The 72089-nt window shown below is 31.3% G+C and overlaps 2 protein-coding genes across 2 annotated transcripts; both read left to right on the top strand.

Annotated features, from left to right (window-relative positions):
• Window positions 1-3934: 3934 nt before the first annotated feature.
• LOC134270178 (major facilitator superfamily domain-containing protein 1-like) lies at window positions 3935-23027 on the top strand. Its single transcript, XM_062752367.1, has 14 exons — window positions 3935-4016; window positions 7980-8188; window positions 8534-8601; window positions 11992-12100; window positions 12473-12575; window positions 14048-14146; window positions 14408-14519; window positions 17771-17827; window positions 18231-18387; window positions 19763-19860; window positions 20342-20454; window positions 20819-20866; window positions 21395-21464; window positions 21879-23027. The coding sequence occupies exons 1-14, from the start codon at window positions 3935-3937 to the stop codon at window positions 21895-21897; spliced, it is 1344 nt and encodes a 447-aa protein (XP_062608351.1). The 3' UTR covers window positions 21898-23027.
• Window positions 23028-35715: 12688 nt separating this feature from the next.
• On the top strand, window positions 35716-60649 carry LOC134270176 (buccalin-like). Its single transcript, XM_062752365.1, has 3 exons — window positions 35716-35772; window positions 59464-59604; window positions 59692-60649. Exons 2-3 carry the CDS (start codon window positions 59567-59569, stop codon window positions 60395-60397), a joined length of 744 nt encoding a protein of 247 aa, XP_062608349.1. The 5' UTR covers window positions 35716-35772; window positions 59464-59566; the 3' UTR covers window positions 60398-60649.
• Window positions 60650-72089: the final 11440 nt, after the last annotated feature.

The following is a 72089-nucleotide window of genomic DNA, read 5'->3' as shown; positions in this document are numbered from 1 at the left end:
TTGACCTGATGGAACGTTTTCCCCTATAATTTAAAAATGTTGTGGTATTGGTGTAATACTAAATTAATATATGTTTCAGTCAATTATTTTCTTAAAGTATTGAGTTTTATAAATTGGAATTTTTTTAAGGTTTATTAAGCAACTTTCCCTGTTCAACGTGTTATGACCTGATTAAGAATGACCTGATGGATTTATCCTAAGTAAATTATCTTGCATATAATTGTTTGATTTATTTTGAATTTGACTTGTACATGTAATATAGTTCTAGAAAACTAATACGTAATTAATGTTTATGAATTACTGCAACCTTTCAGCAATTTCTGAAAATATTGACTTTGACGTGACTTGATAATTTTAATTTCTTTGACCTGATATATTTCTCTTCTGAAAACTTATTCTTTTGAATGAATTGATATACTTCGTTAATCATTTTTGTCTTACACAAAAACTTGAATAATTTATACAATGAATGAACATGTAATGAATATATATAAAACAAACTTGTTTGCGCTAATTTTTGATTTTTTCCCCCTCAAGACTTACAGTCATTTGTGCTACAATTCAATTGAGAACCACCTGAGTTCTAATTTAGTTGTTGGAACTTGTGTTGAAACATTTTGTGTAATCTTTATTACAATAAAAGACATTTGTTCAAATCAATAATTTTACAATGACCTGATATTTTTTGGAGATATTTTTCTATAATCAAATATTTCTCCAATTACCGAATCCAATGACATAAATCTTGTATGGAAAGCAGGATCTCAAAGACACAAAACATATTTACATGCTTGTGAGATAAAAATTGAGTTTTCAGTAATTACACATACTTTCATGCATTTATCGGTGTGTTCCCCGAATGGCTACTTGAATAAAACAACAAGTAATTATTACACTCAATTAAGGGGCCCTCTAAGGGGTACAGGTAGACTTACCTGTGTTTACCTGGATAAGCAATATTTTATAAATCAGATATATTCATTCAATTTTATTTTAATTAAGAGGGTTTTTTTTATTTTCCAAAATATACTGAATAGAAATATAAATAAATATAAGTAGATAAACTCTTTTAGTTTAATTAACACAAGTGGGTTTTTTTCTTAAAATAATATAAATATATATGTATGAGGATAAATAAAGTGTTTCTATAAAGTTTTGTTTAATTTATTTTATTTAAAAATTATCATGCCCTATTGCAGCTACCACACGTGTTGTACATTAAAATCTATATATTGCTAGATATATGATTGTGCCCCTTTTTGTGCTACATTTTCAAAAATAAATTAACACAAATGTTTTTTTATGCTTCTTAAAATAATATAATTTTATGTATGATAAAAAAAGTGATTCTATAAAGTTTTGTTTAATTTATTTTATTTATTTATCATTTTAATTATCAAAACATTCTATTAAATCATCATAAAATACAGATGAAGTTTATGAACTTCTTCACCTTGCATAGCAATCCTTTAGTTGCAAAGAAATATATGGAAATGGACTAAATAAATTGTAAATATGTATTTATGAAAGTGAAAATGTGTTATCTCAACAATGTGAAAATCAATGCTGCTAATCAATAGAACTTTACAAATAATTTATAGTTTTTAATAATTATGTTGGATTTCTTATTAATTTAAAAAATATGTATACAAAATATTTATATAGTGCTCAAATTATTAAATACTGAAATAAATTTCCATTTTATTTTATATATATGGTAGATTATTCATACAGGTAAGTCAACTGTCCATCGTCTCTAATTGAGTGTGATAATTACTTGTTGTTTTATTCCAGTAGCCATTCAGGGAATAAACCCATTTATCTTTTTACAAAAAATAAAATTAAATATTAAGCTTCATATTTACTGTATATATAGAGCTTGCAAGTGTGTAATGTTTATCATTTATACTGGCATATAGGAAAATTTAATTTTAAAGACAATGTCAGATATGACCTTATTCATCTCAAATTCTACTGTTTAAAGAATGAATGTATAGATAATTAGCCAATGTATTTTTAATAATTTAAGAATTCAATAATGATAAAAAAAAGCACATTAATGAAAATAAATATTTTGCAATATTCCACATACATGTATAATATTTAATTTTTGTTGTGTTTTTCAATTCATTTAAAGACTTATAAATTAAATGTCGTTTTTTTAAACCCTTGCATATTTTTTAAAAAATTTTATTTGATTTATTTTTTTTAAAGTGACCCTTTCTTAGAGAATAATGAATTGAAAATTCATAGTGTCAAAGAGACACTGCCCCCTTGTTTGTACATGTGTATATCCCCTACCCAATTATAATCCCCTGGATATGGCTTCTGTATGTCACCTGTGTAATCCCAGTCAACATGGTAAACCAAGACTCGTGTGAATTGATAAACAAACACAAAACACATTTAACTTTGTTAACATACACACATGTGTAAAATATAGAAAATGTAAGATACATACATTTTATTAAAAAAATACTTTATAACTAATTTCTCATACTTAAAACTAAACCACTTTCATTTTTCAACATCGACATTTTTTTGAAAAAAAAAGACTAAAATAAAGTTCAGTAATGTAAGGAAAATTTTTTTTAAAAATCTAAAGCATGTAAATTACAAGAACGAATAATTAAGACTTCTCTTTAAAAAGTTTGTCTTAGACAGAAAAAAGAACAGTAGCATTCCTCCTTTTCTTAGATGTATTTAGATTATTTTAATCATATGTGTTAATCGCTTTTCATTTTAAGTCATATATTATTTTTGATATGTTCAACTTTTTAAAATAAAAGTTAAAAAAAAAATACTTTATAAAAAGATAGGACTTTCCTGTAAAATACACAATTTCATAGATATCCCAGATTTAAAACTGCATGTAGCAGATTTTTTTCTGACTTGGAATTTAAATATATCAGATACAGTTAAAAGCTACTTTTAACTATAAAAAGTAAGGCTTTTTTAATTGCAAAGGGAAAAATTTATAACATAAATATCATGTAAATTACTCTTAATATTTTTTTTTAAGTAATCAATACGCCATGTTATTTTTGTTTTTTCTATGTGAAGTATTTTATTTATTTATTCAATTTGGCAAAAACCACGTGTGGCACAAGTCATAAAATTTTAAGATGTAAAGAGAAACTCTAAATAAAGTTATAAAAATAATTTTGGCTGCTGATTTTATTTGTTATGATAATATAATTCCTTATTGTTTGCATCTAACACTATCCCATTGCACATAAAAAAATCTCAACATGAATTGTGTTAAAAAATTTTCTATGCAAGAAGGACTGAACTGTATATTCTATTCAATCATTAAGAAATGATTGAAAAAATAATTAACCAGGTATATATCTTCTGATCCGCAAATAAACTATCTTGTCAATATAGATCAGGTCATTCCATATCAGGTCATTACACTGTAGCAAAATTGAAATGAATATAAAAGTTTGTAAAAACAAAATATAAGCAATTTTTATGTTTTTACTAAAACGTTATACAAATAGTAACCAAAATTTAAGAAAAAAAAGTTTTTAAAAGGATATATTTTAAATAAAACAAGATAAACGTTCATCAGGTCATTACACTAAATATCAGGTCATTACACTGAATTGATTGGAATAATCTCTCATTCATGCAAATAAATGACTTATAGAATTTTATTTTTTTGGTTTTATAAAAGAAAATGACATGATATTTAAAATTAAATAATAAAAGTTTATTTTATTTGGTATTTTATCATTTACTTTTTGAAATTATGTTCATCAGGTCAATCAGGTCATTACACTCATCAGGTCTTTACACTGTGCCCATAACGCATGAGTGAGTGTCACAAGTACAGAAAAGTTGAGAGAGCAGCTAAGAATGGATTAGCGAATCACAAAAGTTTTTTAAGTTTATTTAAAAATGACGGAGTAGGACATTGGAGCGGTTGAAGATGATGAAGAAGAAGTTTTGGAGGATAAATGATAAAAGCACTCCATCGAACCTAATCCTTGTCATGTGCTTCCTCAGCTTTGGTAAGAGTTCATAGAAAGTGGAAGGGGGAAATATTAATGTACACCGAATGCATGTGTGCCCCCCATCTTCCTGCATCAAATGAAACCAAACCTGCATGGGTAAAATTGGTTTAGTAATTCAGAGTTAGAAAGTGAAAGTTTCTTCACGGGTGCGAATTTTTTCCTGTATGTATTCAACCTCACTGTATCATATTTAGAGTTCCATTGGGATATGGCATGAAGTCGATCACATGATCAAATTCTATAATGCCTGAAGGGCATAATATTAAAAAATAATAGATTTATTAAGAAGTAAAATAGAAAATATCAATGAATTATATGCTTTTACATGGTTAATAAAGACCTTGTGCTGAACTTGATATAAATAGTGCATGAAATTTACTTTTGTGCAATAAATAATCTGGCTTATTTCAGTATTTCCCATTTGGATGAAGTCATTTCATATCAAAGTCAGTACACAAATGTGCATTCAATTAACAAACAGTGCCATGCCATGCCATTTTTAATCCTGATTTTATTAAAAAAAATATTGCCATAGCTCATCAAAAAATTTAACAAAGAAGCTTAGTTTCATGGTTAAAGATGTGCATAATTGTCACATTAAAAGTAACAAGATATATCGTCCACCAAACTATGTTGCAGGTCATAGATAAAGTCTAGTCTACACACATGTTTATTCTGTTGTTAACTTTTTGTGAGTTTGAAAATTGAAAAGTTGATAGGAAATTAACACTTGATCTATAGAATAATGAAAATTAAAATAATTAATTTGATAAAAAGGCACTCCACTTAAATTTGTACATTGGAGCCACACAGAAATGTCAATCAAACACTCTAATAATAAATGTTTACAAATATTTACTGACATCATTTTCTCTATGAGAGACTGCATAACAGCTGTTTTCTCATCTCATTTTATTCACATAAACCATTATACCAGCTAGTATAGATTAGTGTTTCCATAAATTTTATATTTCCTATTAAAATATTCTCCTGAACTCAACATTACATGTATCATTTGTCCTTTTCCAGTTCATTTTCTTGTCAGTCTTGTCTCAACCCACACTTGTTTTACTTTTATGTTATATTTCTTCTATTGTAACAGAGTAGGAAATGAAATGCCACATTCTTTCCATGATAAAGAGGGAAGTACATGTAAGAGAGGGTGTTTACTATAACGTTAACATTTTAGTCACTAAATAATATACAAGGGCAATTTTTTTTCACAAATTAATGTTTGTTACTGTCACTAGAAATAGTGGTATAACAAAGATGTCTGGTAGATAACTGATCTCTTGTCTGCACCCCTCCCATTTATTGTAACAATAATGGACCGTTTTCCTATGACATATATTTTGCCTCGGAGTTATTCCCCTTAGCCACCATCTTGTACTTGTTGAGCAAAGTAGTGATTTTTTTCTCTTTGAGCAACCAATTTTAAACATGCATGCAAGAAATATATGGGGGAAAATATTTACAATCTTAAAATTATGAATTAATCCCAAACGGAAAAGATTTTTAACAAACTACTATTAAACCATCAACAAACTACCAACAAACTATATTTTAGTGGTTTGTAGTTTGATAGTATAGCATTTAATGAAGCACAAACAAAGCACTGTTTCTAAAAATAAGTAAAGTGGTTTGTTAGTCTTTCATTTCTGCTGATTGTGATTTCTTTATAGTTTGTTAGACTTGGTGTCTTGCAACAGTGTTTTATTAGTATAGCATTTGTATCTAACCACATGGGAAATTACTTTACAGACATGTTTAGGGTTGAATTATCTAGAATTGTTGAAGTTTCCAAGAACAGCTTAATCTTTACATCCGGTGTTAGCCTATTTGCCAATTTTCAAACCACAAGCAGGTCAGAAACAAAGGAACTGGTGAAGGGACATTCAAATTGTTAGTATCGTTTTGTAAGATTCCTGACTGGAAAAAGCAGCAATTTACATTATTAAAAGATGGATCTAAATACAGAAGAGGTATTTAATGCATGTCATGAAGTTCCTTTCTACCTAAAATAACTAAGGCTGGACTACAGTAATTCATATAACCTTCTGTGAATGTGGATGTGTATGCTTTTTACTAGCTTTGGGTTTTTATTCAATTTCAGATTGACCTATAATTCCTATACTAGTTTAGATCAGTTATGCATTGGATTATGGGAAGTGCAGATAAGAACATGGACATGACTTGGAATGGCAGTATATTCAAAAGGGAAAAACTTGCATTGGCTAAACTTTACTCTGAAACAGTTAAAATACTTCAAAATGTGACTGTATATTGTGGATTTGTAAAGGAAAATTCAAATCTAGTGTTTTGCTGATGGATTTGTTACTAAGAGTGGTTTGAAAGTAGTTTGTTAGAGTATAGTTTGTTAGCTCATTTGCATGTGATTTGTTATACTATTAAACTACTTTCAAACCATAGTAGTTTGTTAGTAATTTGTTATAGTAGTTTGTTTGCCCTTTTTTTCCGTATGGGAGGCTTTAACAAAGGTACATTCATAAGAAAAATAGTGTTATCTTTACCTCAGTTAAACCAGTATATATCAAATTGAACTTGGTTGAATATTATATCTGGGAATGTTGACCAACATACTGACCATGGGGGAAAACTCTTGCTTAAATCACCTCAATGGAAAACACTCAATACCAGGCTGACTGCTGTGTGGACTTAACATCACCTCTTGAGAATTTTAAGTGACTGAATGGTACTCTATTTGGATTTGGATGACTAATCCCTATACACAGTAACATGAAATACTCAGCTATAAAGTGTATGAACAGCTGACTTTAAGTCATGATTTTGATTTACTAAGGTTTATAGATATTTTTTGTGAACTTGTGTTGGGGCTAAGTAAAACTATTTATTTTCTACCATATATATCTTTGAACAAGACATGATAGATAGGTAGACATTTCAGTTCACCCCAACAAGTCAGGAAGTTAACACATGATATGCCACAAGTATTTCCCTCAACATCAGCATTCCAAGTTTAAGTTTTTTGAACAGATTTATGATGACATGTAAATCTATATTGTATAAAGACCAGAGAATGAGTTATTACATGTAGTACTTAGTTCAATTTATTAATTTTTGTGGCAACAATTGACTGAGGCTAATGATTACATATGGCACTGCACAGGAATATAATAAAATACTGCTTCAGTAATAAAAGATTTGTGGTATATAGTGTTTGTTTTGCCTGTCTGCTTGTCTGCAAATTAAGGCTAAAATCTTTGCCTTAAAGCTGAACACTATTCATAAAAGTCATGTGTCCGCCATTTTTGTTCAGAGAATCGCTATACCTGCAGACCCCTATATAAAGGGCAGGACTTATTCTCTTTTCAGTGTAATCAGTCGACACTGGTGTAGACGGACGTATGCTATACAGAAATCGGTAGCGACAGTAATAATGTAATACTTCATCTAATGCAGGAAAGTAAGATACTAAAGAAACTTACAATTATAGTTGTACAGGTCAGTGCAGTAAACAAACAAACACAGATACATGTAACTGCAATAAAATGTAAACAAAGGTAATGCAAGATAACCAGCATGAACACGGGTCGCCATTCCATGCCGATACCCATGACAATAAAGCAGTCAGGTGTGACAAATCTGAAGAGTATACCCTGGTGTTGATGTATCAGATGTAATGATATCGAAAATGGTGTATGCCTCTTTACGAGTCGTGTTCAGCTTTAACTTTAGAAAGGTTGAATCATGTTTATTCCATTTGACAAAACCTTTCTTTGAACACCTGGAGTGTATATATATTTATCCTCCTGACCTTGACCATGAAGTGACTTTGAATGGGGAAAAGGTCACCAGGGGGAATACTAGTCAAGTCAGGTAAAGGAAATTAATACATTGGTTGAGTGACTAGGCAATTGACAGATTATAAATTATGTTACTAGATGTAAAAAATTAAAGTTTTTTTGTATATTTTTGTAGGGAGCTACTTCTGCTATGACAACCCCGCTGCTCTCCAGGACACGATGATAAAGGCCCTGGACATCTCAGAGAGCACCTTCATGGGCTTCTACTCCTGGTACTCCTGGCCTAACGTCATTCTCTGCTTCTTTGGGGGGTTCCTTATTGACCGAGTGTTTGGGGTCAGGATGGGAGCCATCATTTTCTCCCTGTTTGTTACCGCGGGTCAGGTAACCATTTTCTTATTTTATGTATTAATTAATTTATCAACTGAATCTTTGAATAAGTAAAAAAAAAATTAGCCATTGATCTTAATTGTTTCCTAAAAATAGTTAGCAATAAGATCAGACAATTTTACAGTTAGCAAATATAATGGCATTATTGATGACAAATAAGCATGAATATGAAAGTTTATTCATTTGTTTAATTTGATTTTCTTGGTGAAAATGATGTAAAAAATATGATCAGGAATAGGGAATGGGAATGAAGCAAAATGTAGTTTCAAGAATAAGTGACTGAAAAAACTGACATGTCTTTACCTTATATGCTTTTACGATGCTGGTTCTTATTTACAGGTGCTGTTTGCTGCAGGTGCTCTGGTTAACCATGTATGGCTTATGAATGTGGGAAGATTTGTTTTTGGGTAAGTTGACATTACTAATAACAGGGAAGATTGGCTCTATGTGGTAGAGAACAGCTACTAAGGTAGCAAGAGGTTCCAGGTTCAAATCTAGTCTACAACTTTAATCAGGCCAGTCTAACTTACACCATGTATTAGGATTTGTCAAACCATGCTATGCAATGTAGAATTACATTTTAATTTCATGACAGAAAGACACCCTTAATATTTGTTCTCTATGGTAGTTAAAAATTCAGTAGCTAATGTTGAACATCTAATCTGAACACATTTAGGTAATTAAGCATTGGTTAAATTGTGAATTAAAGTGAAGGTCTCTCTGTGTATATTTGGAAACCCAGAATAAATATCTTATGCTGTAAAATGGTAAATCCAAAAAATAGTTAATAATCAAGAATTCTAGTAAATTTGTGTTAGTAGACTTAAAATTACTTAGAAATTTTCGATATTTTAGCAGAAAAACTCTGGTTAACTTGACTTGACCTTAACCTTGCGAAGTTCTTCCTGTTAAAACGAAAGTAGGATGCACATGCTACTGAACTTCAGTCTGAAGCATATCGAGAGCTTACATGGTCGGCAAAGTTTTATATTTTGGACATACGGTAGTTTATTTGTTTATTTGGTGTTTTGTAAGTAGGCATTACAGTATATATGCGCGAGATAGTTTTTCTGTGCAGCTTCATATGTAAATCAAGCTTTGCTTTGAAATAAAGGTTAACAAAAAATAATTTGAAGTCTTGTTAATAAAAAGCATTTGAACTATAACTTCTTATAATTTTTTTTATGTGTAAAAATGTACTGGTTTAAAAAATAATATATGTGAATAATGTTGCACTTTATTGTTAATAAGTGAGGAATATATAGAGAATATATATCCATCAACATATTTTTGGTCAGCAAAATTAATTCATGACAAATGATTTTATAATTGACAATCATGGAAGTTTGTTCTACACTCCATCATGGAAAACTTTCAAATATTTTTTTATAACAGATTATTGTAAAATTTTTACCAATCATTTTTTCTATATAGTGTCAAATTCTGATGCTGTGTTTGTGCATATACATGAAAATGGTAAAAAGTGATGAAAAAATTTTGAAGTGCTGACTTCTCAATGACTACTTGAATATTTTAATAGTTAAAATACTTTTTATTTCCTTGATGAGGAATACATAAAACCAAAATATGTATTTCTAAATTGTTTGCATGGGACCTAATTAGTAAGTGAAAATAATTTGTATTACATATATCAGAATTTTTTTAAAACCAAGTTTAAAAATATTTTGCAGAAAAAAAGCATATATGAAAATTTTTATTAAAAACCAAAAACAGTACTGTGAACCTATACATGCACACACAAAATTAAAAAATTCACCAAATCTACCAGTTTAAAATTAAGTGTCATTTTTGCATGGGTCTTTAGAATGAGTAATTTGTAAATCGTATGGACTTGCATGTACATCTGTTCAGTAAATTACAATAAAGACTGGAGTGGTTAGTACTAAAGCGAATATTGTGAATTTACAGATATAGGATACCCAATTTAAATTTAATTGATTTCTTTATAACGAATCATTTGTAATAAGTGGTAAAGAAAGTACACACTGTACAAGTTTTCACCTACTAATATGTAATATGTCCTCTAGTTTACAAATTTATAAGGCCCAAGGATTCCATGTTGCTTAACAGTAAATGAATACAGAAAAAAGGCTGATTTGCTGGAATTTTTTTTCAAATTGAAATTTTTTTTTTTTTCAAAAATGATTCCTGGTAAATGATTACATTTTGGATATGTTTATAATATGAATAGTTACTAAGAATACAAAGAAATCCCATAGTGTAAAATATAAATTTCATTACTTATACAGGGTTATTTTCGTGATTTCGTTTTGGTGCTTTTGCCCTGTTTTAAATTCACCCAGGTTCTGTTTAAAATTATGGTAATTTGGAATTGGTACTTTTAAGTTTTAACTTTTTTGTTGAAGTAAAAATTCAGGCACATTTAAAACTTGTGTAATAGGAAAGGAGAAAATGTATGGTAACTACGTACTTTTAAACTCAGGAGCTTCAAGTGGTATGAATACCCATAGCACAACCATTACATATCCCTCCTTAAAGTTATCTTTATCCTTGCAGACACAACCCAAATTCTTATTAGTGGTTTCACTTGCAAATCCAGAGGGGTACTTTGTAACAAGGAGACGTGGTATGGAATGGGTACTTTTGACTGAGAAGTGGTATATCCATGACCCATACCATTAGACCATAAACTTAAAAGTATTTCTTTTATATTATGGTACATATCTGAACCATCATTAACTAAAATCAATTGAAAAAAATCAAAACTGTTATTCACCAGAACCACATTGAACGGTCATTTTTGAAAACATTATAAATGACTGTTAAAGGTGCTCAAATTTTTAAAATTTAAAGTGGCTGGCAATTATTGTTGCCAGCCAGGAACTTTTAAATGCCACATATTTCTTACAGAGTGAGAAGTACTGTATGGTAAACTTTACAAATAACACGGAACTTTTCTTCAATAAAAGCAAATTTTAAATTAAAAAAAAAAGATTTGTTACTAGGTATATTTAGGGCTGTTAGATACCAGTCATTAGAAAATAAGACCATATCTTATGTAATGTTATTTTATTTTTTTTTTTAATTTATTTAACATATTGACTGCTTTAATTTGAAAATGAATACTAGTAACAGCAATTAGTTCATTGTTGTGCCAATTTGCTCCAAGATATATTATTCTTTGAGGTGTTGCCTATATTTCTTAAAATAATCACTGGTTTTATATTTACAGGCTAACTGAATCTTCAATTTATACTCTTTTTTAGTTAAAATCTGAAAAAAATCCATTAACTTGAATCAGAATTCACTTAAACCTACATGAATATATCCCTTACTCAGATAAGTATACAATGACTTTTCACAATATAATGGTATATATAACATTGACTTTATCATTGAGTTTTTAATTTTTTTTTTTTTGCATAATATTAAACTAAAATTGAATTTTTAAAGAGATTGATTTTTTTTTTTTCATCAAAGTGCAATATTTTCTCTGAAAAATATAGTTAAAATGCTAAGAAGTTATTTTAAAATAATTTTTTTGAAAATTTGGTTACCATGGCAACATAAAATATTAGATTTAAAAAAAAAATAGTATAGATTAAAAAACATAACATTTGCTATATATTTGCCAAATTTCAAGCAAATTGGGTGTCAAATTTTAGATATTTGCATTTTAGTACACCATTGTGATAATTTTGTTGATATTTTTTTACAGCGCACGTAAAACAAGTCAGCACACAAAGGGTTAATATTTGTTCTCTATGGCAGTTAAAAATTCAGTAGCTAATGTTGAACATCTAATCTGATTTCAGCATTGGAGGAGAATCTCTCTGTGTAGCCCAGAATACTTATGCTGTAAAATGGTTCCAGGGGAAAGAACTCAACATGGTGTTTGGTCTTCAACTCAGTTTTTCTAGGGTGGTAAGTGGCCAGTATATATGGTAGTTTTGAGCTTCATGATGGTCAAATTCTAAGATGTACAGGTCTTAAGCAATGACTATAACTTCTTATAATTTATGTGTATTACTGGTTTAAAATAATATATTGAATAATGTTGCACTTTGTTGGAGGAATCTTGGGTAGCAAAGATTTGCTGGAAGTTTGTTTACACTCCATCATGGAGATTATGTCTACCAATCAAGCAAATTCTGATCTGTGTTTGTCTGTCATAACTTTACTTCTCAGTACTTGAATATTTTAATAGTTACTTAGGAATACATAATACATGTATTTCTAAATTGTGGGAATAGTATTGTTACAGTAGTATTAAATATGCATATATGAAAATTTTAGGGCAGTACTGTGAATATGAACATCATGCAGCCAATCTACCAGTTGATAAGTGGCATGGGGTTCAAACATGAATACACCAGTCTAGGAGTGGTGCTTATGATTGGTAAGTAGATAAATTTAGTGCTTTTCATTTAATAAGTGGTAAAGATTTAGTATTTGGTATGGATATGTTGCTTTTGATTGGTGAGTGGAATGAAATTGATGTTTTTGATTGGTAAATGTTATGGAATTGGTAATTTTTATTATTGAGTGATTTCGTTTTGGTGCTTTTTGATTGGTGAATGGTATGGAATTGGTACTTTTAAGTTTTAACTGAGAAGTGGTATGGAATCAGTACTTTTAACTGAGAAGTGGTATGAATCGGGAATCTTAACTGAGAAGTGGTATGGAATAGGTACTTTTATCTGAGAAGTGGTATGGAAATGGTACTTTTAACTGAGAAATAGTATGGAATCAATACTTTTAACTGAAAAGTGGTATGGAATTGGAACTTTTAACTGAGAAGTGGTATGGAATTGGAACTTTTAACTGAGATGTGGTATGGAATCGATACTTTAAACTGAGAAGTGGTATGCAATTGGTACTTTTAACTGAGAAGTGGCATGGAATTGGCCACTATTAATTTTAAGAGTACATAGTACTTACCTGGTATATTCAGTGTGTGCTTGAGTGTTATTCCCATCTGAATATGTAGGATTCAGACAAGAAAACTAGTTTTGAACTAACTAAGCTTTTGATTTTGTGGGATAGAGATCATACTTTGAAAATTAATATGAATGTTTAACTAGATTTTGTTTCACTATAATTTCATTTACATTTATTTGTTGATTTTTTTTCATGTATATTTTATGAATATACAATAAAAATCTGTAATCAGGGCATAAAAATGTGCACCAGAAATTTCAGAGGTGGGATCAGGTGCCTTGGAGGAGTAAGCATCCCCTGTTGTCAAGTAACATCTTCTAGGAGCCCTATGTATTAATGAAGTACAATTTTTTATTAAATTTTACCCGTGAAATACTGTAATTTATTCATTGAATAAAAATGATATCCTGTCACAGTGTGAAAGGATATCAAAATGATATCCTGTCACAGTGTGACGAATATCAGAAGTGCGGGAAAACTCTCGATTTCCCTTCCCATAATGAAGATTGCTGTAAAAAAATCTTCCTTGACCTAATATAAGATACATGGAAATAAATAAACCATTCTGACAGCGAATAAAACTGTCAAAATTACCAAAAATATGTTGCTAAATCCATGTTTACAGTGTTTTCATCTCACTTAGCTATGACGTCTCAACCGCTCAACTATAACGTCACGAGCCTATGACTGTATTACAAAAAGACAGAGGCAAAGGAAAAATCAAAGATTTTTTTTTAAAAATGTAATAAACAGAAAATTCAATGTTTTGTAGTTGAATATGGAATTTATTTCACTCGTGAGACAGGATTTTTTGATATTTTCACTCGTGCTTCGCACTTGTGAAAATATCAAAAATCCTGTCCCACGAGTGGAATAAATTCCATATTCAACAAAACATTGAATATCCTCTATATTTTTTTTATTTTCTAGGGGCTATTATGTGCATATTTTCCTTGATTTGTGCACTTGTCCTAAGTTTCTTTGATAAAAGAGCAGACAGAATTCTAAAGAGAGCCAATGTAACCTCAGGTGAGAGACTGATAATTTTTTATATTTAATATCTCTGACTTATGTGTCGTGGGATACAATGGTAAATTCACGAAACAAATAATTCTTTTTATTTTCTGACTCTTATATTCTGACAATGACATATACTTGTTTAAAATCATATTCAATTTAAAAAGATTATAAAAGTTTACAAGTCATATTAAAAATAAGTTCCCAGCAAGCGAAGGTCACAAGGATTTGTATTGGTTTTTGTATGTCATCATTGGCCTTTGACCTTTTTAGATGAGGCCATCAGGATTACAGATGTGAAGTATTTCCCTTTAACCTTTTGGCTCCTGTGTATTATATGTGTGGGGTACTATGTAGCAGTGTTTCCATTTATTGGATTAGGATTGTAAGTATATCTCTACATTATTCCCAACTCTTACAGGGCTAGATAAAACAGTTGGCCTAATGAATGAGTGATTAGTTTTGTAGAACTGACCGTATTGTTACATATTTATGTTAAAGGTACTTGGACACAGATTTGAAGTTATTATTTTCTCTATAATATTACGACTTATATATTTTAATAGCATTTCACACAAAAATTAATTAAAAATCTTATTTCATATAAAAGCTAGATATTAAAATTTCAAATTTTTTGGCGGGTTTGATTGACACATCCTTGCACTTTCACAAATTTAATTTCATTCTTAATCCTTAGGAAAAGTGACAATCTTGTTGTGTATAAATGAAAAATATCAATACTATAATGCAGAAAATTTAGAGTAGACATGTTTGAAAGCAAAACAAACTCACAATATATTGGCCTTCCGTGCAGTTGTGGTAAGCAGACTGTGACGACTGAACGCACCCGGTGAATTGTAAACATCAACATCGAGTCCTGTTTACAAAACTGTGTACATAACACAAGTGTGCTTGATTTGCTAAACTCTGTACGCAACTCTTAGTACGGAATGACGATACTTGTGAATGAATTTTGCTTTCTAACATTTCTACTCTGAATAAAATTATTTTTCTGGATAAAAGTTTTAATATTTCTCATTAATACACAAAAAGATTGCCACTTTTCCTAAGGATTAAGAATAAGGTTAAAATTTGTGAAAGTGCAAGGATGAGTCAATCAAACCCGCCAAAAAATTTGAAGTTTTAATAACTTTTAACTGAAGCAAGATTTTTAATTAATTTTTGTGTGAAATGCTATCAAAATATATAAGTCGTAATATTATAGAGAAAATATTGACTTCAAATCTGTGTTCAAGTACCTTTAACAATTGTAACTATGCTCAAAAACTTTCATAGTATTGAATTGTCTCTTTTCTTTTGTATCTGATCTATTGATCAACTTTAAAATACATCTTATCAATATTAACCTTGAGGTCTGGTTAAATTTTTGGGCTTGCAAATTGCACACCAGTGCAATTTATTTGCTTTGCACTCTTCTTAAAAGTGATGCTAACATTATCAATTCAGAGGAAATGCCGGAAGAAATTCCTTTCCAATTTTTGTAAAGTAATTCTCTAATAGCGAGGTTTATAAACCTGTCATCTTCAAGCAGGTGCTTGATAAATCATTTCCTAGACCTACTTAGTATTCCCCATCAGATACTGCACCCCAGAATTAGAAATTAAACAAATCAGTAATTTTCATAAATCAGGAATGCAGTATTCAAAATTGCCAACATGCAATTTTTATCTCATTAGTAAAGTGAGATTTATTTTCTAGTAAATATCTTGAGATTCAGGCCTTATTTTATCTCAGCCATGTATTTTTAGGTCACCTGAGTCACTCAGGTGACCTATTGCTATCTGTTTTCTTCTGTTGTCGTGCGTCGTGTGTTAACATTTAAACATTTTCAGCTTCTTCTCTGAAACCACTGAACCAATTTCAACCAAATTTTGTATATAGCATCTATGGATGAAGGGAAACAAAAATTTTGAATTTTATGGTCCCCGCCCCCCTGGGGCCTGAGGGGTGGGGCCAAAACCACTAAAATTAATGAAATCTTTAAAAATCTTCTTTACTCCTGGACATCAAGTAGGTAAACTGTTGGCATGAATGTAATGAACATTGAGTCCTCTACAAAAATTATGAAATTCATGGCCCCAGGGTCAGGGGTTCTAGTGCTAGGGCGGGGCTCTATTGATTATATAGTGGAAATGCATTATTTCTTTGAAAATCTTCTTTTCTGCTCCTTGGTATTAGATAAACTAAATAAGTACATAGTTATGATGAGCAAGAGTGCCTCTTCCAAAATTATGAATTATACGACCCCAGGGTCAGGGGTTCTGGTGTTAGGGTGGGGCTTTATTGATTATATAGTGAAAATGCTTTAATTCCTTTAAAATCTTCTTCTCTGCTCCTGGGTATTAAATAAACAAACTTTAATGCATAGTTATGGTGAGCAAGAGTGCCTCTCCCAAAATTGTGAATTTTATGGCCCCAGGGTCAGGGGTTCTGGTGTTAGGGCGGGGCTTTATTGATTATATAGTGAAAATGCATTAATTCTTTTAAAATCTTCTTCTCTGCTCCTGGGCATTAAATAAACTAACTAAGTACATAGTTATGATGAGCAAGAGTGCCTCTTCCAAAATTGTGAATTTTATGGCCCCAGGGTCAGGGGTTCTGGTGTTAGGACAGGCCTCTATTAATTATATAGTGAAAATGCATTAATTCTTTTAAAATCTTCTTCTCTGCTTCTGGGCATTAAATAAACTAACTTAGTATATATATAGTTATAATGAGCAAGAGTGCCTCTTCCGAAATTGTGAATTTTATGGCCCCAGGGTCTATTGATTATATAGTGAAAATGCATTAATTCTTTGAAAATCTTCTTCTCTGCTTCTGGGTATTAAATAAACTAACTTAATATATATATAGTTATAATGAGCAAGAGTGCCTCTTCCAAATTAGTGAATTTCATGGCCCCTGTTTCAGGGGTTTTGCCATTTGGTGTTGGGCTCTCTCTTTTGATTATATAGTAAAAATACATTAATTCCTTTGCTGCTGGGTATTATGCCAATGATCCAAGTATATATATTTATGAATAGAAAGGTGCATCTAGCAAAATGATTAATTTCATGCCCCCTGGGTCAGGGGTATGGGGGTGTTACATAATATGAAAATAAATTAATGCTTCGAAATCTGCTCTTTGGTATTAATCAACCATTTTATGACGATATTTCCAAAATTTTGAAATATGTTGCCAAAGGGTCAGTGCTTCCTTTGGGGTGAGGTGCACAACTGGTTATAAAGTGGAAGTGCATTTTCTCTTTGTTACTCTAGCTGATCTACCTCTAGGTATTAAGTAAACAGAGTAAGCATGGTGCCTCTTTCAAAATTGTGAATTTCAAGGCCTCTGGTTTAAAACACGAACCAAATTCAATTGTTGTAAAGTTGTTACATGATACTCAGGTGACCTATAAGGCCCATGGGCCTCTTGTTTTAATTGATGTTAAGAATGATTCAGAACCTAATTAAGTTGTCTATAGTGCTATAAATTAAAGGTCAGTGACTGTTAAAACATTAAAATCAAATGGGATGATTCATAACATAATTGAATTAATATGTAATTTATTTGTTTATTGAAATGCCGTTTTAATTGCTAAGTGTTATTGTGTAGTTGATTTGTTATTTTTTCAGGGTGTTCTTTGAGATGAAGTGGGGCTTTGATCCAAGTTTAGCAAACAATGTGAACAGGTACACTTTTGATTAACAGAAAAAGTTCTAGAACTTTCCAATAATTTGCTCATGTATATACTGTATACTGTAAACCACCTTTTTTTTGCATGCTAGAAATTTTCGTTAGGTTCGCGAGAGACTCGTCTTCATGAATATTTCTAGCCGCAAATCGATCCTTAAAGTCTCTTTGCCTATTAACAACAGACCAAAAAAGGATTGATCGTGAAAATTAATCGTCGCAAATAAAATTTGGTTTAAAGTATACTGATGTTACAAGCAGAAGCTTGAGGAATGCACCAAAGTTAATTGAATAAATAAATATTCCACAATTTTGCAATGAGATATTCACTTTCTTTAAGGTCCTGTAAAAAACATTAATTTTTGGTTTATTTGCTTATGAAATTTTTTTTATCTATTTCAGTTTGGTGTACATTATATCAGCAGTCGCCTCCCCTGTCTTTGGCTTTCTGATTGACCGCACTGGGAAGAATATTTTCTGGGTTATTTTGGGGACTGTGTGTACAATAGGGTGTCACGCCCTCCTAGCTTTCACCTTCCTTAATCCTTATGTGGCTATGGTAAGGAAGTGTTGTAATTTAATTTTATCAATATCATACATTGCTGTCAAATCAGAATTGAAAGCAAAATTCATGTTCAATTTGTTTTTGCTGGTGTAAGAGAGAAACAAATACATAGAGGATATCTGTATTGTGTAATTTGATATTGGCTTTATCCAACGAGTTGAAATGGTGTATATATTCGCGAGGCTTGCCAATTTCAACGAGTTGGATAAAGCCATTATCAAATCACACAATTATAGATGTACTATTCATCTCATACGATGGACTTAATTTCGTCTTAACAAAACTTTGAGACTTCCCCTGTGAAACTACATGAATGATTGCTAATTCAAATTGATGACGTATAACTTGATGACGTAGCACCGTTGAAGTTGACATGCCTCGAAAGAAAGTAGATTGTGTTCAAAATTTAGAATTTTTGCTATCTGCGTCTTTGAAAACATTTGTTGGAGCTTTACATCAAACGAACTTCTGATTGAAAGTTGTAAGGACCATGGGATAGTGAAAATGAATTCTTTGGACGATGGCATACAAAACGTGTTAGGTAAGGCTAGGGGCCTACTTGTAGATTCATTGATGATCCATGGTAAGTTATACCTACATTAGTAGGTAGGCATAGGTAGTATAATATAAGAAAGCATTATTGAGGTTGTTAAAGGAATCTTATAACAACAACGTAACTGCTAGGCCTAGGCTTTACTTTCTCCAAAAACGGTTTAAAGGCGGGGGGGTTAACATCTGACTTCAAGTAGCCAATACAGGTTCCTTGATAAAATAAGACACCTCTTTGACATATACGAGTCTACAATATAATCGCTCTTTATCATTCATTTTATTAGAGCAATGATTTTCACAAATAAAAGTTTCAATAGAATAAAATCTTGAAGCGAGGGATCATGTCAAAACCAGAAGTGCTATTGATAAAGCATCTAACGTGGATAAAGCACAAGTTAATCTATAGGGCTGTATCCCCAACACGTATGAGATAAATGTATATAAATTGAATAATGAAGTTTTACTGTGGTATCATCTTTGTTTATGGGGTTTAAAGTTCATGGATTTCGTGGGTCACCTTAGCCACTTATTTACATCCTCATGAATTATTATTTTTTAAACATATAGATTAATTCTTTACATCTACTGTATAAACAAGTTGAAGTACTCAAGAAATAATGTCCCCCCAACCAAATAAAAGTTTGCTTGCTTATGAACATTGACCCTCAAAAATTAAACTGATTACACAATATATTCATGATGTGTTCATGTTAACTTCAAGTTTTGGAAAGTCTACGGTTTATTTGTCAATGTTTTGTGAAACAAATTCTGACTAGAATAATACTCTTACCATTAAGCTATATTATGGACATTGCAGTCATGTATGGGCCTAGCCTATTCCATTCTTGCCAGTGCTCTTTGGCCAATCACAGCACAGATCGTAAAATCAACACAACTTGGAACAGCTTATGGCATGTAAGTAAAATGTCTGCATTAGTAGACCACAGCTAATCCTTGTTCTTTTTTCTGTACCTCATTGTGAATTGTTTTTTGCTATTAAAGATACTTTGTGAAATTAAATTTATTGACATAAATCAATATTCTTTATCTGTTTCCATGGATTCTCTTGTCAGAATAATAAAATCACTTGTCATTCATTATGGGCTTGAAATTGAAAGATCTGTAATTGATTTATTGTTGATTGTCACTGCCTGATTTATCAATAGTGAATAAAGCATATATCTGATTTAGTTGTGAAAACTGTTGTACATCACTTTGATAGCTATTGTAGCTTGCTAAGAAAACAATTGAAGCTCAATCACTGCTGCAGCTTGCTATGATAGCACACTGTGATTGCTATTGTAGCTCACTGTAATTGCTATTGTAGCTCACTGTAATTGCAATAAAAGCTCTCAGAGATAGCTACTGTAGCTTGCTGATTTTGATTGTTTTGTAGCATGCAGGCTATACAGAATTTGGGTCTAGCTGTGATAGCTATAGTAGCTGGTGCTATTGTTGATTCCAAAGGCTATCTCATCCTGGAAGTCTTCTTCTTGGCATGTCTCTGTGGTATGATGCCAGGATTTCTCTCAATTACTTTCACTTTAAATTATTTTCATAAGACAATAGGATTATATTCTTTATCACAAATATCATAATCACCTTTGTATTCTACATATTGGTAAGAATTATGTTTTTGAGAAATATGATTCTACTTCAGCATAAAAAAAAAACCGTTATTGATGTTCTTGATGTTTTTCAATTCATTTGCACAACTTTGTGGAATAAGACGTTGTTGAATCTCTGTTCTGAGCTGTTTTAAAAAGTTTTTTTGAAAACAATTTCTCAAAATTTTAACATGTAAAAAGTGATATGCAAAGTGTAATTTACAAACAAATAGCTTAGTTATTTAATACATTCATATTTTTTTCAGTGGCCCTTATAGCTGCTGTGCTGCTCTATTTAGTGGATGCCTCTAAAGGTAAAAAAAAGTTTCTGTAACCTTGTGAAACAAATATTGGAAGCTTTTCTTTACTATACAATTTGACTTAAGGTTGTGATTATGTATGTGCATTTTTTAAGGCTTTTCTCATTGTAATACTGGTATTCAGTATTGCAAATTCAGACCAAATCTGCTATCAATTATCAAATTGAATCGGTAGCATTCAATTGACTATTTGATGGATAGCTTTAACATTTATTTTAAGGTCAAATTAAATAAACTTAACCATGAAATATTCAAATATATTCTCATTAATGAAAACAATATGGACCAACTTCAGTTTATGCTTCATAGGAATACTTGTCTGCCACTTGCAATAAAAACAGAGGAATATCCTTTAATTAGTATAAAAATTAAAAATATATCTTTTTTCCCCTTCAAAAAATTAGCATATTAAAAAAGAAAATTGTGGATGATTGTGGAAAAAACGAATTTTTCAGGGTGAAAGCTTGTATATTTCAATTTATTTTACACAAAATTTAGAAAAAATGAAATTTTTATTCACAGGTGGAAAGCTTAATCTTTCAGCAAAAGAAAGGAGGAAATTAGCAGCCCTTAATTCTGAGCAGGGAGAGGAGTGAGTTAACTCAAGCATCAGTTTTTCATGAGAGGCTCATTTTATTTAGGTTTTACTAAATACTTTTTTGAAAGCGCCATCTTTAAAAATTGAGTAGGCAAATTTATTTGTAATGCAAAAGCTTATGATATTTAAATGCTTTTCTGCAGCTGAAAATTTTTTAGACATACCTGAAATTTTAGGTGAAATTTATCAGATTCTCATGTGCTTTCAAAGAAGTGTTAATGAATGTAATAATTAGCAATGATTTGATAGATGACTAACTTTAACAACATGTAGGTGTATCGTTATTAAGTGTTATCACGAACAGAGATATTTTGCAATTAATTGTATATGTATCAAGTCTATCTTGTATAAGTGTGAGACTATAATTGATGTTTACTCTGAGTATCAATAATTCTCTTGATTTCATAGGAAAAAACTATTGGATTGAATGGTGCCATGTTGAAATATTTTACGAATTCTGTGATATGTGGAGGTGGACAAGTCACGAGAAGTCTGGGAGAGGATCGGTGATTGACCAAAACTGAGGATTTAATGGTCGATATGAACAAATTTAAATATCAATATACACCTGTAGTTCAACATTCAGGATCGTTAAGAAAATTAGGAATGCCAGTCTCACACTGTCTCACACTATGGTGATATTAATATGACAATTTTACAAGAAAAAAAAAAAGGAAATTGCATTTTATTTTTCATGCATAATACAAATTCTCTAAAATTTGTTTTAAACTTAATTAAAATGATGTTAAACTTTACAACTGATAATTTTAAACTATATGAGACCAGAGATTTAATAATTATATACTGAAATACATAATTTAAATTTAAAAAATAACAAAAGAAAAAGGATTTTACCGTATGCTGAAACATGTATAAGCAAGTTCAAAAAGTAATTTGCAGTAAAAATAATTTTTACACAATATACATGACAATTCAATGCTGTTGTGACTATGAAGTTTGTATTATTAACTGGATCACCTTCAATGTACATTTTCTATGGAGAGGTCAAAACATTGTCCAACATAAAAGGAGGTGATCACTGAATAGATTGCATTTTGTAATCAAATCAAACATTGTTTTAAAACAAGTTATAAGTGACATGGAATATTGTACAATGGAACAGAACCTGAATTTTGTTTATTTTGGTAATAAGTTGTATTTTTTCAAATATGTTTATGCTTTCATTGAATATATGTTAGGCCATAAAAAATTAATTTCTTGGCTCTCAGGACCTTCCTCATCTTTTCCAAGGGTGTCTTGTTTACCCTTATTATTGCTAAATCAATAAAATAAAAGCACAAATCGCCTCCCTCATCATTTTTTGAGGTTTTGTTCAATGTAAAAAGCTGCCACGTCATGTTTCACTTTTGGGGGCAATAAAAAAGTAAAAAAAAAAAGTGCCCCCCTCCCTCATCATATTTCTTGAAAAAAAAGCCTGAGAACCAATAAATTAACTTCCATGGCCTTAGCTATGAAAGTTTATTGTCTTAAGTTAAATGCATTTCAGCCTTGTTTAAGAATATCATCTTCAGTGAAATAAATAGCTAGTCCATACAATTAATGAAATGTGTTTCAATATTATACACAACTGGTTTGGAAATAATAATGGAACCTAGAGTTTTCCTATTTTTTGACAGGCCACCTACAAAATTAATTTGTTTAAAATCATTCTGATTCTATGCACACTGATGTTGATGTTAAAAATATACTGGACTTTCTTACTGACAATATCTTTGTAGTCCCCAGGCATGTAGCATGGAGGTTGGAAAAATAATTTACTTACAAAAAAACAAAAAAATGGGGGTGCAACTAGTTTGATAGTGAACATTTTCTTACCAAATTAACAGTAAAAGATTATTCTCAGGAAAAAGTTTTTTTTTGTTTTTGTTTATTTTTAGCTCTACTGGTCAAAGACCAGAAGAGCTTATGCGATAGTAATGCGTCCGTCGTCCGTCCGTCTGTCTGTCTGTCCGTCTGTCTGTCTGTCTGTCTGTAAACAATCTTTCAAAATGCTACTCCTCCTACAGTTTTGGTCTGATTTCATTGTAACTTGGCACACAAGTAGACTACACTAAGATACATAATTCTATGTATCGGTTTTTGATTTGGATTAACGGTGTTGCCGTTGTTACTAAAAATAGAAATTTCTGTGAAATTCTTTCAAAATGCTACTTCTCCTACAGTTTTGGTCTGATTTCAATATAACTTGGCACATTTGTAGACTACACTAAGATACATAATTCTGTGTATCGGTTTTTGATTTTGATGAACGATGTTGCTGTGGTAACTAAGAATAGAAATTTCTGTGAAATTCTTTCAAAATGCTACTCCTTCTACATTTTTGGTCTGATTTCAATCCTTGGCACAAATTAACAGTAACTAAGATACATAATTCTGTATATTTTTTTTTTGATTTTGCTGTTGTTGCTAAAAATAGAAATTTTTTTCTTTCAAAATGCTACTCCTCCTACAGTTTTGGTGTGATTTCAATATAACTTGGCACACAAGTAGACTACACTAAGATACATAATTCTGTGTATCGGTTTTGGATTTTGATTAACGGTGTTGCCATGGTTACTCTCTAGAAATTTCTATGAAATTCTATTCAACACTTCTCCTATATTTTTGGTCTGATTTCAATATAACTTGGCATACAAGTAGACTACACTAAGATACATAATTCTATATATCAGTTTTTGATTTCGATGAAAGGTGTTGCCGTTGTTAAAAAAAGGAATTTCTGTGAAATTCTTTCAAAATTTTCTCCTACAGTTTTGGTCTGATTTCAGTATAACTTGGCATACAATAGACTACACTAAGATACATAATTCTGTATATCGATTTTTGATTTTGATGAACGGTGTTGCTGTTGTTGCTAAAAATAGAAATTTTGTGAAATTCTTTAAAATTATTTAAAGTTTTGGATGATTTCAATATAACTTGGCACACAAGTAGACAGTAAGATACACTCTGTGTAATTTATTATTTTGATTCAAAATGTTGCCGTGGTTACAAAAATAGAAATTTCTATGAAATTCTTCGAAATCTTTTTTTTGGTCTGATTTCAATATAACTTGGCACACAAGGTGATTCAAAGATTAATTCTGAATATCAGTTTTTGATTTCGAAATTTCAGTTGTTACAAAAATAGGAATTTCTGTGAAATTCTTTTTATTCTCCTACAGTTTTTGTCTGATTTCAATATAACTGGCACACAAGTAGACTACAAAATACATAATTCTGTGATAGTTTTTGATTTCGGATTTGCCATGGTAAAAAAATTTTCTGTTAAAAACTCTCAAAATGCTACTTCCTGCAGTTTAAGTCTGATTAAATATATGATTAACTTTAATAACATTAAGAGACTTTCAAGAATCATTATTCTTTTTATTGCTGTGGTAAAAATTACTTTGAGAACTTTTCTCTTCTTTGTGAAACATTTTCAATTACCCAAATGCCTGATTCTAAGAACCTGAGGATCGAACTACATGTGCCTTTATAATTTTTTTTTAATTTGCATTAAAATCTTGTAGAGGTTCAGAACAAAATTAAAATATTTTTTAGTATTGTTTCATTGAGGTATTGTTATGTGCAAATTTAGAAATAAATTCCATAATTAATAAATATTTTATATTATATTCCTGATGTTCGAGTATATTTGGTTATAAGGTCATAGTATCAACAATAAAATTTGCGAAATGATGACTTTAAACGAGAATGTTGACATCCTTGTTCCATCAACTTGTTGGTTAATAGCTTGTTTCGTTTTAAAAATTGATAGTATTTAATGCGTGAATTTATTCAAAACATGCTAAATTCTATGCGTATGTGAATCAACTGCTAACAAGACTGAAAACTCATATGCAGCTGATAAGATATATGTTGCTACAACAAACTTGGAAATAAACTTTTAACGAAGTTCATATAAAACTTTGTCATATAAAATTATTATGAAGTTTCGTGTGTTGCCATTAATGTCTTTTATAAAGTATACTTTTTAAAGAAACAAATTTGTCTGACTTTGTGATGCTTTTGATTTCAAATTAACTTGGATATATCGAATCGACATATGAATGGAAGTAACCATTGTTAATTGAAAATGCGCCGTCAGTATTATCTAAATGTTCACTTGAAGGCCACAACAAGTGTTTTCTTCCTATGAAGAAGTTGAGATTTTGAAGAACGTCTGCTAATTTCGGGGTTTTGCTTTCCAAGGGAATTCGAACTTATTGTTGGAAGACCTGTATGGTCTCCAAAAACTACTTAGATATTGTCAATTAGAAAGTCAAACATCTTTTTAATATCAACTTCAGAGTCCTTGTGTTGTTTTTTTTCAGCTATTGAAATAAATGCACTAACCTTGCAAAGACTAAATATTACCAACCATTTTCTGTAACATCATCGTCCTAAGCCACGTTTCGGATTTCTCTTATAGCTCTCCCCTCCAGAATGGGAGAGGATCATACATTTTGGCCGCGGTTTGTGATGATGCTGTTACACATGTATAGAGAGTTTTGTAGTAATGTAATTCATTTCCCTTATCAAAAATAATGCCCGTGTCATTATATTTTTTTGTAATTTATGTGATTTATCATTATCATATGGGAGGAGAATCATCGAAATGGTTTCTAAATTAAACACTGTTAATCGACAATAAATCGTCGATATATCTGAATTGAGTCGAAGGCTACAGTAATTGTGTTCTTCTTTTCATGTGTAAGATTTTGGACAAATCCTGCTTCATCTGAATACAAAAATAGGCCTGCTAAAATTTAGCGGGGCGCAATTGCATACCTTTGGGAATTCTTATAGATTGTTGGAAGTGGGGCAAAATGAAAACCAGAAGTGAAACAAGAAGCGAAAAAAAAAGAATTAGATAGATAACATGATCAGTACGTACTGGTCCTTAATGAAAAAGCAGGTAACATCATTATATTTGTTTGAAAAAACATTATTCAAATTGTATTTTAGAGGAACTGGGATTTAATTCTACTGGTCCAATTTATACCCATAGCTCACTTTCTAACGAGGATATTCTTCAAAATTATACGTAAGTTTTGAATATTTTTCATATTCACAACAACCAACATGGATTTGAATTACCATATCTGTACTGCATTCCTAAACTTCATAAAAATTCTCACAAACAATGCCACAAAGTGAATTCCAGTAAATGTGCTACCAAATCTTTCTTTACTCCTCATTAAAATATTAACAGTAGTGAAGGAGAAACTTCAGAAGTACTGTGCAACAATATGCTCGAGAAGTGGTATATGTGGATGCTTAAAGATTCCAAGGATTTTTGGAAAATTTGAAATCACAAAATTTTATTAATATTAACAACATTAAAACTTACGGCTTTTCAAATTTATATACATTCTGATTCCACACAATAATGAAGTTTACATTGAACAGGCTTTTTGATATCATTGACAGCAGCGTTTTCAATGAAAATGGAACATATAAATTTACTTACCTTGTCATTTACAAAATTATTTCTTGAAACGTTCTGATTGTACACACAAGTACTCTGAAGTTGATATTGAACAGGGTGCTTAAGATTCTGATTGACAATATCTATGTTGTTTTTTATATCCTAGTGAGCTTGAGATAAAAGATACATGTACCACAGAGTCTGACACATCTGTTTCATATTTGGATGTTTGACTTGAAAAAAACTTTAATGGTAATTAAACAACCAAATTTTATAATAAACATGAGGACTAAAATATATCTTTTCAATTGTTAGATTTCCTTTACTTATGCAGTAATATACCATAATCACCTACACACGAGGTTTATGTCTCTCAGTTGATTCGATACGAAAGAGCATGCTCTACATATACTAGTATTCAATTTCGAAAACGAGGTAAGTTATTGGCAAACAAGTAGATAGGAAGCAGTCTCGTTTGTAATTTCGTAAATTCTATGGTGGATTAAACGACCTTGTCAGCAAATACAATTTATCATTACTTTAAATAAAGGCTGACGTTTTTCATCTTATTGTTAGTCCATTAATTATACTTTGAGTTGTCGACGGATTTTCCCGTTATTTCCAGATCATGACAAGGAGCACACAGGTGTGACCGGTCGGCATAGGATGGTCACTCCGCCACGGAACCTGATCCCACCTCTGATATTTTGGAGGTCCGTGATTGCTCGGCTCCAAATTTGTATTGTTTAAAGGACTTTTGAGCATGAATACTATTCGTTCTCTCCATATATTATATTATAAAAGGTGACTGTGCCCTGTGATCAGCTTATTTTATGCAAGAAATATACATATAAAAATACATGTTCACAGTTATTTTTTAAATACACACAATATAACAAGGTAAACAATGAGAAAGAAAGAGTGCAATAAAAAAGATAGCAAATACACTCAAGTGTGTCAGAGTGCAATATCAGCTCGTAATTGTAATTATGAAACATAAGAATTACAATTTACTTTCATATAATGAAGGCTATTACATTTTTACTCTAACAGGAATTGAATCAACAGTTACACATGATGAAAAATAGATTAGAGTAAATATTATATACCACTAGCAGTTTTCAACATAAATAACATTGAACCATATTCGTCTGCAATTTGCACATTTACTTTGTTCTTTCCATAGTTTTTTTGATAATTTGAATGTTCCCTCATCATTGATTAATTTGAATTTCACCTAAAATCTCTCCGTATCACCGTGCATCTTTGAATTGATTATTACTGTTTAATTGAAGCATTAATGTTCTTCGAACATGCAAATAGCCCAGATATTTATCTATTTTTCATACAATTTCTTATTCGTAGCTTTAAAAAAATGGAGCAAAAATTAATGGATACTTGAAAAATTAAACAATGTTTTCTTCATTTTTGATTGCTTTGTGAAGTTTTGATTCATTGGTTAAAAAGGGACATCAAATTAATTTTTTCGTTAAATATTTTAAGTGTGTTCTCTTCAAGGTTTTATAATTTTGGGTTTTGTAATTAAAACGATGAAATAGACTACTTTATATCGATGTGCCCATGCGCGCTTTACTCTTAATAGCCCATTTAGAGAAATCTCTTGAGACAAGATTTGGCAAATGAAATTGTATAATTATTCTCCGTCATTCGTTAAAGTAAATTACTCTTTTTAGCAATGTCACACACACAAAATTAAAACACTTTTCAATTATTGTTCAAATCATTATTATTTAATGAGAATTGTTTTATTATGTCATGAAAATGTAATGCTATCAAACAGGAGTTGCTCTAAGAACTAACGTATATTACAGAACAATTTTCCTTACTAATGACCGACATTTTTCTCAGTTGATTCGAAATGATCTATTCATGTACAAAGGTTGATCCAAAAGAAATGCCATGGAGTCTTGCTATAAAATATTTTATTACCAATGTTTTCCAACAAAGTTTGACATACAATACCCTAAAAAACCTTGAAAATATGACAGATTTGATAATAAGCCGGATTTAAAAATAAGCCACCTTTTTCTTGCATTGAAAATTACTCGAAAATAAGCCTGTTTTGAAAATAATCCAGTCATAAATTTTCTACAAATTCACGATGTACGTTTTGCGTTCTCCATTGCTAAAAGTTTGCCGTTTTTAAAACGGGCGCACAGAATTACGACACTCGAACTCTATTATTTTAACTGTTACGGAGGTTTTTCTGAATATTCTATTATTAGAACGAGCAAGTATGTCTCAATCTATCGATTACCATTTATTTTATTGATAGAAAGTCGTGATTATGTTCACGTCGCTTACCAGTTTTTTGCATTGATACTAGTAATAAGCCGCGATTTGAAAATAATAAAACGGTTTTGAAAATAACCCCCACTTTCGTACCAAAACATAAAATAAGCCGCGGGTTATTTTCAAGGTTTTAGGGTATACTAATATACCCCTATTTTTTTGCCTTCACATTTCAACCCATTATATACATGTAAAATAAATTTCAAAATAAGTTAAACACAAGTAAACAACTTCAGATTTTGCTTATAGCAGCAAGACGAAAATGTTATCGACTTCGTTATTTACCTATTACATGCTCAAAAAACAAACCTTTATTTCCATTTTGAAATAAATCGTCTTATTTTGAGATGCCCTCAAACTTTTCCCAAATGATATTTCTAAATTCATATCTTTTTGTGAAAGTCTTGTGCAAGTATATGAAAAAAATGAAGATAACGAACAGGGTTCGATCTCAGGTGACGAGGAGAGTAAGGATCCCCCGTTGGCCGGTTGCCCTATATAGTGATATGGCAGAATTTTGCAGAGAATGCCACCTCCATGGGGCACTGTTTTTCCAGGTCCCTTGGGTCAAGGTGGTGTTTCTACTGCTTTGAGTTGTTTGTGTATATGCTGCCATTTTGAAATAATATTTTGTTGTTTTGTTGAAAAAATTGTGAATAAATGGCCATGACAAGTTTCCAAACATTAATTATTTGTATATTTTAATTAGGCTAGGTCAATAAGGTCATTAGGATATTAAGTATCAATTTGTAGAAATTATTGTTATTGGTCTTCCAATGGTAAAGAACAATGGTTTGTAAGGGGTGCTTTGCTGTCTAAAAATAACGAACAGGGTTCGATCTCAGGTGACGAGGAGAGTAAGGATCCCCCGTTGGCCGGTTGCCCTATATAGTGATCACGTACATAGACGAAATATTCTGTAGTCAAATTCAGAATAAAAACAAAGGCCTAATAATTAGTATGAAAAAAAGTCAGCAAAATACAGCTTTATAATTTGCTATATTTGCTAACAAGTACATTATATATAACAATCATAGAATTCAATGTCGACTTTGTTGAAATCCCTGTAACATAATTTATCTATCAGTAGCCCGCCTCCATTTAAAAATTGATCGTATATAGTCGGAGCATGTTGTTGATTATCTGGGAGATTTAAACACCGTACGCAGTTGATAGCGAGATATTACTACAGAAATGAGGAAGTTGACGATGAACAAGTTGAATTGTCATACAATTTAGTTGTGAATTGGCTCTTATCGTCTGGATGACTAGAAGTTTTTATGTTGTTGATTTAGGTAAAATTTGGTGATTTCAAATGTTTCAAAAGTTTCTTGGAATATTTTAGTATCTACATGTGATTTGCTGATTTCCGTGAAAAGAATAAAACACTTGCTGTAGCCTTCAACCCGACATTTAGATATATCGACGACGTTTTATCAATGAACAATGGTTATTTCTATTCTTATGTCGATACGATATAATCTTGGTGAGCATGAGATAGAAGATATCACAGAGTCTGACACAACTGTTTCCTATTTGGATATTTTTCTTGAAAAAGACGTTCGTGGTAATCTAACAACCAAGCTCTACGTATGATAAACGTGATGACCTAAACTTTTCTATCGTCAACTTTCCTTACTTATACGGAGTTTGTATCTCTCAGTTGATTCGATACGCAAGGGCATGCTCTACGTATGAACAATTCCTAAAACTAGGTAAATTATTGACAAACTACTTCATGAAACAAGAATATCAACAGTCTCGTTATAAGTCATCATTTCGTAAGTTCTATGGTCGATACAATGACCTTGTCAGCAAATACAATTTATTATTGAGTCAAATGCTGACTGACATTTTTCATACTAATTGTTAGTCCATTATTTTACAGTGAATTGACGACGGATTTTTCCGTTATTTCCCGATTATGACAAGGAGCACACTGGTGACCGGTCGACAGGGAATGCTTACTCCTCCATGGCATCTGAACCCACCTCCGATCGATGTTTTGGAGGTCCGTGCTCCTTCTGCTTCTATTTTGTATTGTTTTATAGACTTTTGATCTTGAATACTATTCGTTATCACCATATGTTTCACTACAATAATTATTATATTGGAAGTTTAGAAAGTGAATGTGTCTTTTAATGCGTTTGAAATTTGGAATACATTTTTTTTAAATTTGAACACAGTTTGTTATCTCCATATACATGTACAATATTTCATTACACCACTGCTCTAATATATTGTCGAACAGTATTCTTGAATATTTCTGTTCACTACTGTTAATATCTTTGTGAGGAGTAAAAAAGAGGCTTGATTGAACATTTACTGGAACGTGCTATGCATCTTTGTTTGTAAAGATTCTTATGAAGTTTCTGAATTCAATATAGATAATTATGGTAATTCAAATTCATGTTTGTTGTTTGGAATATTAAAAATATTCAAAACTGACATATAATTTTGAAGAATTTCTTTATTAGAAAGGGAACTATGAGTATAAGTTGCATTACCACTTGTGGAATTAAATTCATGTTCTTCTAAAATACGATTTAATTGTTAATAATGAGCCTTACAAACGAAGACAATGTTGTTACCTGCTTTGTCAGCTGGGATCAGTGCGTACTGATCATGTAATATTTCTAATTCTTTTTTCACTTCTGGTATTCATTTTGCCCAAATTCCAACAATCTATTAGAATTCAATACAGGGTATAGATGGTTTTCATATTGCCCCTCTTTTATTGCGCAATATTTAGTATATATAAAAAACTAAGACCCACAGTGAGTCTTAAACTATCAAAGATACAGAAATTACATAATTTTTATAGAGGGTATATAAAGTACTTATCAAAATAAAAGATATAGATATAAAGTACATATAAAAATAATGCAAACAACTGGCTTGCTAGATTCATAAGAAAGAATTGATTTTACTTTATTTTGAACTTCCTGTTTGTCCATTTTTGCCATAAATCATTTTAATTTTCTATTAAGTATACTCCTATCGCATTGATGTATTTAATAACTCGTTTTAGTAAGTATTTATATTTCAAGATTTCTTCTGATATAACTCAGGTTTGAAATTTTTATTATTAATTAGTTTGGATTTATTAAATATCAGTTATTACCGAAAGAACAATTGTTGTTTTTGTAAATTATCAATCTCATCGAATTAATTGAATATTGTTCAACGTGTACCTTGAAGTTAATTATTTTGGCAAGATTCATCGCAGACAATAAGTGACTAAGGATACGATATTATAGGACAGGCAGAATAATAAGTACCCCGTGCAAAGAAAACAGCTTTTAAAGTCTTTGAGTGCAAAGGTACCAGCTTTTAAAGTCTTTGAGTACAAAATACACCAACACTTTAGCAAAAAGTAGAGATATTCTAATATATATTACAGTTTTCGAAACCGATTTTATAGTACTGAAGTACTAAAATCTACAAATGGAAAAGGAGGCTAAATAATCAAATTTAAGAAAAATGATCTCTAAAAAAGTAGCCCAGACACCTTTGCAGAAATGCTGAGGTTTAATCTTTCATGGATTGCTTCATGCATGATTTCACCTACACTTTGATGTTTGATCAGGAACATTTTAATACTTATTTATCTTTAATGGTTCCATCCCTAATTTTTGAAGCTGTTAAATGAAATGTTCTCTGGTGCAATGATCCTACGAACAAAACCTATTCATTATCAATTACCTTAAAGAATTTTTGTGTAGAATTAAAATACTATTGACAACAACGTATTTTTCCAGTAAACATACCTAAAAGTTTATTTCTAAAAAGAAATTTCATGTAGTTTTACATCTGAAAATCATATTTTGGTGCTAATATTTGCCAACTACATTTAAAGTTCAAGTCCTGGCCGACACAGAGCAAAATCGATAAAAAAAGGTGAAATTATTCCTTCGTATAGCGAACTGTTCTTTGAATTATAAGTTGCGGGTATTTCAGATGAATACTAATTGTGCTCTTTTTTTTTTTAGCTGACCTGTTATTTATTCCTATGAAGCAGGATTTATTCAAAATTTTTTTACAAGATAAGAGGAAAACACTAGGAGTTGCCTTCAATTCGACATTCTGATATATCTACGATGTTTTTTTTTTTTAAAAAATTAAGAATACATATTTTCTTTCGTAAGTCGACTTAATTTATCAAAGTAAACTTGAAAAAGAAGACTCCACAGAGTCTGCCAAATCTGTTTTATATTTTGATATTTTACAGACTATAGAAGATAAAGGCTAATTAACAACTAAATTAAATTGTATGAAAAAGGAGATGATTTAAGCCTTCCCATCGTCAACTTTATTCATATATGTTTCCAATATAACATTATCACCTGCTTATGGCATTTATGTCTCCCAACTTATCCGCTACTCAAGAGCTTACTCTGGCAACTAAAAGTCTTTAAAGAGAGGCATGCTACTCACTGATAAGTTGATGCTACAAGGCTTTCAACAAACTTGTTTAAAGTCGGCATTTCGTAACTTTTCTTGACTTTATAATAACCTTGTTAGCAAATATAACACATCATTTAGGCGTATTTTGACTGACTTGTTTCATACCTATTGTAAGAACTTTGTATTTGTACTTAATTCTGTCTACCTGGTCGATGCAAATAGAGATCAAAGGGGGTGCTTACTCCTCCTAGGCACCTGGTCCCACCTCAGAAATTTCCGTGTCTAAGGCCCTCTTCGCATATCTTTATTGTTTATAGATTTTTTGAGAACTATCACCTTTCGCTTGTCTTCAACTTTCACACGTGACCTTAAAAAAACAAGGCCCCATATCACGGTAGGCGTAGGCAAGTTGAAAATTTCTCAGTGCTCAAATGCCCTGATTGCCAGTGAAAGGCTTAAATTTGAAGCACTGCAGCATTTAATGGCTATGTATATGTATGAGAGAAAAAAAAAAAGTCTTGAAATCAGTCCCTCCTGAGTATTATTTTAATGCATATTTTCCTAAAATGTAATTGGAAAATGTGAAAAGAAACTCTGCATCAATCTCAGAGAAACAGGCACACCAATTTAACAGGAATCTTCCTTTAAAGTGTGAGTATTATTATTTCATGGTTGTGTCAGCTGTAAGTGGGATGTAAAGGATCGCCAGCAAGGTGTCCGGTAAACATGTCTGATTGAAAAAAAAGAAAAGGAAGATTGTATTTTAGGTGTTGGTCTGCGGGAGTACATCTACTATAGTTAATTATAGTTAATTACACGGTGACAAGGCACACATACATCATCCAGGGAAATCTAATTTACACAGGGTGTATAGAAAGCTTGGTTACGTACGTTTCATAAATCTAGAAAGTAAACCCAACGACTTCTCTTTGTAGAGAAGATTAAAAGGAAAAACGAAAATTCCAAGTACATGTAAGAGAGTCAGCTGAATATTAGTAATTATGTATGGCTTTTATATACTTCTTGTAATTTATAATGTACATTTATATATATAAAAATACGTGACCATTTTTTAATTTGAAAAGAAAGTATTAGTTAATGAAAAATTCATACAGCGATTCCAATGCTACATGAAATGGATTCAGTTGAAGTTCTCTTAGATAGGAGTGTCTGTCGTTTCTTAAAAAAAATAAGGGTACATTATACCAACAAATTAATTTTTAAAAGTCAAATTGAATAAAACATAAATGTCTTTTCCAAACCGTCTAACTGTCACGCACGTGTTGTTATTTTGAAATGACCTTGACATTCGATGATGTAATATAATTACTTAATTGGATACGGAGGGAGGTCTCCATCTAACTTGAACATAACTGAAAATCATTTCTTTAGGTTTTTAAATATCATAATCATATTAATGAGAGTTTGTCAGGATAATCAAGGAACGTTCACGAAGTTTTGTGTCACAGCTATGCAAAGTTAGAGATACATGATTTCAAGCCTGGCTCTTACTTGAATTTTTTCATTTTCAAAACTTTCGTTACCTTCTGCAATAACAGATAATTGGAGAACATTGTATCGTTTGAAGAGGTAGTCATATACTTTTTATGCCTATCCGGAATCCTATTACAATATCTGACTCAAGAATTTAGGTGACAGTGAAGATGAAAATCTGTATGTAAAACTGGAGTTAAAGACAAGTAGTAGAGTCATAAATCAGGGGAAATCTCCCCATCAAGAACTGTTAGGATGTATCTCCATGATAAACGACAAGAAAACACTGTTATCACTCAATCAGCTTCGATATAATATTCCCTGTGATCTGAGAACGATGTAGATGAATTCAAAATGAAGAATAAAATAGCAAAATAAAAACTTCTGGCTATTATTTAATTATTCATCATTATTGCATCCTCTATCCTTTTTTTTTTAGATGAAGGATATAGTATTATAGAAAGATTCTAAAATCTGAGGTCGATAGCGATTGGTTTTGTACGATATCCATAATAACATTATGAGCGTCTCTCTAACATTGATTAAAATTAATCCGGCCAATACCAGGGAGTTTAAATGAAGACGAGGGTCTGGTAATTGCAGTCATTTGATTAAGGGAAACAACACAAAAGGAACTCAGAAAATCTTCACAAGGTTTGTCATTTGGTGTCGTTTAAAAGTTCTTTTGAGGTGTGCGTGTTAGGTTTTGAAAATGTTATGGCACTGTATGGTTAATTTTTTTTTGTATGAATCGGAATTTTGTAAATTTTAAACATAAACTTAAAAAAAAAGAACTGTTAAAATAGAATGTCAGCAATGAATTATATAAATGAGTTTTGCAGCATTCTCATACTCCATTATAGTTTTATTGATTGAATAACTTATAAATTATTAATTCAAATGTTTATTCGATTTAGATTTAATTCTAACGTAGAGAATTCGGTTAGATGTTAATAAGAAAAAAAGGTGTAAATGAATTTTAAAAAAATCAATTGCAGACAGGATACAGGAGATAAACACGCCCTGTGATTGTTCACGACACTAGATACATAACAGGTGGAACATGATGACCGATAATTCTTACAGATTACTTGTTTATGGTGATTATTCCCCTTAGGGAGGTATGATATGTACCGACGTACTGCACTTCTTCACATCTACAGCACCAAGATTTTCATGATTTCTTTCGTTAAAAAAAAAATTGGAAAAGTAAATGAAATTTCTGCAGGCCTTTATTCTCTTTAGTCTCTCAATAAAATTGAACTCTGAACATTGCCGCTTTGATATTAGATAGTTTCTTGTATCATACCGCCATATTTATTTGAAGATTATTTATGGATAAATAAAATACAATTTATAATGCATAAAAACTTTACTAAAACACACACAAATTAAACGATAAACTTAATGATAGTGGAACCTACAGTTTCTCTAGATATTAAATTATTAATATAAAAAGGTTGGTAAATACTTAAAAAAAATATATGCAAAGTAAGCTAAAGATCTCTTGATACTACCAATCCTTTTAATCTCTTCGAGTTGTTTTTTAAAGGAAAATCTTTTAACCCTCCCCCTCCCCCTGAAAATCTTTAAATTGTTTCTTTCCCCAAGGTCTTGTTTGGTCTTTAATTCAGGTCCAAAAAGAAGGAAAAGGTTTTGACCGTCTTAAAAATTTCCCCTTGGTGTCTTTCGTGTAGGTCTTTAAGAAATCTTCCTTGATCACACTTCATCCTTCAGGTTTCTTTGTAGATCTCTCAGTGGTCTGGATTGGTCGCAAAGCAATCGCTCAGGAAACTTTCAGAGGTCGTCCAAGATAGCATTTTAGCGATCAATCTCTAACAAATCTCTCAATGATTTCAAACATCCATTGACAACTTTCCTCATTTACGCAGTAATGTTCCACTTTCTTTTGAATTTGGTTTATACATCTCTCAACATATTAGATACTCTAGAGCAGGCTCTGAGTAAGATCAGTTTCTTAACTGAGGACTACTGATAGATAGGTTGACGTTACAGGGATTTCAACAACATCGTTTACAGTCAGCATTTCGTAGATTCTATAGTTATCATAATGACTTTGTTAACAAATATTAACTATTACACCATCGTTTTGTGGCAGAGTTGTTTCATACCAATTATGAGGCCTTTGTTTTTGTATTAAATTAAATATGGATTGTTTCGTTTACCTAATCAAAACATAGGTCTCACAGTGGGCATGACTAGAAGACATGGGATGCTTACTCCTCCTAGACACCGGATCCCACCTCTGGAATTTCCAGGGACCCGTGTTTATGCTCTCTTAACAAATTTGAGTTGTTCAAACCAATCACTCTTTTTTATCTCCACTTTTTAACATTTTTTTATATTCCCATGACGTATCCCATTACGTCACAGCCATAATTCATTTTCTTTGGACAATTTATAATTTCTTTTCTCGTTCTTGCTTGCGTTTCTAATAAAAACAGGATACAAGTTGCATATTCATAATTATTGGAGTGGGTAGAAGCTTGCAAATTCATTATTTTTGAAGAAGGTGAAGCTAGCAAAAAAGAGATCAATTTCATAAATCGAGTAAGCAAAACAAATAAAGTAAAAAAAAAATAAAAAAAAAAAATAAGACAATGGCTTAAAATGGTAAGGAACATATCATACAAAATTATAGATTGCTGTTAGGCACCTAATTCCACCTCTGGGATTTCTGAGCGTCTGTATTTTATGCTTTTTAAAACAGATTCATATTGTTTACTTACTGGTCACTGCTGAAAAAGCAGATTACAACATTGTCTTCGTTTGTAAGGCTCATTATATAGATTGTATTTTAGAAGAACTTGGATTTAGTTCTACAAGTGGTGACTCATAGTTCCCTTTCTAAGGAAGAAATTCTTCAAAATCATATGTCAGTTTTGAATATTTTTAATACCCAAGGAACCAAAATGAATTTGAGCTACCATATACTAGTATATACATATATATATTGGATTCCGTACCTTCATAAGAATCCTTACAAACAAAGATACATAGCGGGTTCCAGTGAAGGCTCAACCGAGCCTCCTTCTTTACTCCTCACTAAGATATTAACAGTAGTGAAGGAGAAACTTAAAGAATTCTGTGCACTAATATATTCAAGATGTGGTGTAAATCAGATGTAGATACATAAAAATTCTACGGAACTGTTTGACAATTTGAAATCACAAGATTTACCGAAATCAACAGCTTAAAAACGATTTCAACTATATACACAATCATTACACACGATAAATTAAAGTCCATACTTTCGTTATATCATTGACAGCTGCTTTTTCAATAAAAATGGAACACGTAAATTTACTTACCTCGTCATTGTTCATTTGCAAAATTATTTTAAAAAGATATTCTGATTGTACACACAAGTCTCTGAAGTTGACATCATCTAAAATAGCTTGAACTATAATTAAAATATATACAACGCAATGTCATAGTTAACAATAATCTAAAGTTTTAATGGAAACCAATCGACACTTCCATATTTTTTGGGACAAGACTGTTATGAAACATATTGAGATTAACAAACATTACAATATTCAAGATTAAAAGTCCATAAAATAATACAAAATAGGAGAAGAGCAAACACAGACCTCCCAATCATCAGAGGTGGGGTGTCATAAAGGAGATTCCCTGCAGACCGGTCACACCCACTGTGTGCTCCTTGTCATGATCGGGAAATAACGAAAAAATCTGTCCTCAATTCAGTCTATTAACAATGGACTAACAATTAGTTTGACTCGATGATAAATTGTATTTGCCGACAAGGTCACTGAATCGACATAGAACTTTTGAAATGTTGACTTAAAACGAGACTGCTGATATTCTTGTTTCATCAACTTGTTTGTCTATGATTTACCTTGTATTCAAATTTTTCATACGTAGCGAATGCTCTTGCATATCGAACCAACTGAGATATATAAACTCAGTGTGAAGTGATGAAGGCATATAGCTGCATAAGTATGGGAAGTTGACGATAGAAAGTTAGTCATCACGTTTATCATAGAGATTGGTTGTTAGAATACCATTAACGTCTTTTTCAAGTAAAATATACAAATATAGATGTTTTAGACTCTGTGGTATCTTTTATCTCAAGCTCACTGGGATATATCGCATCGACATAAGAATGGAAGCTATCATTGTTAATTGACAATACGTCGTCAATATATCTAAATGTCAAGTTGAGGGCTACAGCCAGTATTTCGTCTTTTTACGCATAAGATTTTGGACAAATTCTGCTTCATATGAATACAAAAATAGGTCTGCTTATAACGGGGCGCAATTCTTACCCATGGGAATTCCAATAGATTGTTGGAAGACCTGGTCTCCAAAAACAGCATCGATATTGTCAGTCAGAAACTCACTCCTCTATGACACTCCACCTCTGATGTTTCGGAGGTCTGTGTTTGCTCTTCTCCTATTTTGTATTGATTTATGGACTTTTAATCTTGAATACTGTTCATTTTCTCCATATGTTTCATCAGAGTCTTGTCCGAAAAAAAAATATGAAAGTGTCGATTGATTTCCATTTAAACGATAGATTGCGTTATATATCGGTATATTTTAAAAATAGATCAAGCTATATTATTATAAGCTCAGATATTATAAACTGAATACGAAATTTTGCATTAAAATGTTCTTTTCTGTAATATTTTCCGCCACTTTAGCAGCATCAAAAACAGTCAATTATTTAGCTGATTTGAGCACGTCGTATCTTTTTCGTTTTGTTGACATAATTATAATCATTATATTCAAGTCCATACATGAAAAAAATAATCAGAATGAAAACTGGTTGATGTTATACCTTGTATGTAAATTTTGATCAAATATTAACGAGGTTTCTAAAATTGAGGCAGTTTGAATGTCTGAACTAGTTTTTATTTCATTAAAAGCAGTTGCTCCTGCTCATTTTCAGATGTTTTTTATGTTTAAATTTTAAAAATGCCTTAAGATCTAACTTTGTTACTTTGATATTTCTGATGAATAATTTAAAAGTTTTTTTGGGGTGGAGAATGTTTTTTAAACCTGAGTTACATATTCTCTTTCTTAGTAAAAGTTATCAAGTTAAGAACTCCATTTCCTGATCAAAGGAATACTTTTACATCAATAAATAAGCACTTAATTCAATATTTATCAAAGAAAATACAATAAAAAATGTATTTAAAATGGAATAACAACCAGGGTAGTTTTTCCAGCTTGAAAAATGATAGAAGAAATTTATATACCGTAACATTTAATGCATCTTCTGGTTTCTCATGATTTTGTTTTTCATTTGCTCTTTCTGTGTTGATGAATACACAGTAAACATTTTATGGTTCTTGCTCTGTTCAAAATCATGTTTCTCTTTAGTAAAGCCGACTTCCTCTGACTTTTCTTCATCTTTATACTTTATTATTGATATTTTTTAACAATATTGAAATTCCATTAAAAAAATTAATTTTACATACCCTAAAACCTTGAAAATAAGCCGCGGTTTATTTCATGTTTTGGTAAGAAAGTGGAGGTTTCTTTTCAAAACCGTCTTATTTTCAAATCGCGGCTTATTATCAATACAAAAAAGTGGTAAGTGACGAGAACATAATCACGACTTTTTATTAATAAAATAAATGGTAATCGATAGATTGAGACCTACTTGCTCGTTCTAATAATAGAATATTCAGATAACCCCCTTACCCGCCGTCACGTATTTTAACGCATATCTAACGCAAAACCACGCATATACCGTTTCCCCGTAATCACGCATTTTCACGCACTTTAAAAAGTTCATTTAATCTTTAATTTAATGCCAAATTCCTTCAATTTTATGCTTGCAAAAATCTCATAAAATAAGGAAAGTTATTTTTGTATTAAAATATAACGTCAGAATATTATTTACGCTAAACTTTAGAGAAACGTGTACCACGCTAAAAGGTGCTTGCGGGGAATTGGTAAATTTCTATTTCTATGATATGGACATTAAGTGTATGTTGCATAACAGTTCAGTAAGTTGTAAAGGATTAAGAGAATAGAGTTCGAGTATCGTTATTTTGTGCGTCCGTTTTAAAAACGGTGAACTTTTAGCAATGGAGACTGCAAAACGTACATCGTGAATTTGTAGAAAATTTATGACTGGCTTATTTTCAAAACAGGCTTATTTTTGACTAATTTTCAATGCAAGTAAAAGGTGGCTTATTTTTAAATCCGGCTTATTATCAAATCCGTCATATTTTCAAGGCTTTAGGGTATTTGTAACAGATCAAAAAGCATTTCTAATGGAGATCCACAGTGTCTTCCATTATTAACGAAACTCCGATATTGTGATATGGTATAAAACACGTCTTATTGGAGGTAAAATCATGCAAAGTACGTAAAAATCTAATTGTATATTTTAGTATCTGATCAATGTCACGTACAGTGACGCAGTTGCCAATTGACATGGTTTCGTGCCCATTGGAGTCTGGCTGTTCTGTGTCTTGGGGTCTGTTTGGGCCGGACTGCTGGTCGGAATGCTCTGATATAAGCCGCATGGAGTCTGTTTCGAACTGTCTGTGGTGTTTGAAAGTGTGTATTTAGCCTAACAGCACTCTGGAACCTCTGCCGTTTTGCTATATTGACTAGATAACGGTCCTGAGGAGCCGTAGTTGACCTCAGACGACCAGAACGTTGTCTCTCAGCAACGGTACCAGTATGTTGAAATCGATACCGTAATCATGAAATGACACTTTGGGTCACATTAAATGTGTAGCAACAGTTCTTTGAGTATTGCCAGATTGAAGCATACCTATAGCTTGGGCTGCCTCAAAGCTGGTTAAGTGACGTTTCATGGCTTGAAATGTCACAGGGTCATCAAAAAATATCCCTTTAAACACGTTTTAAAATAAACAATTTCGTTAACTTTGTGCAAACTCTGAATCACTTTTTTTTCACCATGTGTCTGCTTTCAGTAAAGCATGAATTGCACGACCTTACAGGTAGCATTTTCGTATCAATAACATGTTAAAGAAAGTATGGTTGAACTATAACGTAAAAAATATATTATATTTGTTTTGGGAAAACGTTTCAAAATAATGATCCTTATTTTGTCCAGTATATATGTTGAATCAAAAGCTGTCTGATGTTTTTCACACTAGATGTTCGGTCATTATGTCCACAATGATTTTTCCGTTATTTCTCGATCATGACAACGGGCACATGACAGGTGTGACCGGTCGGCAGGGGATACACAATCCTCCATCGCACCTGATCCTACCTTTGATGTTTTGGAGGTGTATTTCATATTCTTTGTGAGTATATCAAACAAAATAGTAAGAACTAAAATGCTAAAAAAACATGCTTTTTAAATGCTTTTTAACACCAGTTACTTTAAACAATACGAATGGTAATCAGGTTAAAACAAGGATTCCAGAAATCATGACAGGTGGTACATGATGTCTTGGAAGAGTAAGCATTCCCTGTCGATAGGCCAAACCTCAGACATCTATATTGATCAGATGAACGGAAAAATGCTTAGACAAAAAAATATTCTAATATTTAGGAGGAAACATTTTACTCCGAAGTTGACATAAAAAAAGATGCTTGAGTTTCTGATTGACATTATGTATGTTGTTTTTGGAGACCAGGTCTTCCAACAATCTATTGAAATTCCCATGGGTAACAATTCCGCCCCGTTATTAGCAGACCTATTTTCTATTCATATGAAGCGTAATTTGTCCAAAATCTTATACGTGAAAAGAAGAAAACACTTGCTGTGGCTTTCAACTCGACATTTAGATATATCGACGACGTATTGTCAATTAACAATGATAGCTTCCATTCTTATGTCGATGCGATATATCCCGGTGAACTTGAGATAAACTTGAGATACCACAGAGTCTGATACATCTGTTACATATTTGGATATTTTACTTGAAAAAGATGCTAATGGTAATCTAACAACCAAGTTCTATGACAAACGTGATGAATTTAACTTTACAATCGTTAAATACCCTTACTTATATAGCTATACCTTAATCACCTACTTTCGGTCTCATTTGATTCGATACACAAAATCCTGCTCTACGTATGAACAATTTCTAAAACGAGGTAAATTATTGACAAAATAGTTCATGAAACAAGAATATCGGCAGTCTCGTTAAAAGTCATCATTTCTTAAGTTCTGTGGTCTATACAATGACCTTGTCAGTAAATACAATTTATCATTGAGTCAAATGCTAATTGACGTTTTTCATACTAATTATTAGTCCATTATTTTATACTGAATTGACGACGGATTTTCCCGTTATTTCTCGATCATGACAAGGAGCACACGACGGATGAGACCGGTCGGCAGGGGATGCTCACTCCTCCATGGCACCTTATCCCACCTCTGATGTTTTAGAGGTCCGTGTTTGCTCTGCCCCTATTTTGTATTGTTTCATGGACTTTCGATCTTGAATACTGTTCGTTATGTTGCATCAGAGTAAATCCAACGAAAAGTTTAATTTGCAAGCAAGAACATTATAAATACCATAGAATAGTTTTAAATGAAATTCATGAAATCCCTGTTCTTGAAACTAACTGTCAGTAAATTGTCTCAATTACAAGAATACTGAGGAACATGCTCTTGAGTTGGAAAAATTCAGCACCGAATGCAGGTGCTTAATGGAATATTACTTTATGAAATATGGAGTTAAATGATAGTAATAAAACTAAAAAAAAATAAATCGGAAACAGGGCAAAGCAGACCTCTTTAAACATGAAAGGTTGGATCAGGTGCTGTGGGGGAGCAAGCATACCCTGTCGATCGGTCACACCCGCCGCGCGCTCAGGAACCCATCAAAATATGAAACATATGTGGCAGACTGACCTTGTGTCATCTTTTTTTCCAAGTTCACAGGATTACAGGGGGGTATATCAAGTCACCAAAGGAATAGAATTAACCATTGTAGATTGATAAAACGTCACTAATATTTTGAAACATTGAATTGTTTTTTAATTTTTGTGTTTGCAATTTAGTTTTTTTTTAATTTAAATTTTGCGCTTCTTGTTAAAAAAAAACCAAACAAACAGGACAGCCGATAAAAGAATATAGTTAATTTTTCATCAAAATTCTAAAATATATTTTGGAAGATCTGGTCGTAAAAGACTACGCAGATATTGTTAAAAGGGACCCCAGCAACTTTTAAAATCTCAACTACACAGTACGAAAGCCCATTTAGAACCTCAGAGAGTTATTTTTGAAATCGATATAAAGAATTATAAATTTTCGTTAAAACGAATTTTACTTTTTAAAACGACTTTAATCTGTTTTGTCAAAATCAGTTGAATTTCTTATATCAATACCCTAACTTGTTATACAAAATAGATTTAATAAATGAATTCGAAAATTTGTTATACCCCCGGTATTCATTTCATGAATATATTTTTCTAAAGATATATGTTTAAACAGATTTTATTCGTTGTAACAATTTTGTATAAATAAAAGAAATATTTCTGATGTCAAATGCTTTTTAGACAAATTTGACCTTTTACGATTATAAAAATCTTTTTTTTCTATCAAAAAGCTTGAGTCTGGGTTTTGTGTGAGACTACTGGTGTGATGGTCATGTCTTGGAATGTATCGACTTGTCGATGCTAATCAAATTCATACCTCGTAATTGACAACCGCTGAAAAGTTCGTTTAAAGCAGAACATGGTGATTTTAACGTAACATATGCAAATTTACAGGGACATGACTTCAATAGCATGGGATTCCGTACAGGACTCAATATAACGCTGCTATAATCCCACATCATCTTCTTTATCTTGTCAGCTTGTATCGAATTCTGCAATCAATTCATTAGCGGGAATTCACTTAGATTCTGTGTCGTCTGCGACAATTACCCGCCAAAAGACAAGTGATGAAGATATGAGCCAGTCACTTAAAGAATAAACGTGTATGGAAGTAAATGTTTCTCTGTAAATAAAGTAGGAAGAGGAAAGTTTAGATATGAAGTAAAACATTATCAGAATGGGGTTCATTTTGCCTGACAGTCTGTAAAATGTAATTTTGATTACTGGCCAGAAAAAGGATACATATTTCTTAGACAGCAAATTATACTGGTCACCCGGTCAACCAGTTGATTTCACGAGAAACAAAATGCTATCAGAAATTTGTCACATTTGAATAGGAGACTTCCTTTGTGACGACTGAAGGATAATACAAATCGGAATATCATTTCAGAGTTGAATATTTTCTCAATTACTGTTTTAAAAAATTATAAAACTTATTAGTATGGATTCCATGTTTTTATCAATTTTCATAAAACACTTTTTTCAAGAAGAAATTAATTTCTGTATTTTCTGTGTGTATTTTTACATTATTAATTAAGAAACAGCAGAGAGAAAATCAAAATTAAATTAAAAATTAAAGTTTAATACATGCAGCGTGTAAAAACAATTTATTTTGAAATACTCATCATTTCATGAATTTTTCGGTAAGTAAAAATGCCTTAACGAGTCCGAGTCTAATTCGAGTGCGCATGACTTTGATTTCATGCAGTTATTTGTGCGACGGTACACCTTTGCCAAATATTTTGATTTTAATACAAAATTAACATTATCTTTAACCCCTATTGGTCTGAAAATGTAATTTTACAACAATAATTAGGAAAAAACGCTGAAATGGCTCCATAGCGACATCACCATTTTTCGGATTTTGTAAGCAATGCATGACGCTGAAGAATGACACAAGACTCGCTTGTATGTTCAAGAGGTCTATGGATATTGTACAAAAACTGATGACAGAAAATCCAAAAAAAGATACTAGCAATCTAAACATTGCTATTTTTTTTTTTACCAAAAAAAAAAAAAAATCATATGCGCCGATAATTCATCTGCACTGATATTTATTTCTACCGTAATATGCAATTTTAGAGGTATTGGGCGTTGAAAAAATAAACTTAGTAAACAATTCCTAGACCAATCCAGCTGGTGAACATTTTTAAAATTTCAGAATTTGGTGATTTTTTACAATAACTTTCTTCTACTTGAATGAAAAAGAAATCTCTAGGGCAGAAATACAAAATAATATGGGGAAAATGTGATAATTTGGCGCTTTTCCAACAAATTCTCTTAGGGTTCAATAGTAAAATTTGACAACTTTTGAGGTTGCCCCCTAAGGAATCGGGATGGTAAACATTCGATTTTTGAATCTTAAAACAAAAAATATAACAGTAAACATGAATTATCAAAAAATTATCAAAATCCCTTGGGCAGAAATAATTAGACTGAGTCTCGTGAAATTCAGACTTTCGCATGTTGTCTGGTCGACCCAATAATTCTGTTAGCAAGTACAACCTGCCGTTAGGACATTTGAATTGTTTTCTATTAATTCCAATTACCCGATCGGCCGACAGGGAACACCAGATACTTATAAATATACAGGTCTTATATTCTATCACTCCTCTGATATTTTAAGGGGCAGTATACTTGAGAAGAAAAGCCTATAATGGATTTTATCTTCTAAATCTCATAACTTTGGCAGAGATCTTAATAATTTCTGCTTCAAAGTGTTAAATTAAAATACAAGGATCCAGGGGAAAAAAAAACACCAAAAACTTTTAATTACACATTTGTTTTAACATCAGCATAAGATACCTATTAATTTAAAGGTAGCTATACTGTAGATCACTAAATTTTCGCGACACCTTATTTTCGCGAGATTGTTATTGACTCTTTATAAGCGAAACAAAATGTTCACGAATAGTTGTTATCCCTCTATATAATCGTAAGGAATACTTTTATACGCGAGAATTAAATTTTCGCGAACGCATTGTCTCGCGTAATTACGCGAAAATAATGTTCTAGCGAATAAAAAGTGATTTACAGTATTCAAGAGCTACATGAACTTATCAAGTATATTTGCAACCATTTAATTTAATATAAATGGCAATTTGACAATATATTCTTTGTTTAATACAAAGAACAGTTCAATGGAAATTGATGAATTGTCTAAATACCAGCGCTAAATAGTAAATTAGGCATGTCTCGAGCTCTTCAGAAAAGGGGGTTAGACGAAATTTTCCATTGAAATCGGACTTTCAGGCATCACCATATTTTGAAATAGTCTTGGATATGGTTAAGGTGTTTCCATCCTCACAATTTTAATGGTTCAATCTACAAAAACTGCATTTATTTTCATTTTATATGCTTTGAATTATCCAATTATTGCAAAAAATGTATAGGTCACCATTAGTATTTAAGATGCGAAACATAAATAAACAGAAGTGTATGTCAACATAAAAAATCGCAAATAATAATTCTGATGCTAAATACTTCCTCTTTATAAGACACTTTTGAATTGTGAATATCAAGGAAACTATTTTACATCATTTAACATTTGAAATGCAGTAAAGCAAATGCCTGAATGGAGAGACCTTAGAAGGAGTTATTGTCCCTGTCAACATTTTTTAAAGATTGAATAATTGATGAAATAAAGAAAATATGCATTTTTAATTTTTATTACATAACAATATTTATCATTACACCCATTGTAAAGCATTTTCCCAAAAGATATTGTTCTATTATTAAACTAATTACGCTTTTTACTAAAAACCTATGACATCATAGGAGGGTGGAATTACCTTAAATGTTCCTTATATCTTTTCTTATGTCTTAGGCAAATAAATAAAACATGAGTCTGTTAATAAAATATAATGTTTCAGTTGTAAATCGCTTAAATGGAATTGGTGAAAAATAGGCATTTTTGTCTTTTTTTGTCAATAAAGGTATGCCCCCCCCCCCCCCGTGTCACACAAAATGCTTTGGTATGAATTTGTGAAATAGCAGTCCATATTACCTGTAAAAAGGAATTTTTGTGACACGGGGGGGGGGGGGGTGTTTTAAAAATATTTTCCTTTTTCCGTTGATTTCTATAGTAAAAACAAAAGTTTTACCAAACTTTTAGAGTTATCTCTCTTTGTTTTCCCAGATAAGTATTGTTTTATGAAAATTCATGTAATTATGTATAAAAAATATCAAAAAATCATCGAATATGTTAACTTTTGAAAATTGACCAGGAGGTAGGCGGGAGAACAATGCTGTCGTTCGCAGTTCTTTAAATACAATGTAATACATCCATGCAGTGTCCTCTCAAAGCTCTTTTTACACATCGTAATGTCTTCTAATTGAAAGCAAGAAGCATTCACATTTCAATTAAATATGAAATAAAATATATGGAGATAACGAGCTGTATTCAAGCTCAAAAGTTCATTAAACGATATAAATGTTAGAACAGAGAAAGCACGAATCTCTCAAACATCAGAGGTTGGATCAGGTGTCATGAAGGAATGAGCATCCTCTGCCGACTGGTCACACCCGCCGTGTATTTCTTTTCATGATCGGGAGATAACACAAAAAATCCGTCGTCAATTCATTCTGTAAATAATGGCCTTCGTTATTTTATTAGATAAAAAAGTTAATGTTTACTTCCTTTCTTTTTGTAAATTTCTTGAATGTTAGGAAACAATTTGATCCGACACCTAACAGCATTCCTATTAATTTTGTAATCTTTCTAACATGAAAGTATTTCTTTTTTAAATTGATCGGAGAATTGGCCAACTTGAATAAAAAAAAAATGTTAAATTTTTGGGAAAAGATATTTTTTAATCTATTATAAAATTGTTAATTGTGATTAATTTATTTAATATATGAAAATAAATCTATTGTTTCTAATCATTGTTATGTTTAATCAAGCAAAATAGCTGCATCATTATAAATTATAAATTACCACACCCTTAAAATTTCAAAGTTTACAGCTTCATTTTGTAATAATTAATGTGTCACTATGTTGTTTGTGTTACATATATGAATAAAGGGTATTAAAATAAACAAAATGATTCAAAATAAACTAGCAAGATTATATATTTTGATGAAAATTTATACTTACCTAGACTTTTTGTTATGTATAAAGATTAGTAATGTTTATATAACGAGGTAAATAATTTGCAACATCAACGAAAAAAGCAGTATATGAAAACATTTATTATTCAATCTTAATTACTAATTCTCTGTTATGCTGCATTATTTTCCCTTCTGGTTATGTAATATAGAAATAAAGTGTTGTATCTATATGCTTTACATCAATAAAAGACCGAGTTTAACTAGCTGGAGAATCTACCCAGACGCTTATATAAATTATTTATTATTCTGAGTGTTCTCAAAAAGATTTCAAAGAGGTACCGTTAAATTATAGATACTTAAAAGACTTAGATATGCTTTTATCCAGACCAAAAAATTTATTTGAATTACATGAATACATTTTCGTACATTCTGAAATTAACTAAATTTTCGAAAAGGCGAATATCATTGAATTTAAGACACATAAAGATGCCAATCCTAATGTTGATACATGTGCTTGCATTTCACAATTTTAAAGAGGAATTTACTCAACTTAGCAGATAATTACTTTGTACTTCCTACATATCGGGATCCACTCTGGGAGAAACTTGTTTGAACTCGATGAAAAGTGCATGACCCAAAGTTCCTCTACAAAGAACCACTAAAGTAAAGTTTGTTGATTAAGTTAGGTCTCATGATTACCAATTCTGTCTGTACATAGAAATAAACTCAAATATTTTACGAAAATCTTGGCGTAAGGATTTCTTTTGAGGAAGCAGTAACACTGTATTTCATTCTAAATCTATCACCATGCCTTGATTGATGAGAATGCATTTTAATTAACTGTTCGAGGTTATTTGCTCAGTGATGAATTAGTCAACATGAGAATTGAAATTGGTGTGAGCTATGCAAATTCGTTTTTTGAGCTGAGAGCTGTCCCTGGTAAGTTTCTTCAGATATATACAAAAGTCCAGGAAGCAATTTTAGTTGAAGGGTCACGATGAAACACTGGCATAGAGGGGGATACGTCTAACAATTTTTTACAATCAAAGTTTATATAATTCCTTTTAAAACTTTAACACATATTCCAATGAAATCATATTTATTAAAACAAAATGCACAATCTCTGATATTCTAATATTGTGGAACAAAATTTTGACAAAAATGACTTTAATTAGACTAGACATTTTCGAAAAAATAATTTTATCACAAGTAGAGTTATCTAACTTATTTGAAAGATTAAGTTGATGTAGAAAGTTTTGGATTTTATTCAATATATCTACTCTTCTTTATATGACTAGAATTTAAACTATAATAGCATATTTGAATTATTGAAACCAAGAGTTAAAACAAATTTTAAGCATACACATTACGCGTCCTTGTATTTTATCATTGGTAAATAAGGATTACAACACTGTCCTAAAACTACTTTGACCTTTTATTTTTGCCAACGAAGAAACAAGGGAAAATAAATCATCTAATATTATGGTATTAGAGAAGTATCAAATTTTATAGGTTTTGATTATTTTCATTTAAAAAAATATGAAACTGGATTACATAAATCCCTTAAACCTTGACACTTTACTGTAACAGTCTGTTAGAGGATAATTATCCTTCATTTCAAGATATATTATCTTTTTATCTCATTAAAATCACATTAAGTATTTTATTATGAATGTCAAGAACGGAAGAACGAAATAAAGCGTGACCTTTCTGAAGCTTCGACGGATAATCTTTAAATTGAAATTCATATGAATGGGAAGGGAGTGGGGCAATATATTCCTACAGAAATAAACTAAGGTGTCCCGAAGGTCTTTTTGGGAATCTTCAATGTGCAAAAAGCCCTGATCTGTCCCGAAGAGCCGTGAAGTATCGGATATAGGAATGTACTATAAGGATGTCCCTTTGGTGTTATAATAAAGAGCTAACATCGTAATATTTAACAAAAACATAGAAAATCAAAGCCGATGAAAACTAATTGTACTTGAATTGAAACTGTATCTTGTTCTTCAGAGCGTTTAACATACTGCTACATTCAAGCATCCATTAACAGACATCGGAGAAATTATTTGACAGAGACTTTCACCCTTGGGGAAGAAAATGAACAACCAATAAAATCTTTTAATCATATTTAAATATCATAAGCTTAGAGTTAAAAGTAGGGATCAAACTGCGTCTATTTTAGATGACTGCTAATTCAGAACATTGCTACAGAGATATCATCCGCAAGAATTTTGAATAAAAGGATTGTTTATGTGCGCTTATTATCAAACGGTTGTGACCAGAAACCAATTTTATCGATTTATCAATTAAAGAAATGAAATATAGAGAACAGTGTTCAAGCTCAAAAGTCCATTAAATAATACAATTCGAAGGCAGAGCAAATAAAGACCTGAAAATTCCAGAGGTGGGACCAGGTGCCATAGAGGAATAAACATCCTTGTCTACCGGTCACACTCGCCACGCTAAATATTGAATTCTAGCTTCAGACTGATTTGTCTCATATTAATAACATATGTAAGCCTAAAATAAATCATTTTGCAGAATTTTATATTCCATTTTATGTATCGATTAACTTAGCAAGTTTGATTAACAAGCAGAAAATACATTTTGTAAGCTTATTTTGCATAATTCACTGAAATATCTATACATGTCGGTTATAAAATAAAAAAAAACAATTTATCATTGAAAAGGCTCAAAATATACTCTTCGCCAAAATTTTGAAATTTCATGTTTCATTTCTTCTACTAATTGTTAGTCCATTATTTATACACTGAATTGACGTCGAATTTTTCGTCATTTCCCGATCATAACAAGGAACACAAGGCGGGTGTGACCGGTCGGCAGGGGATGCTTACTCCTCCATGGCACCTGCTCCCAGCTCTGATGTTTCGGAGGTCTGTTTGCTCTGTCCCTGTTTTGTATTGTTTTATGGACTTTTGATCTTGAATATTGTTCGTTATCTCCAGATGTTTCATGATTATACCTTTATCCATGTGAGTGTGTATTTCCTCTATGATATGTTCTTGTGGCAAGAAAATCATATAAAATCATACCAGCTGGGATCAGATTTTAACTTCTGCATTAAATTGTGTCTAATATCTTTGGTCAATTACTTGACTGTCATCATAAGTTTATACGTTTAGTTTAATGCATTTAAGCAATCACAAAATTTTTGTCAATATCATTTTATCACATAACATTTCCTTTAAAATACGCTATAATATCATACAATAAATCAAGCTAAATACGGTGATCTAGAATACCTTTTATATTAAACTCGATAGGTTCAACAACATTTTCATTTAACGCTATAAACACAAAGAGGAAATTCATCCTTGTAGTGCATACCATATATGTTCAAAATTAAGAATCAGGAATTCTACATAGGCGTATAAAGTCGGGTACGATTTTTTCTATTAACCGTCGAACACTAATTTCATTAGTACTTTTCTTGCAATCGGTGCTTCGTGTAGATCTGAGTTTTACGTCATTGTGGTAAGGAAGTCTTCTATTCCCACGTTAAAGCATGTGTAGAAACACCAATCCTTGATCGAGAAGAAAGAAAAAAAAAACACTCAAAAATTATTTGAAAATTAATTGAAGGCGATATCCTTGTTTGTTTATTATATTCACCAATTCCATAGGTTTCCATACGATTTCTTTACCTTCTTTATTTACAAGTCTTTTAAAGGAATCATTATAAGTCATTGAAATTTATAACAGCTATTTCTATAATAAAACTCTCTGAAAGAACTTGTATATGATGTAAAATAAAGATTCCTAGCCCTATTTTTTTATCAAATGAAAAAAATAATGATCGAGAACTTTTATTTTCTTTGCAGTTGAGCTAAATAGTTATAATAAATTCAACTAAACAACCAAAATATTTCGTTTTGTAAAGAAGTATGAATTTGCAGCTACCTTTATTCAAAGTATAGAATGCCTTGATTATCTAAGATATACACTCTTTTTCGAAATTATTGCAATTGAAATATTCCATATAAAACATAACAAAAATACATTTCATATTCTAACTTATTTTCTTTTTCACTCCTTAATACAAAGCAGTTGAAAAAATGTTAAATGTTATGCTATCAAATGTTTGTGGTTTGACAAAAATGTTTTAGGAAGATTGATTTATTTGTTAAAGAATTTAACTAGTTCAAAATTAACCCATACCATATACGTTCCCCCCCCCCCCCCCCGAATCATAATTGAAATAGATAATGAGCCATGAGACTGTTTCTATTTAATTTACGTTTTTTTAAAAAATAAAACCATATATAAATAGTTTTTGTTCTAGTTTTAGTAAATGGTTCACATAACAACAATAGGGGTCTGATTAGAGTGTAGAAAAAAATATTCAGCTGATGTAAATATACCTAACAAAGAGGCTTATTTAACTTTAGTCTTAACAATAATAATGTTATATGATTGTTGAGCAATTTGAGATACTTTTCATGCCTAGGTACGAGGAATGTTCAATAAATAGTGTCCTCGGTGTTCGGAAAGAAGCAAAAGACGCTTTTCTATGATTTAGTCGTAATGATTTAGCTAAATACTTATTCTCTTTTAATTAAAACACATGTCCCTAACTTTTTTTTATCCAACTTCTGATTGTTTTAGAACTCATTTTTGGGTATGACCCTTAATATACTAGAAAATGGCAGATCCTATGATTTCCTTGACTTGTTTCTTCCTTCTGAAAGGTTTTTTTTCAAGTTTGGAAATAGAAAAAGAAGTCAAAAGGTCAAAGATCTGGCTGGCGAATATTGTTAATGTGAAAAAACATTAACTAACTTGTATATGATGTAAAAAAATTCCTTTACTCTTCAGGACGTGCGGGTTTGTTATCAATGAAAAAAATAATGTAGTGAATTCCTGTATTAAAATGGGCTCTTCCTTTCTTTTTGTAATAAATCTTTCGATTTTTTTGCACAAAATGTGCTTTCTAGACTCTTCCAGAAGTAAAATTTTCTCCCCGAATACGAATTTGAACAACAATACCACTGATATTCAAGAAAATTGCATATGAATCTTTCTTTGTGCTCTTGCAATTCTTTGCTCTTGTCACACCTTCGCTGTTTTTGTCAAGTATATCTTATGGTCAATTTTGTTTTGAGGGTTTTAAGCAATAGATTCAAGTTTCATTATCTGTTTGAATTTCAAACAAACGTGGATAAATACAATTACTGATATTATAAAATAATTGTTAAGACATCCGTACACGCTGTCGTTTTCACTCATTTTTCAAAATATAGGGTGACCTTTGAAAATTTTTTACCGTTAAATTTTTCTTAAAAACAGTGTAAAAAACTTTTAAAGAATGATTTCAAATTTGTTATGTGTCTTAAAGAAATCATACACAATCAAATATGCACTTAAGCTGTTATAATTTTTTGCTGGCAAGGTCGGTACCCATTTTTGATGCCAATTATATAATTTTTTATCATTGAAATCCACCTGCTCATTTGTCTATAAAACAGGCATTGATTGCTACAAATTTCACATATTTCAGTGAGTATTTCTTTGGGATTTACAGCAGCTTTCATGAAGCTTTTATTTTCACTCTAGTTTAGTTTACTGATTCTTTACCATTCATTTATAATGCAGTGTTATAGCCCTTGTTTCCCAGCTTCTCACAATGAAATATTGATGAAAAGTTGTCACATAAACTGTTATAAATTCATTAAAGATTCAATAATGAGAGAAAGTCAAGCTTAATGTCATATGATATCTGTATTGCATGTCATACAGTTCAGGACATTATTTATTGAACAGCCCTCGTATAAGTATTTGGCGAATAATGTTATATCTTGTACGTCTTCTTCCTTGCAATTTTAAATTTTTTGCTCTTGTCAACCGTCATTGCGAGAAATTATTCCAGTCTTTGCTTTCTTTGCTTCTTTTTTAAAAAGTTAGTTCTGTATTTTACAAATATGGAACTTCAGTGAAAAATCTTTGTTTAAAAAGTAAAATTTAATGGTTGAAAATATCTCGTGGGTTATTAGTAGAACAGATTATTTGTTCAAAGTTACAATAATTCAATTCTTCTCCATGAAAGACCTACATTAACAGAATGAGAACTTTCATCAATTGAATGAAGAGAAGCGCCAATCATGCAAATCATTTATGGGACACCTTGCAATAAATTTTTGCTTTTGATGGAGATGAAGTCAGTGTATTATCGAGGTGGAAGTTCTATCCCACTCTGTGTCAAGGAGCATGCATGAAATATCGAAACACGTAGGCTTTAAAGGTTCGAGTATCTGCTTTGCATAAAGCTCTGGTAAGCGCGGGAAACAGCTCGTGATGGATACGATCAAACGCCGTGATTGGTGTTCTTTTCTCAGGCAGAACTTACAACTAATTACGTAAGTCATGTCCAATGAAAATTCCTCACAAAGTGCATTTAACTTATCAAGATTATAAAACTTGGATTTTTGAATGTTCGATTGAACAAAACAAAAGTCGATCATATTAGGGAAATTTTCCTTTTCGGGATTTGGGTAAGTTTTATTTAAAATATATATTTGATATTAGATTTATATAATAAATATTTTTTTTTGCATAAAAAAGTTCTGTTCTCTGTTGATCTACCAAAAATACTTGTCAGAGGATAGAATTTCATTATATTGCTAACTAATGGATTCTGGTTCTTTATTAATGGCATTATCCCAGAAAGCAAAATTTATGACATTGTCAAAATCTCTTTAGATCAAAATGTCAGTTAAGTTCATCTTCCTGACTCGTATATTATGATACTTTACTTTGTATTTTTAAATTTAGGTCCTAATTTCTAGACTCTTTAAATAGTCCTTAGTAAAGAGTTTCAGGGAAAGTACCATGCAGTGTTCATATAAGAAAAAAGAACATTTATTTCTCAACTTATATAACAGTACATTTGAGTGATAAATCATTAATAATAAGACTGGGCTCCTGCTCCAGGTGTAAGGAAATCATTATTCAATAAAAATAATTTCCCGAACCTAAGTCGACTTATTCCGGGTGCAAGCTGTTGACAATATCCGATGTTTGACAGATGATTGTCAGAAAATAGGCTACTTGAGAAGTGAAATACTGTAAATAATGATAAAAAACAAATATGCCTGAGAGGTTTAGTTTTTGTTAACTTTCTGTGAAATCCTTTTGACGTTGAATTGTTGGGCATCAAGATTTTGATGTCATAAAACAGGCAAAGTGTTCAACTCGAGATATGATGGAGTAAAGGTTAATGAAAAGAAAATACTGCAGAGAGAAATATACATATTTTGTTGGTTAATTTTGTTTTATGACTAACTTATTTTCTTCTTTCTTAAAATGACACTTTTTCACTGACCTCTTTAAAGTCGGCATGTTGTAAATAAATTCTGTGAATGTTATTATGACCTTGTTAGCAGCCTTTGTTATATACTGGATTCGACAGAAATCTTCCGTGCATCTGCTCAGTATATATGGTATACGGCGGGTGTGACGATCAACAGGTGATGCTTCACATCTGATCCCAATCTAAGTCTTATATTTCCATAGGTCTGTGTGTACCCTGTTCAAAGACTTGTCTTATATATATATATATATATATATATATATATATATATATATATATATATATATATATATATATATATATTATTTTCGTGATCACTGTTTATTTCCCTTTCATCATATAAAAAATACCAAGGTATCATTACTACCATATTTCTACACTTTTACTATGTTTCTCTCCAACATTTAAACACCATCCATTAAATTAAACAATGATAATTTTCAAACTTAGTAATTGTGAAAAGAAAAAAAAAATCAAGCAAAAATGCATTCTTTTAATATCATTCATTTTAAATGGGAATTTTCATTATTTGCCAATTATTTGAAAAAAAACCTTAAAAATTCAGAAAAGTTATTACAAAATATGTAATAAATAAAAATATCATCAAAAACGAATGTTTCTTTGATAAAAATGAAACACTCAATTAATTGTCATTGATAATAGTATATTATTTTGATGACACTATTCTGATTTTTCACATGAGTACTCCGATGTTGATATTAAAATAATACCTGAGCTTTAATGTCTACGATATCTTTGGAGACTAAGACTTCCAGCATAATTTTAAAGTTCTTATTTTGACTTTTTTTAATCCTATTATCATTAGCTATGATTTTGTATACATACGAGGCAGAAACTTTGTAAAAACTTCCACATGTAAAAGAAAAATTCACTTTCTGTGGCCTTCAATTCGACAGCAGATATTTTAATTTAATTCCTGAACTAATTCTAATTATGCCACTTAATGTGAAAAACATTACAGAGTCTGACACTTCTGTTTCACAGTTGGATATTTTACCAGAAAAGATATAGATGGCAAAATAAAAGCTAAGTGCTTTGATAACCGTTATGATTCAACTTTTTTATCTTCAAATCCCGTTATTTATGTTGTAGTATACCATAAACATCTGTATATGTAGTTAACATCTCCCCATTGATTAGATACAAAGTATATTTTCTACATACGATCAATTTATAAATCGAGGTAGGATGTCATATGAATTACTGATATAATATATGATCCCATCTAACTTTACAAATGTCTGTGATTTTTCAGCTCTAAATCACTAATATCAAATTGAAATTTCATACCATTTGAAATTTTTTAAATACCATTAAAATAAAATAACTTTAGTAACTTGAATATAAAACTCATATATTTAGCCAATTGTTATTACACATATTTGTAAATTGGCATTTTGAAAAAAGTATTCCTTTTAAAATTTGAGAATAACGTGAAATAAAATTTATTTAGAATAAAAATTTTTGATTTTCGGAATAATAAATATGGAAAATGTTCATGAAAATGATAAATGTGGAAGTTATTAAAATGTTATCACTTTATTGTTCTAGCAAGAAATTATACACATATTAAAATATGACATTACACAGTTTTGATGTAAGTTCGACTATGCACTAGAGATGTAGTTGTGTCACATAATCTTACAGATAATTTTTTGACATTGGTGTTTTAAAATAACTTTTCAGTTTTATCAATAGCATTTTCTGTTTCCTTGAGACCATTTTTGTGCCAAATCGTGAAACATAATCATAAAACAAGCAGTTGTCATATGAATAGTAGATACAATTTGGGCTCTTATTGCTTGTCTGTTGAATATATAAACTGAAAGTTTTACTAATTGATATTTCTTGCAACGTTATTATATAATAGAAAATTGATTAATTGATATCAATCAATTTAAGTTAAAATTACAATTTTAATTTAAATTTGTTTAAATTTATATAATCTCTGACGATTTTAAATACTTGCACATCTATTGTGCAGTATTTAAAAAGTTACTTTTTACATAAATAAGATAAAAAGAGATTGCATCTTAGCCATAGGGAAATAACGGCCTGAAAATTGGATCTGTACATATGTATGTGTATCATGCTTATTTTATTAGATATATATATAAGTGATCAAATTGGATAGTGTGTTTATTTAAATTTAATTTTTATTTGTATAGAAATATACGTGCGCTTAGAAGCAGGAAATACATTAACTTCCGCTTCAAAAATATTTTCATAAAAAAGCGATACCAAAATAAAGTAGAAATCAATAAAATAGGTATGTTTAAGATATTCATTTGATGGACACCCTGTGAAATCTCATTGAACATGAACTTCCTTTGCTAGAAGCGATAAAAAGCATAATTTAATGTATCAAGTATCCGATTTCAATCAATCAAATAATCCTTGGGTAATTATTTTATAGTCGTTCTAGTTCAATTCATTGAGGTTTTTATCAATTTTTACGATAAAAGATTTATTAAGTCGAATACTGATTGACGATTTTCGTACAAATTGTCAGGGCATTATTTTACAGACTGAATAGTCTACAAGATTTTTTTTTATCGTTTACCCGATCATGACAAACAGCACACGGCGGATGTGACCAGTTGATAGGGGACGCAAAAATAACCCAGTTAAAATCCGAGTAACCTAGTACCATTTTTATTTGATACTCGGATGTTCGATCCAGCACTCGGTTTATTGGGTACTCGTAAACATCCTTAGCTTTTATCTGTCTAAATGATTACCTTTTAAGGAAAAATTTGTTGAAGAGTCAACGCCTTAACTTGATATATTCACATATTGTCAGATACAAAAAAAATTTTAATCTTCAGTTTTAATTTTTCCGGTAAGACTGCATTTTCACAAATGAAGTAGACAGCTTTCCGACGTTATAAACTAACCACTCACTAAATGATTCGCTGGTGTTTTCGTCCAAACACGAACATCTTATGACGCACACAAGTGTTAATTAGATTTTTACAATGTATCAAATATTTTCTGTAAAACGTCATTATGTAAAAGAATTTCGCTCTATGAGGTATAGGTATGTTCTTTTTCATTTTCATTCATTAAAAATATCATTTGAAAAAAGATAAAACAAGAAGAATTTTCCCTCAATTTCATGTTTTGTTCATTTCCAGGAAATGGTGCCAGTATTTTGATTTCAACGTAACAAGGGGTCTCGATAAAGGAAAATATTTATTGAATAAGAAAACAAAGACACTAATCAGAATTCTTTCCGAGATGATGGCAAAAAGGCAACAAAAGGTTTTTGTGACAATGTAAGTTGCTATTTTTTATTTAAGTTCCTGATGTATAATTTAACTTGGTTTTTCAATATAATAATCTCTCCTGTTTTCAATCAACAGAATTGTGTTTAGTACGTGGAATATTGCGTGTATAGCATCCCAGACAGATTTCGAATTTGACGAAAATTCTATCGCTCATTCATTTCGAGATGAAGATAGAACGCAATTGGACAAACGTTCCTTTGATAGACTAGCATCGGGACTTATTGGAAAAAGACGTGTGGACTCAATTGGAAGTGGTTTGCTTGAAAAACGCCGTCTGGATTCAATTGCAAGTGGCTTAGTAGGTAAACGACATCTTGACTCTATAGCAAGTGGTCTAGTGGGCAAACGGCGCTTAGACTCCATAGCCAGTGGATTAGTCGGCAAGCGGCACCTAGATTCGATAGCTAGTGGTTTAGTCGGCAAGCGGCGCTTAGATTCAATTGCGAGTGGACTCGTCGGAAAGCGTCGTTTAGATACTCTTGCAAGTGGTCTTGTTGGAAAACGACGACTTGATGCCATAGCAAGTGGGTTAATTGGAAAACGCCATCTTGATTCCATTGCAAGTGGGTTAGTAGGAAAGCGTCCATTGGGAACACATGTCAGCAGCCATGCTGCCGAGAAACGCATGCTTGACTCACTTGCAAGTGGTTTGGTTGGTAAGCGTATGATGGATTCTTTGGCAAGCGGGCTCGTGGGGAAAAGAACCATGGATTCTCTCGCAAGTGGATTGGTCGGAAAACGGGTGATGGATTCTCTTGCCAGTGGATTAGTTGGAAAATGATAAATTTTGTTGCATTGTCTGATAAAAAATTGCAGCAAGGTTGTGAAAAGAGAATAAGCATTGTAAGGCATTTTAATGATTATCAGAAAAATGCTATTTGTAAAGATATTATATTTACAATTTATGATTTCAGGTTCTTGAAAAAACAGATATTTGAAAATTATTTGAAATTTCTTTTCTATGAAATCCTGTTTTAATTACTCCATCATAAATCAGTGTAATATTAAATTTGTAAAGTAATCTTGTGCATTTACGTTGTATTAAATAAAGCTTTACACATGAATTCTGTTCGAGTTTGACTTCATTACAATGGTTTGGCAACCTGAGACAAATTCTCAAGTTAACTTTTCTGATTCAAGTTTGTTACCACGTCATTCAGTCTGTATTCTACAAAAGCCCCGAAGGTACGAGGGGCCTTATAAAAGTTCTGGCAACTGTTTAATAAAAAATAATAACCGTTTTACGGAAATTATTGAGTTTGATATCATTGGAAAGGTCAGCAAATATACACATAATGTGACATCACGTTATAATTTTTATGATGTAATAACTCCGAAAATGACGTCAGAATATAGAATGTTTAGCATACTGACCATCAAAATGACGTAACAAAAGACATAATTTGATCAAATTAAAATTTTCAAGAAAACTTTTGCTCATAACTCGGACGCAAGCTAACGGACGCATCGATGAAGGTTCAAGAGAAGTTAAGTTTAGTGTGCCCTATATTTTCTCGTAAAATCAAAAATGGCGGCAGCGCAGTTGTAACACCACCGTACATGTACCTCCACATATTCGCAAATTTTAATGCAAGGAAAATGAATAATAAGAATTTACATGTCTGTGAAACTTATATTCATTTTTTGGATTCAAAAGTCAAAAGCAGTGGTGTGTTTTAGGGCGCCGAAGTTGAATTAATGTGGAAAAAATACGCACAGAATCAAGTCAGGGACAAGATTTCGTACATTTTATTCGTAAACAGTAAGAGTCCTGATACTCAAAATATATTTGGTGAAAACTGCATTAATATACTTCAGTTTAATACAGGACATGTTTCATTTCAAACAATGGAGAGCTATATAATAGACAAAAAATCCAGCCGTATCATATAAATAAAAATTTTAAACGAATGTCGATGATAGCATAACCGGAGAGAAACCGTAATCATGAACAAACCATACAATGAATAATGGAATTGCTGATAAACAGTATCCTAGTCCTACTCTACCTCTTTGCAAATTAAAATTTTCTTTGAAATGTTTTCTCAAATAAGCCCTTGGCAGCACTTTTATGGTCGTCTCAAATGCATAAAAACGCGACTTTTCAGTATGCTAAACATTCTATATTCTGACGTCATTTTCGGAGTTAGTACGTCATAAAAATTATAACGTGTGACGTCACAATATTTGTATATTTTTCTGATTCTTCCGATGATATCAAACTCAATAATTTCCGTAAAACGGTTAATTTTTTATTAAACAGTTGCCAGAACTTCTGAAATGTCCCTCGTACATGTCGATTTCTCAAAAAAGTAAAAACTATTTTGAGAATTCGAATTACACAATCCGTTCCCACTGATTATCAGTTCATTCCTTCGACTTATAATTTAATATATTTAATTACATAATCCAACATCAGACTGAGTCTCATTATTTAGGCAATCCATTTTCTCGGACTTCAATACATATACACATATGTTCATATATAAAGGATTGGTAAATCATTTCCTTTGTTTCAATTAATGCGCATTTTGTAATCCATGTATAATGTTTAAGCAACCGGTCGTTCCATACTTTTTAAGATTAAGTCAACGTAGATTTATTTTACAAGAACAAAAATCATAGTACCCATGATGAATTTTACCAGGGCTCGCTGTGATCTAAAATACATTGAACACAAAAATCTAAGACTTTTTGTACTAATATCAGTACTAGTGTATGGATTTGAAAACAAAATTCTCATGTATTTTTCTCATTTTGGACCAAAATGTGTAATAAAAACAAGGGTATATATTATTTCACATGTTCGCTAGCCAAGGGTATTTCGGATCGAAAACCCTTGGCTAGGGAAGATGATTAATTCATATTCTATTTATTTACCACGTATTGCCATATTTGAGATGTACAATAAATAATAATTGACAGGAGGGCTATGGATTGTCATATTGATAATCAGACATGAAACGTATTGGGTTGATTGTTCATATTTAGCCCCTGGGGGATAGGGATGAAAAAAAGACGTCAAAGTTCAAAAGGTGGCGTTAAATGTAAAAGTCAAGTACCATCAAGTAGTGCATAAGTTTTTAAAAATAAAAAATGGCTCTTACAAGTTTGGAATACGATAGGGAAATTGAGTCGACCATAGTCAAGTAAAAAGACCCAACTTTTCTATGACAGCATTTCTAGAAAATACCGAACACGTTAATTAAGGTCTACTGATTCTGTTGGTAAAGATCATTATTCTTTTTTTTTTCTTCTACTTCCTAGACGCCAACTTTGAAGCCTCATATCTCACTCATTTCTCAATTGATTTCGCTCAAATTTTCAGAGGTACTAGAAGTTACTAAACTCTATCAGAATGCTGTCGAAAATTTCAAAAAGTCACTTCCGGTTTTGAGTTATTTCCCTTTAAACGAAAATTTATAGGCTTTCGTTTCCAGACAAAGGCTCAGAGAAGGCTAAAGCTGGAGCAGAAATTTTACTGATTTTAGATAATAGAAGGACTGAAGTTGTGCACATCGGTTTTTGTTTTTCGATTTCTCTATTCAAAATGGCGCTATATAGGGGTCAAAAATTAGAACGCTTAAACGAGCCAAAAATTACTCATATTTTGCTTTTTATCTTCTAAACTAAAAATATTTTGTTAAAATATATAGAACATAATTTGTGCAGAATTAAAAGGTCTTTCAAATGATATCTCAGAAAAAGGGCTGGCCCCTATAATTAAGGGCCAAGAGGGGCCGAAAGTTTTTCCTTTATATCTCAAAAAGTATTGAGAATTTGTAATACGTCAAAGAAGCAAAGTTGTTTGAAATGTCGAGCTCAATCTATTGAGGTCGTCAAAATACGTCCGACGACGTCACTTCCGGCCAAACCGGAAGTAGTCGTAAAACGCATATTTTGCCATTCTTGACAAGTTTTTGGGTAACATCTGTCACTGGGAGCAAAAAAATTAATTTTCCGTCCGTCGTCGTCACTTCCGGTCAAACCGGAAGTAGCAAAAAATGGCTGATTTTTGCATTAAATGACAAAGATTTAGAGGATTTAAACAATTTTAGGACGCTTTTACTCATTTTTGTAGGAATGAAAGTTACTTCCGGTCAAACAGGACGGAAGACCTTCTCGTTGCTTTGCAACGAGCTTTGCTCTAGTTTCTTTTATTAGTCTGAATATTTCAACATGTGGAGGAAGATGTAACTCTTCAGATACCTGTTAATTTTTTGTAGTACAATAGTACTACCCTAGCTGAAGAACTGTAGTTCTCCGAAAAAAATTGACAGACCGGAGAACTTTAAAAACTTTCGGCTCAAAATACTACTAACCCTGTATTCCTAAAATATATTTTCACTGTTTCCACAACAAAACTTTCCTTATAACTGTTGTTAAGGGTACTTAACACAAACAAACATTTGATGCATGGATTGATATATATATTTTGACTGATCTGATTTGAAATGACTAAATACGAAATTCCTGAAATATAAAGAAATCGTAGGTTTTCCTTGATGCTTAGATATTAGACTTTGTTTTGCTTTCTATGTAATTCCATACAAAATTTTGCACAAATATTTAACCTTAAATGACAAAGTCATATAAAATTCTCCCATTATACTTGATAAACATTACTCAGGTTACCGATATGATTGTAAAACTATGAGAAATATAGCTGATTTCTGAAAAAGTTTGTTTGTGTTATTTATCCTTAATAGCCCTCCTGACCCTAGGAATGGGGTCATTGAAAATTTTGCCAATTTATACTACCATTTTGGTTGCAAAATAATTTGGTCCAACGCTCTTCGTATATATGTTAATTACGAGGGGTGATCAAAAAGTTCGCGAACTGTCTCTATATTTACAAAACAACGATTCGGATCAGAATGAAATTTGGTACACCTATAGTCATGCACATGTTCTATGAATAGCATTTGAAAAACATTGATTTTCTCCATCGTTGTGACGTCACAATATGAAAATGACCTCAATATGTAGGTGACTCATGGCAAAAAAAAAAAAAAAAAAATGGCTGTCACAGTCTTACTCGAGCAGCGAACAGCTGTAAAGTTAAACGTGCAACTTGGAAATTCCTTTGAAGTATTTTATAATAATTTGTACAATGTTTATGTAGACAATAGATTTTCCAGAATTCAAATCATGATTTAGATTTATTATTTTAGTGAAGGGAGGGAGATGGTTGAACTTGACGTTTGTTTAGCCAAACGAAAGCAAGCCGGGGGAGAGATGTGTCCTTTGTTAGGCAATTTGTCAAGAAAGATTGCGACGTTACAGCTGGAAAAATGGTTGAATATCTTAAGAATAATATTATATTAAATCCCTAAAATATCGTTTGATTGAGACTTTTAGCATATTAAATATTATAAAAGGAAGGCCCCCCACCTATATCCATATTGGACAAACGACGTTCCTAAGATTGAGGACTCGGGTTGTGATTGTCACAATGTTCTTTCTGGGAAGCACTATCCTTACCCAACCATCCTACTTTTGATATTTCCTCATTTTTGACAAATGGAGTGTTCTTGTTATAAAAATCAACTTGCATTGTAAGAAAAAAAAACTCGGAAAAATATGTTGGCGTCAATGAACAGAATGCATCAGAGCATATTACGGACCGCCTTGATCACGTGATTCGCGCATGGGCAGAACGATGTAAGATATGCATTAAAATCAGAAAGGGCTACTCTGAAAAATAATTAAGGAATAACTGTCTTATTTTTCGATTTCATGAAGTGATCAATAGATTGGCTTGCGTGATAATTTGCATAAACGCAGAAGGCGTTTATGCATAAAATTATCACGCAAGCCAATCGATTGATCATCTTCATGAAATTGAAAAATCTGACAGTTATTCCTTATATTTACATGCTTTGATTCCGCCAATCCACGTGCTCCAAGCCCTGCTTCTGACTAGGTGTTTGTCCCGCCCTGCATGTGGTTTTTTTGGAACCGCGCCAATAAATTGATGGGGAAATAAAGTACATTTACATTTGGTAATTTTATCTCGGACAAAGACATTGGAAATGTAAATATTGAACACTGAAACCTAAGTTTATTTGTTTTATGGAAGTTATTCAATTTGTTCGCGAACTTTTTAATCACCCCTCGTAAGAGATGAATAAGGCACTTACTGATATCTATCTTTTCTGGCAACTGAGATAAGAATTTGCAGAAATTAATCCATCACCGAGCGCATTTTTTGTGCAATAAATACCGGTATACCGGTACATTTAAGCTATGTGTGGCACTTACAAAGGTTTTCATCAGATAGACATTTAATTTATGTTAATTTTAAAAAATTAATTTTTCGTTTTTTAAAAAATGTTTTTAATTTTTTTAATTAAGTTTTGTAAAAATTAAGTTGTAAGCGTGTAGCTTTTACGTTTATTGATGATGCATGATGCCCTGCATACATGTACGAACAATTTCTAAACAAGGTAAGCTTTTGGTTGACAGTTTGAGGAAAGGAGGGTATCAAGAGTCTCGACTGATGTCATCATTTCGCAATTAAAGTCAATACAATGACCATGTCGGCTGAAACAGCCTATAATTAAATCAACTGCTTACACACCCTATAATTAAACCAACTGCTTACACGCATTTTTCATATATACAGTACTATTTGTAATTGTTAGCCCTTTATTTACACATTGAATTGTTTACTTTTTTCTTCATTTCCCCCGATCATGATAAAGTGCATATGGGGGATGTGATTGGTCGACAGGGGATGCTTACTCCTTCATAACACCTGATTCACTCTCTTATATTTTAGAGGTATGTGTTTACTCTACTATCATTCTACATTGTTTAAGGGGGGTGTCCGGCCATCTGTAGTGCAATAAGTACAAAATGTTAACATTTCTTCAAATGGCTAAAATACATCATAATGTGATCAAATTTTAAGTCCTTATGATAGAGATACAATAAATATGCACAATTGAATGATTGTTTTGTGCAAATAATTTATACTTTTGCAGAAAAATGTTTTAATATACTTCTTAGAACTGCGCAGGTACATAATTCAGCAGAGCCTTAAAAAAAAAATATGCAAAGTGTGCGTTTTTGTTTTCTCTAAAACTATGTGTTGAGAAACTGTTCAAATTTTGCACTGTTAAATGGTAATTTCAAGTTCAAAACAAGGCACTGTTGTCTTCAAAATGTTGGTTCTTTATACTCATTTTGAAGACAACAGTGCCTTGTTTTAAACTCAAAATTACAATTTAACTGTGTAAATCACACTTTTCTGCAAAAGTATAAATTATTTACATCAAACATGCATTTAATTATGCATATCTATTGTATTTTTATCAAAAAGACTTGAAATTTGATTAAATTATAGTGCACTTTAGTCATTTGAAGAATTGTTTACATTTTGTTCTCATACCACCCTTGGTGCCCGGACATTCCCCTTAAATAGATTTTAACAACAATATACTGTATTTGAATACAGTTCGTTTTCGCCATATTTCATTCTAGAAGATTACTAGTGTCCCGAGTCTCAACAAAGTGTACAGAAGTGTAAATAGATATCAATGATTTCATCATAATGTGTTAATCAATGAACGGAAGTGAGAGGAGGTTTTGTTTAGAAGTTAAGTACTTGACTCCAGCTGTGACAAGCATTGACTATAGGATCACCTGAAAAATTACCAATTCTTAGTAATCCAGTTACTTCGCTACTCGGCCACTGACCAGCAAATTAGGCTAAAAGTATAAGTATATCAAATATTCTGGGTGAAATAAAATAGAGAATGCCATATTTTGTGTGTGTGTGTGGAGAGAGAGAGAGAGAGAGAGAGAGAGAGAGAGAGAGAGAGGCTAGTTAGTTTCTTTTTGATGTTATCTTTAGTCAAAAATATCTTAAGTAAGTTCTGCATGTCAAAATATCACTGATAAGTTTAGACTAATGATATTGTTTAAAAGTATGAATTATCTTTATAGAAAAGTTAGATGTATATCAAATTCACTTTCTTTCATCCAAGACTCGTTTCTTTAATCTTGATTTCGCTATTGCAGTTCTTTTTATGAGATTGGGATTTTTCAATGCCTTTCATACATAAATATGTTTGTTTTGTGTATTCTCATGGTTTGCAACTGTTACAGTAAACTACTCATTGCTTACAGCCAAGTGTAAATGGTAATAGATAACATTGTCAATTTTGTAGTTTTCAATTCAAATGTTATGAACCCTTTGAGTAGAAAGAATATATTTTAAAAATATGGAAATTTTTTTTAGAGGATTCAGGTATTTTTTTAAACGGAAAAGGTGCAGGAGGCAGGAAATCTGAGAAAATATTTTTTTTTCCAATAAAGAAATCATCTTTTCCAAATCTAAAAAGAGAAGGTATGGTAACCGCTGAATCTGGTCCCTTATTTGATGTAAAACCCAGAACACAGTTAAAATTGTGATAGTTTCTAGATTTAAGAAATGAGTTTAATTTTTGAAGATTCATGAGGTGACCCCCTTTAAGTGAACAAAATATAACTCTTAAATATTCACGTAGAAAATTGTGTTTAAAAAGAGATTCTTTAATTGTCATAAATTTAATATTATTTCCACTTGTTTTTATGAACTACGGGTTCCCCCCCCCCCCAAATTTGAAAATCAAAACAAAAAAAATTCCTTAAATAAGTCTGAAAGGGGCTCTAGATGGAAGTTTCATACAAGTACTATCATATCCTTACACAAAAATGCTTTAATTTTTGAAAGTATGGGCAAAGTAGTGTAAAATTAGTAGAATAGTAGATTATTTTTAGCATTTTTAATTCCTTAATGAAAAAACTATACATTGGACATAAATAAGAAAGGGGGTTTTGATTTAAGGGCTAGTGTAAAATACAGTATTCATTTTTCTTTTACGTAAACCTACTTCGTATGACATCATAACTTGTAAATGTGTTAAACCTGTGCTAAAATTAAGACGTCATAATTAATTCAATGCCACTTTTTCCCATACTTGACAGCTTCAATAAAAATGGTAGAAAATACTGCTTCACGCCGGCATATTTCATGATTCAAAGCATACACGAAGGTCACAAGAGGGTGCAGAAATAGGAAGTTTTCTCTATTTTTTTTCAATTCTGGTGGAATTTCGTCTTTGAGATACTTTTAAACTTCAGAAAACATAGAGCGCAAGGTTGCCTATCTGAAATTTTTACACACAAGATGAATCTGATACTAGTTTATGAAATATATAAATAAGGTAGATAGGCAAGCTTGTGCTCTATGTTTTCTAAAAGGAAATATGGTGTAAAATTGATTAAAATTTGCATAAAAAATGAGAAAAAGCGAAAACTGACCTATTTCTGACCTTCCTGTCACCTCTGTGTGTCCCATAACTTAGAACCAATACTCATTTTGTGGCAGGGGTGATAAGTGGTTTTAAATTTATAAACTATTTCATCATTCTAAAAGACACCCAAATCAGGGGTTCTTACCCTATCTTGTCCTTTCCTTACAATCAAAATAACTCAAAACCTATTTGATTCCAAGGAGGAACGATTAAAGTCTTGTTTTACATAAAGATGGCGGATCTGGTGGCTTGTTGATTCCTTCCTGTAATCGCGCAAGACCATTCCTCACTGATAATCTTAGTCCTGTGATGAACATTGACATCGTTATAATGTGATAATAGAGTTTAATACAAATATGGTTGTATCACCTAACAGTAAATTCCTTGCAAATTAGGTGGAAAATGGTTAATTCTAGTTGATTGATGCGTTGGCCAGAAAATCGAGGTCACTGTCTGAAAGAGCTTGGTATACACACGTGTACGTATGTATTCTAATTAGATCCATTTTATTTTGCTATGACGCAAAAAAGTAAAGCTTACAGTTTCATCCGTACAATTTTTGATAGGTGACAAAGACATACGGGTTAATCTCAGTTAAAAAAATAAATAGTACATTATTATTGACCATTGAACACTCACAAAAGAAAGACACGTGCATACAACTTAATGAATCGATGCGATTTTTTTCCGTAACATAATTTTTTTATATATATAAAAGGAAGGTTTAAAAAAAATCTTAATGCCCTCTAAGGATTCAGAGCACATCTTCAAAGAGCTCAATGAATTCCCCACAACAATGACCTGTAAATGTATTTCTGTAAAATGGCATCCTGACCAACATGAGTTTGTTGAAAAATTCAACTGAAATATGAAAAGTATAGATAAACATGTTTTTATATGACGGTCAGGGAAAAACTACCAGATTTCTATCTTAACTCCTTAAAAAAAAAATTAAGAAAAGTTTGAATATATTTTCATACAATATGTGTAATAAGTTGTGTAAATGAAAGTAAGTTTATCAGAAAAAACCAAGACATGTCTGACAATTTATCATTTACTAGTATTTCTCTCAATAAAATAAAAGGTTTGAAATCATATACTGAAATATAATGGCATAAAACGACATTTTTAATTTGATAAATAAATATTTTAATTAATTAATGATTCTTGTTTCATCAACCTGCTCAATAATTTACCTCGATTTAGAAATTGTTTAAACGTAGAGTATGCTCTTGCGTATCGAATCAACTGAGAGATATAAACTGCGTATGCAGGTGATGAAAGTATATTGCTGCAAAAGTAAGGGAAGTTGACGATTGAAGTTTAAGTCATTGCGTTTGTCATAAAGCTTGGCTGTTAGATTACCATTAACTTTTTTTCGAGTAAGATATCTAGATATGAAACAAATGGATCAGACCAATGTTAACTAAGTTAATTCACGAGTTCCATCAAAAAACCTAAAAATAAATGAGGAAAGTTAACAATGGAAAAGCTGAAGTCATATAATTTGTTATTATTATTGTTTTAAAGTTCACCGTTATCTTTACCCTCTCATTCTACATAATATTTTATGATTATGATATGTATGCCGTGTTAAACAGTATTTTTGCACAGTTGAAACCAAACAAAAATTTCTGAAGTATGATAAGCTATCAAACATGAAGCATTCTGGCAAATTGGACGAAATATTATTCGGTATTAACGAAGTACTGGTCGGGAAAAGAACACGATATTCTCATGCATATTTATAAAGGACTGATGTTTATGCTGGATCTGCGCATGTGCGCGGGAAAAGCATCACAAGAATCAACTATTTTTGTGATGTCTGTTCAGTGAGGAACTAACATGACTGACAAATCGACCAATCAGCTCAGTGAGTTGCATTTAATGTATTTATGGGTTACTACATAAAATACTACATGTGTTTTTTCAAAAAGACTAGTTTTTTAAATCGCTCTTGGAAAGACGTGATGCATTTTCCCAAGCATATACACGCTTAATGCAGTATGTACATTATTATCTACTAATCCCATGCTCAGATTTGCATACAAATGATTAACAATGATAAAAATTAGAGTTTTCCCCACTACATTGTACAGGTCTGTTTGTTTACAGTTTCCCCGTGCTGTACTGTACTGTCAGTGAAAAGACAATTTCACGTGAATATATATTCCTCGGTACAAAAAGCAACCAACTCTGAGGTGTGCTCATGTATTTAATACGACAATGTGACAATGTTTACAACTTCGAAACATACAGTATGCTACTCAACACACGTTCTACGATCAATGCACATGAGAATTAATATAGAGGTAATTTAAAAAAAATGTGAAACATAAGTCTTTTTTTATAAATGCATAAACTTAAAATTTCTACATGTAGTAATAACTTAGCAACAACTAATTCAACCAGTTACATGACAATTTTACGAATATCGAGTTTAAAAACTGGAGTCTTATTTACTTGTGGAGACTTTGTGAGCAGTATTTCAAAGTACTTTTCAACAAGAAAAACTGAATTTGTTTGTTAATGTGAGCTTTTTAACAAGAAAAACTGAATTTGTTTGTTAATGTGAGTATGGGAATTCTCAATTAGTACCTTTTCTTCCTGTTTTTCTCAAACACGTTTCAAAATATTGTTAATTGACTCTCCAGCCGTAATTTGAAATCGCATCCTAAATTCCCTAACCCACGTGTTTGTAGTAAAAACGTAGTATACCATCGTGCTTTTCGGCTCATTCACGAAATTGGACCATTGTTTGCTGTGAGCATGTGAGACCACGTGATCATAAATATTTCAATAAGAGGCGGTTTAATATCCGACTCGGAGAGAAAATAATTTTTACAAAATAATATTTCATAACTTTTAAAAGTGATGGAGTAGAATTGTCTTATTTGCAGAAAGTATACAACTTTTATAACTTCATGAGACACCACATATATTTATTTCTTTAAAAATAAAACACTAATATGGCATATATATCTTTAAAATTCTTTATGCCACCTGCTATTGACGCAAATATTTTGTTAAGTAATTAAAAGTATTCTTCCTGATATCGTCAGAAATTGCTCTGATTAAAAGTGATAATTTTTTTCACGTGAGGATCTCCATAGCAATGCTGATCTTACCATCCAATAAAAAAATGTTTTCTTAGGGAGTAAAAAAAAA

The sequence above is a fragment of the Saccostrea cucullata genome, unplaced genomic scaffold, assembly GCF_032062105.1.
Source record: "Saccostrea cucullata isolate Sc308-1 unplaced genomic scaffold, CSIRO_AGI_Scuc_v1 ctg1182, whole genome shotgun sequence".
Taxonomy (NCBI): domain Eukaryota; kingdom Metazoa; phylum Mollusca; class Bivalvia; order Ostreida; family Ostreidae; genus Saccostrea; species Saccostrea cuccullata.
This window is presented reverse-complemented; position numbering and strand designations above follow the sequence as displayed.

Bases quoted from the DNA above. Each gene is read 5' to 3' on its own strand.
- LOC134270178 (XM_062752367.1), top strand. From the start codon at position 3,935: ATGATGAAGAAGAAGTTTTGGAGGATAAATGATAAAAGCACTCCATCG. The intron at 17,828-18,230 runs GTACACTTTTGA...TATCTATTTCAG, and splicing joins TTAGCAAACAATGTGAACAG to TTTGGTGTACATTATATCAG. The intron at 20,455-20,818 runs GTATGATGCCAG...TATTTTTTTCAG, and splicing joins CTTCTTGGCATGTCTCTGTG to TGGCCCTTATAGCTGCTGTG.
- LOC134270176 (XM_062752365.1), top strand. From the start codon at position 59,567: ATGATGGCAAAAAGGCAACAAAAGGTTTTTGTGACAAT. The intron at 59,605-59,691 runs GTAAGTTGCTAT...TTCAATCAACAG, and splicing joins CAAAAGGTTTTTGTGACAAT to AATTGTGTTTAGTACGTGGA.